Below are 72,089 nucleotides of genomic sequence, written 5' to 3'. Positions count from 1 at the left end.
GAAAAGGTAGTGTGTTGGATTGATGAGATTGTAACAAACCTATTGGAGGAAAAGCCAAAGAAAGAAAAGCTTTGACGAACGTCGGTGTTGGCTGACGCCAAGTAGAAGATCAGGTGTCAAGGATGGGAGAAGGGGAAGTGGAAGGGGAAGGGGAAGGGGAAGGGGAAGGAGAAGGGAAGATCGGTGTTGGCTTCTAATTTTCATAAAAATGTCTTACTGAATTACAAAGAGTAAGACATTTTCCAAAATTAAGGGGCTTCTTTTCCCGTTTTTGTAATTGATTTTCCTTTAGGAAAATATTTTCAGCCAAACAAACACTGGAAAAGGCTGAAAATATTTTTCCGAAAAATGTTTTACATCCAAACAAACAGAGCCTTAATTTCAAAAAGAATTCCACCCCAACACACTTAATCCAAAACTTGCAAACATAAATCCCTTGCTGCACACGTCACAACTTGAACCCAAGACCTCAAACACACACCAATATCACTTAACAACTAAAGCATATACTTATTGATAACATAATTCACAGAAACAAAGTTAAATGGTTCAGGGCGTTATAGTATTATCTGAGCAATAACAGGGCCAAAGCTAAATTGGAATTAGTTAAGCATGAGATTAATCATGCTAGTTGGCGTATGAAAACGATTTTAAATGAAAATGGTGGAAAGTGGAAAGGGAATTAGGAAGCAATTTTGTCAAAATAGTAAAATGGGGAAAAAATGGCAGAATGCTGGTAACTTAGCACTGACGCGTGAAAGAAAAGAAAGGAATGAAATTTATTCAATTTCCAAGTGTGTTCTAGTGTGTTTTTCAAAGGCCATCACACACCCTATTTATATACATATCATATACTAAAATTAGCCTAACTCACCTAGCAACCAATTACATGAAATCACACTCATATCAGATTTCTTTTCTAAATATGGCTTTTACAAAGTTAAAAATCCGATCAGCCCTTAAATGTCTCCAAATTTTTTATTTGACCCCATCTTTTATTCATTGTGCTCTAATTTAGTCCTTTTCTACTTGTTTTTGAATTAAAGTATCTGGATTTCGTTCTTGATAGAGTTTAAACATAAAACCACCAATTTAGTAGGAAGTAATTCAAGAATTAATTGATTTGAACATGTAAAATATGCAAAATAAACATGCTATCAAATCCTCCATAGTTAGCCTATGCTTGTCCTCAAGCATATTGTATGTTCCTATATTAGAACCTATCCAATAATTTATCAAAAATCAAGCCTCTCTTCTACAACCATGTCCAATGCAAATAATTTAGGTGAAAATGAATAGGTGTTGAAATACTCAATTTAATCAACAATTGTCTATAAAATTCAAACATGTAAATTCAATTATTTCACTAAATTAAAATTGAACCAAAATTTGCAAGGTAATTATTCTCAATTAATTATGCAGTAAAATTGGGACATAGTCAAACCTTTTTATGCGAAGTGAGATGACAACCCAAGCACCTTATCTCGATTAGTCAATTTGACACATCTCCAAATAGACTATTTTTCCTTACTCACGGTAGCTCGGTTAGCAGAGTGTTTACAAGTTCTCGATCCGTCACTCGAACTTTTTAACATGAAATGAGATGACAACCCAAACACCTCATCTCGGTTACTAAATTTGGTCACATTATCGAAATCTTCACTCATAACTTAAACCATCAGTGGAGTAGAATTAATTTTTCTTTTTCTTTTCTGTTTCTTTTTTTAAAATATATTTAAAATCAAATAACTAAAAATGATATACTTACCAAGCAAATTTATAAAGAATCAATTTTCATGAAACAATCTAATTACAATTTTTCAACTTTATAACACACACATCGATTAAACTAGATAATGAACACTTTAATTCAAGAACCACCCAATTATCTAAATTAACTAAGCATTGGAATTAGAGGCTCAATGTCAAACAAATTAACGAATAAACCTAGCATAAGAATTAACAAATGTGAAAGAGAAACAATCATGCATACTTACTAATTCAACACGCCCTATTTAACCTACATTGTCCTCAATACGTAATAATAAAAGAATAAATAAGAAAGAGAACAGTCAAGTATACTCTCCTTGTCCTAGCATAAGAATTAACAAATGCGAAAGAGAGACAATCATGCATATTTACTAATCCAACACCCCCTACTTAACCCACATTACGTTCAATGTGTAATAATAAAAGAATAAATAAGAAAGAGAAGGGTTAAAGAGAAGGGTTAAGTATACTCCCTGTATATGTTTAATTGATAGAGGATGGTTTGGGTAGATCGGTTTGGTTCTGGTCGGTTTGGTCCTGGATGTATGTTTCAACAAATGACAACACTGAAATTTCACAAGACGTGCCAATGCCACAAAAGAAATTCTTGGAAAACAACACATAGATCAAATACTAATATTATTATTTTTTATTTTTAATATAAATTAAACTGAAATTCAAAATTAAATAAATTAAAATACATATGGGTTGCCTCTCAAAAAGTGCTTTTGTTTAACATCGTTAGCTCGACGACCTGAAAGTTTATTTAATCGGCCCCTCGAAAAATAATTCCTCCACCACATGTACTTGAAAATTTTTGTAAAAGGGTTTAACCTTTTCCCATTGACTTTAAAACATTTTCCAGACTCCTCACTTTTAATTTCAACTAGACCATGAGGAAACAATTGATCTATAACAAAAGGACCAAGCCATTTGGTTCAAAGTTTACGTGAAAAATTCTTAGTGTAGGATCGTAAAGTAACACTTTCTAATCAATTGAAAATTGTTTGTGGGATATTTCCTAGTCATGGAACACCTTGGATTTGTCTTTATAGAGTTAGGCATTTTCATATACATCACGTTAGATTTCATCGAGCTCTTGAATGTTTAATTTCCAATAATCCCCTGCAGTGTCCAACTCCATGTTGAATTGCCTTACAGCCTAAAATGCATTGTGTTCCAACTTTACTGGAAGTTGAAACGATGTACTGAATATGAGTCGGTAAGAGGACATGCTTATGGGTCCCTTGTAAGTAGCGCAATAGGCCCATGGTGCATCGTTTAATCATAGGTTCCTGTCCTTCTGATCTGGTTTCATGGTCTTCTCCAGAATTGACTTTATTTCACGGTTTGAGACTTCTGCTTGTCCATTTGTTTGTAGGTGATAAGTCGTGGCCAGTGTTGTGTTACCCCATACTTTTTTAATAGTACACCGATTACCTTCTTGTAGAAATTTATTCCTCGATCGATGATCAATGCTCGCGGTGTGCCAAACCTGGAACTTTAGAAAATCAAATACAGTTTTAGCATCAGCACGACGGGTAGCTTTAGCTTCTACCCACTTAGACACATAATCTACAGCAAGAATAATATAAATATTAACAAAAGTAGAAACAAACGGACCCATGAAGTTAATGCCCCATACATAAAAAATTTTGCATACATGTATAAGAGTTAGGGGCATTTCATTCATTCGACTTAAATTACCCACTTTTTGGCATCTCTCGCAAATCTTACAAAATAAGTAAGCATCACAAAAAATATGTGGCCAAAATAATCCACATTCAAGTACTTTGTAAGTAGTATGTTTAGGGCCAAAATGCCCTCCACAAGCGTAAGAATTACAAAAATTTAGGATAGATTGTACCTCAGTTTCAGCGACACATTGTTTAATTACCTGATCGGTACAGTGTTTCCATAGGTATGGATCATCCCAAATATTAAATCGCAAGTCTTGTTTGATTTTTTCCTTTTTAGAACGTGATAACTCGGAAGAAATAATACTTATAGCGGGGTAATTCACCATATCTACGTACCATGGGTAAATTGCTTGGGCTAATAGTAAATTTTCATCTGGGAAATCATCCTTAAGAGGAGTGGTGTATTTTGGTAAGGGTATTCGGCTCAAATGGTCAGGTACCAAGTTCTCACATCCTTTATTATCTTTAATCTCGAGATTAATTCTTGTAAGGGTAGAATCCATCAGATTAACCTTGGTTTTGCCTCTTTATTCCTGATCAAATATTTTAATGCTGCATGATCAGAAAAAACAATAATTTTAGTACCTATCAAATATGATCTAAATTTTTCCAAAGAAAAGAAAATAGCTAATAGTTCTTTTTCAATGGTTGAGTAGTTTCTTTGGGCGTCATCTAATGTTTTAAAGGCGTAAGATATGAGGTGGGATTCCTTCCTAATTCTTTGCCCATGGATGGCTCCCACACTATGGTCACTAGCATTGCACATGAGCTCTAAGGGATAATCCCAATTCGGTGATTGTACTATAGGAGCTGAAACAAGCTTATGCTTGAGTGTGTCAAATACGTCCTTACATATTTGATCGAATTCATACTCTTTGTCTTTTTGCAGGAGGTTGTAGAGGTTGCAAAATCTTCGAAAAATCTTTTATAAAGTGATTGTAAAACCCTGCATGACCAAGAAAAGAACAAAGTTCCCTCACAGTTGTGGGGCATAGAAGTGAGTTGATAACATTAGTTTTGACATTATCAACAACGATCCCTTCAGCAGAGATAATATGTCTTAAAATTAATCCCTTATCTACCATAAAATGATATTTTTCGTAATTTAAAATGAGATTAAATTCTAGGCATCTTTCTAAAATTTTAGTGAGATTTGATAGAAATTTATTGAAAGAATTACCATATACCGTGAAATCGTCCATAAATGCCTCAATTATTTTCTTGACATAGTCAAACAATATACTTACCGTACACTTCTGAAATGTGGCTGGCGTATTGCAAAGTCCAAGTAGAATTCATCTATAGGTGAATGTGCCAAAGGGTCACATAAATGTCGTCTTTTCTTAGTCCTTCGGTGCCACTAGAATTCAGAGAAAACTTGAATATCCATCAAGACAGCAATAGTGAGATTTTCCAGCTAAACATTCTAACGTTTGGTCAATAAAAGGAAGTGGAAAGTGGTCTTTTCGGGTTAAAGAATTCAACTTCCTATAATCTATGCAGACTCTCCACTTGTTTTGGACTCGAGTAGGAACTAATTCACCTGCTAAATTTTCTATTACGGTTGCACCGATTTTCTTGGGTACCACATGGACTGGGCTCACCAATTACTTTCAAAAATGGGATAGATCATCCCGGAATCTAGTAACTTGTGAATTTCTTTTTTCACGATATCCATAATTAGTAGATTGAGGCGTCTTTGAGCTTTTCTTTTTGGGCTCACATTCTCTTCTATTGAAATTTTGTGCATACAAGTTGAAGGCCTTAAACCTTTAATATCGACAATTGTCCACCCAATTGCCCCTTTGTAGGCCCTCAAGACTTGAACTAAATTCTCCTCTTCTAGTCTCAAAGTTTTCTGGATACTATCACTAGTAAAGTGTTCTCATCACCCAAGAAGGCATACTTTAAGTTTTTCAGTAACAGTTTGAGTTTCAATTCTGAAGCCTGCAATATAAAAGGCACGGGTTTAGTTTCAAAAAGAGACAGTTCAAAATATTTACCTTTGTAACAGCCCAATTTAGACCCTAGTCAGAACAGTGGTTTTGAGACCACGAATCCGAGTCGAAAAAATATTTAAAAATTATTTTCTGTGTTTATTTTGTGTGAATTTATATTTTTGAAATTTTCATAATTTAATTTTATCATTTGAGTGTCCGATTAAATAAAAGGACTTAATCGCGTAGAATGAAAATTTGATGGTTAATTATAAAAGGGCCAAAATGAATGTGTCTTTATAAAAGGAAGTGTTTATGTTGCAATTATGCCATTTATTTTATGGGTAGATGGCAATGGACATAAAATAAGTGATAATATAATGTTTAAACAAAGGTTAAATTTGTAATTAAGTAAAATGATATTTTAAGTTATAATATAACATAAAATAAACTCATGTTCATTAATTTTCTCTTGGACAAAAAAAAGAGAGAAAGAAATAGAGAAAGCTTAGGGTTCGGCACTTTTGGAGCTTGATTCAAGGTTCGTTTTTACTCAGTTTTTGATAATTTTTACGTTTTTGAGATCGTTGCTTCGAGTACTAGTAAACCTATGCTTGAATTTTTTATTTTGGTGAATATTTTGAGTTATGCCATTGTTGAAAGCCTGTGATTTTTGTTGTTTGATGATGAAATATGAAAGATATGTTTTGGGTTAACATATTTTATATTGGAGTTTTTGATGATTTTGAATAATTATGACTAAATTGCAAAAATAATAATTTGAGGGACTAAAATGTGAAATAAATGAAATATATGGACTCATATGGACATGGGTAAGATTTGGCCTAACATGGGTGTGTTGAAATTTTGTATATTTTGTGTTTTGTGCAATAGGGACTAAATTGTAAAAAGTGTAAATGTCAGGGGTAAAATGGTGATTTTCCTATTTATGTGTTTTTGGACTAAATTGAATGGAAATATGTTTGAATGAGTTTAATTTAAATATGTTTAGATCAAGAACCAAATAAATCATATTTGGATCGAGGGAAAACGAAAGTTGTCGACTAGTCGTCCTGTTCCGTTTTTCATTGTCCGAGGTAAGTTTATAAGCAAATAGACGTACTTAATTTTAATTAAATGTGAATTATATATGCTGAATAGAAATATTTAAATTTATATATGCAATAGCCGAATGTGAATAAGCTTGGCTACTATATTTCTGAATTCGTTTCGATTGAGTTAAGACGTCTGAAAGCCCGTATAAACCTTAGGAATAGCTAGGATACATATGTCATGACGTAGGATTTTGATATGTGATGTGCGAGTAAGACCATGGCATCGATATGTGACTTCGATATATGTGTGCGAGTAAAACCCTGTCTGGGACAGTGGCATCGATATGTGATTACATGTAATACCACGTCTGGGACGTTGGCATTGTACGATATATGTGTGATTATCCGAGTGTCCTATTTAATTCCGAATGGTTCATCGGGCATCGATAACTTGTGATCTAATGTGAAAAAATCAGCTAAAATGATCAGGTATGAATTGGTTTATTACCTATTTGAAATAAAGTGAATAAGTTACTTTATATTTGTTGCAAAACATGCTTGAAGTAAAATAAGAATATATGTGAATGTGAAAAATGTATTCGGCCTTGTGAATAAATAATAGGAATATGATTGAAATGATTTTTGAATATATGCAATTGGTGGTATATTTGGCCATTGATATAAATATATATATGATTGTTATACTTTGATTTACGAGTATATGCATATAAGTGTATGTGTATTTGGCATGATAAAGATGTTTTGGCTTAGCCATTGAATGATAGTTTGTTAAAGTATCTTTATATATGTAAGTGTTCATTCGGTCATTGCTATGCTTATGCATAAGAAGCTATATTTTAATTCATGAGTATATGTATATGTGTATACATGTACGTGGTCACTTAATGATTGAGCTTTGAAAAAAAAAGATGCTTTGATAATATATATATGTATACGGCCATAAATAAGTTATGTGTGAAAGTATAAGATAAATGTTAAATCATAAGATTGAAGTTTAATTTGATTATGATAGTATAATTTGGTATAGTTTAACTGTATAGATTATCTCCTTAAATAGTTTATTTGCTTATGACTTACTAAGCTATAAAAGCTTACTCTGTGTGTGTATGTTTGTTTTTGTTCTATAGATTTTGGATTTAAGTTATGAGCTCGAGAATCGTCAGAGAAGCTTATCATACTATCGACTGTCTTCAGTATTTTATAATCTGAATTTTCGAACCTATGGCATGTATAGGCTGTATTTTACTTTTGAAATGTTTCATTTTGGTTAATGTAACCATGAGCCATGCGAAAATGGCTTAATAATTTATTATTCTCGGATTTAATGCTTCGTTTTGATGATGGTTGTGTTCGGTTGTGATTTTGGTGGTTCGGCCTTATATATTTTCATGTGAACCAAGGTTGGATATAATGGTCATAAAATGAATTAAGGTATTTCATATATTAGTTAGGTAAAAATCAAGATATGTACATGAGGTATATACGATATTCTTTCATGGTCAATATTAGTAATATATATAATTCATGATTGGTTGTTATGGTTTAAGTTTATTTGGATATAATGTTATGTGTCAAGGATGGAAGGTATTTGTGATATGTGTTTCATAAATTGAATGTGGTGGACAACTTTGGATATGATTAGATTGAATTGGTCATGGTTTATCTACAAGTATGTTTTAAGCTTGATATGATATTTGCGGTTGAATGGTTCGGATATAGTGCATGCATAGATAGACATGTATGTGATTTGGTACCTAAGAGTAATTGGCTATATTTTAATGTAAATAAAATTTATTTTGGTTCAGGTAATATATGATATGTTTATATTTGAGAATGGTTTACTAAATTTGGCTTTGTATTGAAGTGAAATGATTATGATATGTATAAAGGTTTGAATGGGTACTAGTTATTTAATTTTAGTGGCCATAGTAATGAATAATCATATATACATATGTGCATAAGTCATAGTTATTATTATAATGAATTGGCCAAGTAGAGACAAGCTGGATATGCTATTTAGACTTAGTTATATACTACTTTATGGTTCGGCAAATGTGATTAAAATAGGTCATAATATGCCACTTGTATGCTTGTGTTATAATTATGGTTAAGTAATATGTATTATAAGGATTGGTAATTTTTGATAAATTAAGTGGACAATATGGTATATGTTATATATATGAAGCAAAATGATGTATGATTTTATTAATTAAAGTTGGTACGTATAAATTTTAAGTTGATAGATTAATTCGTATGTAAACCATTCATATACTTTTAATGTTAAGTTTGCATATATGATTTGAGTAAGAAATGAATTATATTGGGATATAAGCTAAGCATTTAATTTCTAAGATTATTTATTTATATTGTATTGGCAATAATTTGAATAATTAGATAAACGGTATGATCGAAACATGTAATTTTTTTAAAAAAAACTTATTAGATGGTTTACTTTGTAATGAAAGTCTGTTCTAAATTGTCCTATGAACGGTAATGCTTGGTAACCCTATTTCGGCAATGGATTCGGGTTAGGGGTGTTACGACCTTGACGTCTAGAAACTTGTAGAGTCTCCATAAGAATTATTATTTGACGAATTGGCTTTTCGAACATCATTAATTCCTCCAGTTTATCCATAATATTGAGGTCTAAACTTCTGCAAAGCGTAGCTTGTATCTCATCCTCTTTATGATATTCAAAATATAATTTTGTTAGTGGTTCAATGATATCAACACTAGAGACATTCGACGTTCTACTGGGTTGCCCATTGACTGATAAACATTAAATTTCATCACTTCACCATCGAATTCCATAGTAAGTGTTCCACTTTGAACATCAATATTCGTACGTGTAGTGCTTAAAAATGGTCTCCCGACTAGAATATCGAAAGAATTTTTTGAGTTGCCATCCTTCATATCGATGATGTAAAAATTTGCAGGAAAATTTAGTTCATTTACCTTGACGAGGACATCTTCCAACACTCTTTCCAGATATACTATAGACCTATCTTCAAGCTGAATGGCTAGACCTATTTCTTTCAAAAGACCCGTGTTTAGTAGTTTATAATCGCACATGGATTTTTTAATTCCAATATTGCCTATTTTGCAAGATATAGAAAACATACATTGCTCCTTACACTTTGGCTGGATTTTCTTTTGTAAAATAGTGGAGAAATTTTCTTCGTCACTCACCTTTTCATTAACCAGGAGTTTTTTTTTACTTGTGCATAATTCTTTTAAGAATTTTTCATATCGTGGAATTTGATTAATCGCATCAAGAAAAGAAATGTTTATTTCTACCTTTCAAAAAAGTGTCAAGGATCTCTTTTTGTTCTTGCTCCTTTTTATATCGGATGACCCTTGCAAGAAATAGGGGCAGTATCGTAAACAAAATTTGAGGAGTTGAATTTGTAGCGGATGCTGGATTGGGCTTCTATTTTTCTCGTTCTAGGTTACAGGTACGATTCGTGTTAGGAGCTGACTCCAAAATTGTTCTGCTTCTTAATGTCATAACACTTACATTATGTCGAGAATTAGGTTTAGTTTGAAATGACGACTTACCTTGGGACTCTAAGTAACTTGCTGTGAGTGCAAGTTTGGTCACTTGCTTCTTTAATTCCTGCAAATGCATGTCAATTTTTTGTTGAAACTTTTTATTACTATTGGCTAGCATTTCCACTATGGCTTCCAAAGATGATTTTGGAGGTTGTAATTGTTGATTCAGAAGCAGCCTTTGTTGGTATGGCTAATTGAATCGAGGATTTGACCCATAACATAGATTTGGGTGACATTTCCACTCCACCCTGGAAAGTTTCTGACAACATTCGCTTGTTTTGTCGAACCCTCATGTAAAATAGGACATGAGTCCGTCGGATGATCTGGCATAGCATAAATTCCACACAACCGTGCTGTGCTTGTTTTATCTATAAGTAAATTTTGAACAACATTAATAAGCTTATTAATTTTATCTTCTAAAGATAGAGAACTTAACCGTGAGCCTGTCTCGTAGGTTCTGTAACCAATCAAAATTGTTGAGAATTAGCAGCCATTGTCAAAATCAACTCTCTTGCTTTCTGAGGTATCATATTTACAAGTGCCCATCCACTAGAAGCAACTATCATCTTCATTTCCATTGGGTGTAACCCCTCATAGAAATACTACAAAAGTGACTGTTCAGTCAGGTCATGTTTTGGGCAACTTGCACACAACTTTTTGTACTGCTCCCAATAATCGTACAGCGATTCAGTCTCTTTTTATCAAATCCCTACAACTTTTCGTCTTAATTCGGCTGCCCGAGCTGCTGAAAAAAATCTTTCAAAAAATAAACGAGACATATCAGACCATGTATTAACCGAATCAAGAGGTAAATAAAATAACTACAATCTAGTAGAGTCGGCTAATGAGAAAGGAAAAACACGAAGTTTAATTCGATCTTCACTCACTCCTTAAGGTTTCATGCTTTTGCAAACATGTGAAATTCTTCAAGATGGATATGCAAATTTCATTTCGCAATCAGTAGAAGGTGGGCAAGAGATGAATTAAGCTCGATTTAAACTCATATGGCGTCCCTTCTGCCAGATAAGTTATACACAGTGGCTGTAGTTCATTTGGTGCTACTGCAAGTTGGCATATAGTTTGATCTGCTATAACACTCCTTACTCGTATTCGACGCTGGAGCAGGGTACAAGACATTACCGGACTTAAACATAAGCAAACATAGAAAATCTAGACATAAATTTCCATCTAAATTGAAAAATTTTCATAAACATTCGTTTTGTCCCTAAAACGAACCTACGAGGCCTAAAACATGCATTGGTAGCGGTTTGGGACTAAACCGAGAACTTTAGAAAATTTCACAACACTTAGAATTTTTTTTCATGTTTTAAGAGTCACAAGCCTGTGTGGCTTGGGACACGCCCGTGTGGGCAGGCAGTGTGGTCACACATGCCTATGTCCCTAACCCATGTAACTCTCTGTTTGTCACCCATGAATAAATTGAACTTACACGGCCAAGACAAACGCCTATGTGCTTAGGCCGTATGGGCGATTTAATTTTCATAATTTTTCATAAAATAGGTGTAGACTTCACACGCATAGGGCACATCATCCACACGGCTGAGACACACGACTGTGTCTCTGCCTATGTGCTCAATACTGAGCATTCTGTTTTGCAATAATTAAGGTGCAGGGGGCACATGGCCAGAATACACGACCATGGGGCAACCTGTGTGTCTACCCGTGTGGACAAAAAATAAGGCTAGTTCCCAAGCCATATTGTCACCCTTCCATGTATAAACCTACACAACAAAACATAACACCATTCCAAGTATATACATTCAACCAAATCAGCCACAATCAAGACATTCATACATCTTTCACATGCTACCATTTATCAAATACAAACATCACCTACTTACCAACTTAAACCATGCGAACTACCACATCCATGAAAACCTCATCATATGCATAAATACTTAAACCAATATTAGCCAATTTTATATGGCCATTTACAAAATGAATAATCAACCAATATAGGCTAACACATTAGGCCAAATTAATTATGACACATAACAAAATGACCAAGTCTCTATACATGTCATAACTCAAAATGCTAAATTAATGGTACCCAAAATAATAAGTTGGTAGTGTGACTGGATCTCCGACACTCTCTGATCCTCAAGCTGGCTTGGTGACACTATAAGACAAGGGAAAAGAAAGGGAGTAAGCTTTAAATCTTAGTAAGTTCCCATGCAAATAATAATCTTAAAATTGTATTATTTAATCAGTCGAATGTCTTCAAACGTTTATTTAATGCGGAAGCTTTTACAATGGTTTGCGTGTTTGTGAGTATTTTGTTAAAATATTTGTTTCTTTAGAAAACCTGAGTTTCCTAATACTAGCAGTTATAAACCATAACAAATGAGAATCCCAAAACTAAAATAAAAATCCATAGAGGCCATATTTACAATAAAATACCCAAATAAAATTTTAAAATCATAAATAAGTACGAAACAGTGTCAAGGGGGTTGTATGGCCACCATCGAGTCCTCCGCTACACCAATCCGTAAATTCTGGGAATAACCTATGCATATTTAACTGAAGGGGTGAGTTTACGTTAACTCAGTGTATAATCCCTCATCTAACAAACAAACAGTATGCACAAGATCACAGTCTAGGCCTAAGCCCTTTTCAGTACAGAATCAGTCATGCAGCAGGGCTTTAGCCCATCACATTATTAGTACAGAAATGCACAAAATCCTACCCAACTAGCCTATACACACCATCTCCGTCCACTTCATGTGGGGATTAAATCAACCTACCCATCCCTACACTCCAGATAGTACCAAATGCGCCACAAATCAGTAATTTACAGCTGAGCTGCCAGTATATTAGGCTTATGAGCCTTTTAGTACACTACCTCTAATTATCATCATCCCAACCCGATGCAATGCAAACATACATTATGCCATGCTTTTATGCAACCACCAGCCAAATGTATACATATATAAACCAATAATCATGCATTATTGTTCATGCATCACATACATTTAGATCATACATTTAGGGGTCTACATAATGCTTACCGACCCTACTATAGGTTCACAGTCGACTTGCGTGACCTGTGCAACCTTAGAAGTCATTTCGGTAAAATGGAGTCACAAGCCCATGTGGCCTACACGTCTGGCCCACACGGCCCTAAATTTGCCTTGGCCGTGTAGATCACACAACCAGGCCCAAAATCCCACACGCCTGTGTGGCCTACACAGCCTAAATAAGTCCAACCAGTGTATCGCACACGACTTTCCTGGCCATCACACGGTCGTGTCTTGTGAGCACGACCTGGCCTCGTCGAAGACACGCCCGTGTTCAGTCACACCGCCTACCATATGGGCAACCACATGCCCGTGTGGCATCGATAGAACGCTTTTTTAACTTTTCGCCGAGTTTCATTTTTTGCGTTTCAGGTACTTACCTGTGTTGTTTTTGATGTAACAACTATCTCTAGCCTTGAAGAACCTAAATATTGCCCAATACAACACTACGTCAGCCATTAAAATGACATAAACCAAACTCTAACGAATTCAGCAAAATTTGAAACAACTAGAATCCTTACTTTCAACTTACACGAAGATTCTGAATAGCAAAAGTGCCGATTAGCAACCTCTAGCCCCTTGAGCAACACCTAAACAAGAAAACAACACATTTACTATCCCGATAACAATTCTCAAAACTGCATATCCTTAAGAAAACTTACCTCAAAGTACGAAATCCAAGTCAAAAGTATCCAAATTAGTGAGAACAAGGGAAAAGAAGAAAGGCAAAACCAAAGAAAATTTTGGTAGGGTGATGTGAGGAAAAAAAAGGTCAGATGGAAAGGAAATTTCAAAAAGAAAAGAAAAAAATCTCCCTAGGATAAAACCCCAATCCCTTGATTTACTTTTCCACTTAGCCACTACATCCACTACTCAGAATCCCACTTTCCGAAGACTCCAAGAGAGAACCGAGCAAAAAAATTGGCATGTCGCTTATGTAAAGTTTTGAACATAGGACCTCCAGCAGTCCCACACTCAACTTAACCACCAGACCAGCAGGCCCATTCTGTCAATTACTTACCATCTTTTATTTAAAAGCCTATCAACCAAAGATTGACTTTATTCTTAAAATACCAAAATTTTCCCAAGTCATGACTTGAACTTAGGACTTCACACACACACACACAGAACACTTAACCACTAAAGTATATAAACATTTGTGTCATTTTTTCACAGAACATAAATATGAGATTTTTGCGGTGTTACAACTCTACCCCTTAAAAGAAAATTTTGGCCTTGAAATTTACTTGGTCAGAACAAATGAGGGTACTGCTGACGCATCGCATCCTCAGACTCCCATGTAGCCTCCTTAGTGATATGATTACGCCATAGAATCTTAATCTGTGGAATGGATTTTCTTCTCAAAATTTTAACGTCGCGATCCAATATCTGAACCGGCTCCTCCTCGAAGGTCAGATCTAGCCTAACCTCGATCTCTTCTATAGGAACAATATGCGTGGGATCAGAGTGGTAACGCCTTAACATCGAGACGTGGAACACATCGTGAATACGGTCTAACTTTGGAGGTAGCTCCAACTGGTAAGCAACTAGTCCCACTCGTTTCAGTATGCGATAGGGTCCGATAAACTTGGGGCTCAACTTGCCCTTACGACCAAAGCTCAATACCTTCTTCCATGGCGAGACTTTAAAAAAAATAGTCTCCTGCAAAATAATCGATCTCACGTCGCTTCAAGTTCGCATAAGACTTTTGTCTATCAAATGCCGCTTTCAGTCAATCCCGTATCAATCTGACCTTACCCTCAGTATCAGAAACCAGTTCAAGACCCATAACTCGTCGCTCACCCAACACATTAGTAATTAAAGCATCTAAATTTATAATTCATAATTCATACATTAGTAGAGCATCTAAATTTATAATTTATGCAATGTATTATTTACATAAGAACTTACCTCGGTACAAAAATAGCGAAAATGGATCTAATCGTCAATAACCTTGTTTATCCCCCGATCAAGATCCAAACCTTGTCTTTCTTGATCTATAATAGAAAATTTAACATATTTAATTATCAAATTGTTCAATTCAGTCCGAAAATCAAACTATGGAAAATTATCATTTTTTCCTAACTTTTCACATTTTTACAAATTAGTCCTTAGGCTCGTAAATTGAAATGTATTCAATTTTTTTGTTACCCAAGCCTAGCCGAACCATATACATACTCATATTAACCGACATTTTTCATCAAATCACATCTTTACTGCACATTTTATAACTTTTTACAAATAGGTCCTTTTATGTATTTCCATAAAAAAAATCACTTAGTAAAAGTTGTTTATTACACATCAAACTTTCATTTTCTAACATAAAACATCAAAACACATGCATGTCATCCATGGATAAAATTTTAAGCATGAACCCTACTTCAAAACAATGGTAGAAATAGAAAGACTGGGTGAATATGACTTCCAAAACATAAAGAGCGTTAAAAATGGGGCTAGGATGTATTTACAATCAAGCTTGAAAGATTACAAAACCCTAGCTATGGTGTTCTTCCAAGTTTTGGCCAAGGTTGAAGAAAGATGAGCAAATATTGGCTTTATTTTCCCTTTTTATTCTTTTATTAACCAAATGACCAAAATGCTCTTTTCCTAAATCACTAAAATTTTCTTACCTCATGTCCATTTTTGTCCACTAACTTAAAAAATGGTCTAATTATCATATAAGGACCTCTAATTTAAAATGCCATAGAAATTGGACACCTTTAACATGTAGAACTCAACTTTTGCAATCTTTACAATTTAATCATTTTTGCTAAATTGCGTGCTCAAACGTCAAAATTTTTGAACAAAATTTTCACGAAATCGTTCCGTAAAATTGTAGACCATGAAAATATAATAAATTTTTTTTTCTAAGCTGGATTCGTGGTCTCGAAACCACTGTTCCGACTAGGCCTAAAATTAGGCTGTTACATATGCCATTTTGTCTAATTTGTCGAATGAGAAAATGCCCTCAGTATAAGATCCTGTTTTGAACTCAAGATGTGGTCATTAACCGCGTCAAAGATCTTCTCTTCACAATTTTCAGGCCAACTTCTCTATTTCTGGTTCAAAAGCTAGAGTCCCCGGTTTTGACCTGGTCATAAGGAAAACAACGAAAATTAGAACAAAATATTTCCAATCCTTGGCAATGATGCCAATATTTGATGGGCGTCGTAACCACCAAATATAAATTCCTACAATAAAATAATACTAAATAGTAGTATAGAATAATGGGTTCTGTAACACCCCCTACCTGTATCCATTGTCGGAATAGGGTACGAGGCATTACCGGAGTTTACTGAACATTTTCAGATAATTCTGAGTCATTTATTACTCATATTTTGAAAATTATCATAACGTCTCTCTATTGGGCCCTCGAAGCCCCAAAATACATTAGAAACCAACTGGAATTAAATCGGGAACATAGAATTTTTTTTTAAATCTTAAATTATATTTTCATCTAAGTACTTACCATTTCAATGCTCCTTATAATTAAACATGTTACCATTCAATCAATAGCTTGGCACTTGTCTAAGCGTCAAACAACATCATTGTTAGTATACTTGCACATATTTCATATAAATTCAACATTGATATACTTATTTTCTCGACATGTCATACTTGAGTTTAATAATTGTCTTTACTTACATAATTTCCTTGTATCAACATATCAAAGATAATCATATATGCACATGAAATATATCATTCTCTTACCGTTTCTTCATAAGTATATATCAATCATTTCAATGTTTCATGCTCTATTATTTCCATATATTTTGAATATTTATTCCGGTAATAGTTTATATCAAACTTAACATAAATTATGTTCCATGTACTTATACTTATTTCGTTTATCTATCTTCATAATTATTTCATACAACTATTTTGTACATATACTTCCATATGACCAGTTCTTGTAAATATTTCACACAACCATTTCATTTAACCATTCGTCGTCTGATACATATTACCTGAATATCAATTGTTTGATAGATGTCATAGCGTCTCCCATCCACGGTCTTATTTATCTTTAACATGATGCCATAGTGTCTTTCAACTATGGTCTTACTCATTTTCTGCCATGTTGCCATGGTATCTTTCAACCATGGTCTTATTCATTTCATATCACGTTGCCATGGTATCTTTCAACCATGGTCTTATTCATTTCATATTAGGTTGCCATGGTATCTTTCAATCATGGTCTTACACATTTCCTATCAGGTTGCCATGGTATCTTTCAACCATGGTCTTACACATTTCGTACCAGGTTGCCATGGTAACTTTCAACCATGGTCTTACACATTTCGTATCAGGTTGCCATGGTATCTTTCAACCATGGTCTTACACATTTCGTATCAGGTTGCCATGGTATCTTTCAACCATGGTCTTAAACATTTCGTATCAGGTTGCCATGGTATCTTTCAACCATGGTCTTACACATTTCATATCAGGTTGCCATGGTATCTTTCAACCATGGTCTTACACATTTCATATCAAAGAGCACACTCCCGCGAACCTCATCCTTACAGCGGGATTACCAGTCCAGGCTAAATCCCTTGTAATATAAACTCATAGAGTATTGTCGGGATTACCAGTCCAGGCTAAATCCCTTGCAACGACAATTACTCTAATGAGCTTGGATCTGAATTACTAGTCCAGGCTAAATTCAGACCCTAATTCAGATTACCCGTCCAGGCTAAATCCATTTTACACATATTCTTCAGGAGGGCTATATCAGGATAGGATCACCCGTCTGGGCTAGATCCTTTTTACCATCAATTCCTTTTCGTTCAATTGGGATTTCTTCCCCTTTTTATCAAATATATCAATGTTTCATCAATTTTCATACAAGGGATATTTAAAATCATATTCACATCAATAACATACATTTTAAGTATTTAAAAATATAATTCAAGTTATACGAACTTGGCGAAATTGCAGAAATATCAAGATTTAGGGGAATTTTGGTAATTTACCATTTTCCCAACTTTCACCCGATCTTAAATTGACAATTTCATTCATTTAGATAATAAAACAATTCATTCCCTTCAATTTGATTATTTTTGACATTTTTACTAAATTGCCCCCTGAAGTTTTACTTTTATTCAATTTAGTCCTTAAGCCTAAAACATGCAAATTAGCCATGCTAGCTGAATATTCATATATATTTTCCTCCTCCTCCTCTCCATTCCACATCCTTAATTTATATAACACACTTGTAAGTAACATTATCTATAATTTTTATTATTTACTTTTATGAATATTCAAGCTATCCATCTGTGTCATAGTCACTAAATTATTTATATATGGAGCTATAGAACTCCAAATTAAGATTCGCTAATTTTTCCTGAAACTATACTCATATATCTTATTACCATAAAATTTTCAGAATTTTTAATTTAGCCAATAAGTACAATTTATTCTTTAAAGTTACCCCTATTCTGCTGTCTAACAGTTCTAACCCTTCTTCACTAAAAATTAATTATCTCCTCGTACAGAATTCAAATGATGTTCTTGTTTGTTTCTCTTTAAAATAGACTCATTCAGGATTCTAAACATATAAATTTATTCCCATAATTATTTTTATCCAATTTTTATGAGTTTTCAAAGTCAGAACAGGGAACCCGAAATCTTTCTGACATTGTCTCACAAAATTTATTGTATCTCATGATTTACAATTCCATTGCTTGCATAATTTATTCTATAAGAATCTAGACTCAATAATATTTAATATCATATTTTATTCATCCTATAATTCGATTTCTACAATTTTTGGTAATTTTTCAAAGTTAGACTACTGTTGCTGTCCAAAACTGTTTTAGTGCAAGATATTATTTACCATGTTTATAACACCCTTATTTTCTTTCTCTACACTATTTCTCATCACTAACATATCAAGAACATAGGACCATATGTAAGGAAACTCTACATTAACATTAATCCCATGCTTTTTCAATAATAACAAACTTAAAAATATATTGAAATCATGATGTTCTTACCTTATTCTATTGATTTCAATCTTCATCTTGATTTTCTCTCTCCTTCAGCTTCCATTTCTTGAATCCAACTTGATATTCTAACTTCCCATAGTCTCCTTAACATTTTTCTCTCTTGGTAGCTATGGAAATTCTTTTGATTTTTGGGTGAAAATATTGATTTTTTGGTGGAAGGACTAAATTGTAAAGAAAACTAAACTTTCTTTTCTTTCTTCTCTTCTAACGTTTGCATGCATGGAAAGATGGATGAGAATTCCTCATCTTTCTTTCTTTATATACTAATAAAATAATAAAATAATAAAAATAAAATATCTTATTAAAATATTAATAAAATAATATTTATGTAATTAAATAATTATAAAATATCAAAATATCTCTAGCATCATTATTACTTTCTAGATTTCTCTCTCTTCCAATTGACCATTTTTTCCTTTATTATCTTTTAAAATTCCATCCTTGAGTCATCATTTAATTTGGTAAAATTGTAATTTAGTCTCTCATAGTTCTTCATCTATTCAATTTGGTCCTAATTCATCCATTTTCATTAGTTTCTAGATCATTCCACCATTAAAATATTTACACTATTGGTCCTTCAACTTTTTCATATTTACACTTTAACCCCTCAAATTTTGAGTATTTACTCTTATGCAACAAAACTTTTCTCACTTTTACAATTTAGTCCTTTCTTGAATTAATATATCATAATATACTTCCCAATATTGACATAACTCAAAATTCCCCTTTTTGTCACTTTATTTCCTTATTTTACTATATCACGGATAATAATTTACTGTAAAAATTTTCGGGGTATTACAGGTTCGATCCACAGGGATTGGGACTCCTAATTTTCCTATTTTTTTGGCCAGATTTCTAAGTTTATGTAACACCCCAAACCCGGCCTGGACGCTATGGCTGGATCGGGCAATGTCACATGGTAGTATGTTTAGAAAACCGTAACTTTGCTTAAAACAATTTCCATTTAGAAGCTTTTTATTATTACTTATTAATCTTAAAATTGTATTATTTAATCAGTCGAATGTCTTCAAACGTTTATTGAATGCGGAAGCTTTTACAATGGTTTGCGTGTTTGTGAGTATTTTGTTAAAATATTTGTTTCTTTAGAAAACCTGAGTTTCCTAATACTAGCAGTTATAAACCATAACAAATGAGAATCCCAAAACTAAAATAAAAATCCATAGAGGCCATATTTACAATAAAATACCCAAATAAAATTTTAAAATCATAAATAAGTACGAAACAGTGTCAAGGGGGTTGTATGGCCACCATTGAGTCCTCCGCTACACCAATCTGTAAATTCTGGGAATTACCTATGCATATTTAACTGAAGGGGTGAGTTTACGTTAACTCAGTGTATAATCCCTCATCTAACAAACAAACAGTATGCACAAGATCACAGTCTGGGCCTAATCATGCAGCAGGGCTTTAGCCCATCACATTATTAGTACAGAAATGCACAAAATCCTACCCAACTAGCCTCTACACACCATCTCCGTCCACTTCATGTGGGGATTAAATCAACCTACCCATCCCTACACTCCAGATAGTACCTAATGCGCCACAAATCAGTAATTTACAGCTGAGCTGCCAGTATATTAGGCTTATGAGCCTTTTAGTACACTACCTCTAATTATCATCATCCCAACCCGATGCACTGCAAACATACATTATGCCATGCTTTTATGCAACCACCAGTCAAACATATACATATATAAACCAATAATCATGCATTATTGTTCATGCATCACATACATTTAGATCATACATTTAGGGGTCTAGATAATGCTTACCGACCCTACTGTAGGTTAATAGTCGACTTGCGTGACCTGTGCAACCTTAGAAGTCATTTCGGTAAAATGGAGTCACAAGCCCATGTGACCTACCCGTCTGGCCCACACGGCCCTAAATTTGCCTTGGCCGTGTAGATCACACAACCAGGCCCAAAATCCCACACGCTTGTGTGGCCTACACGGCCTAAATAAGTCCAACCAGTGTATCGCACACGACTTTCCTGGCCATCACACGGTCGTGTCTTGTGAGCACGACCTGGCCTCGTCGAAGACACGCCCGTGTTCAGTCACACCGCCTACCACATGGGCAACCACATGCCCGTGTGGCATCGATAGAACGCTTTTTTAACTTTTCACCGAGTTTCATTTTTTGCGTTTCGGGTACTTACCTGTGTTGTTTTTGATGTAACAACTATCTCTAGCCTTCAAGAACCTAAATATTGCCCAATACAACACTACGTCATCCATTAAAACGACATAGACCAAACTCTAACGAATTCAGCAAAATTTGAAACTACTAGAATCCTTACTTTCAACTTACACGAAGATTCTGAATAGCAAAAGTGCCGATTAGCAACCTCTAGCCCCTTGAACAACACCTAAACAAGAAAACAACACATTTACTATCCCGATAACAATTCTCAAAACTCCATATCTTTAAGAAAACTTACCTCAAAGTATGAAATCCAAGTCAAAAGTATCCAAATTAGTGAGAACAAGGGAAAAGAAGAAAGGCAAAACCAAAGAAAATTTTGGTAGGGTGATGGGAGGAAAAAAAAGGTCAGATGGAAAAAAAATTTCAAAAAGAAAAGAAAAAAATCTCCCTAGGATAAAACCCCAATCCCTTGATTTACTTTTCCACTTAGCCACTACATCCACTACTCAGAATCCCACTTTCCGAAGACTCCAAGAGAGAACCGAGCAAAAAAATTGGCATGTCGCTTATGTAAAGTTTTGAACACAGGACCTCCAGCAGTCCCACACTCAACTTAACCACCAGACCAGCAGGCCCATTCTGTCAATTACTTACCATCTTTTATTTAAAAGCCTATCAACCAAAGATTGACTTTATTCCTAAAATACCAAAATTTTCCCAAGTCATGACTTGAACTTAGGACTTCACACACACACACAGAACACTTAACCACTAAAGTATATACACATTTGTGTCATTTTTTCACAGAACATAAATATGAGATTTTTGCGGTGTTACAACTCTACCCCTTAAAAGAAAATTTTGGCCTTGAAATTTACTTGGTCAGAACAAATGAGGGTACTCCTGATGCATCGCATCCTCAGACTCCCATGTAGCCTCCTTAGTGATATGATTATGCCATAGAATCTTAACCAGTGGAATGGATTTTCTTCTCAAAATTTTAACGTCGCGATCCAATATCTGAACCGGCTCCTCCTCGAAGGTCAGATCTAGCCTAACCTCGATCTCCTCCATAGGAACAATATGCGTGGGATCAAAGTGGTAACGCCTTAACATTGAGACGTGGAACACATCGTGAATACGGTCTAACTTTGGAGGTAGCTCCAACTGGTAAGCAACTAGTCCCACTCGTTTCGGTATGCGATAGGGTCTGATAAACTTGAGGCTCAACTTGCCCTTATGACCAAATCTCAATACCTTCTTCCATGGCGAAACTTTAAAAAAAATAGTCTCCTGCAGAATACTCGATCTCACGTCGCTTCAAGTTCGCATAAGACTTTTGTCTATCGAATGCCGCTTTCAGTCAATCCCGTATCAAGCTGACCTTACCCTCAGTATCAGAAACCAGTTCAAGACCCAGAACTCGTCGCTCACCCAACTCAGTCCAGCATAAAGGACTGCGACACTTAAAAGTATAAAGTACCTCATATGGTGCCATCTGTATACTAGACTGGTAACTATTATTGTAAGCGAATTCTGCCAATGAAAAATACTCCTCCCAACTACCTCGGAAGTCAATTACACAGCTCCTCAACATATCCTCCAGTATTTGAATCACATCTCGGATTGACCATCGGTCTGAGGATGGAACGCAATATTGAAGTCTAACCTTGAAGCCAGTGCCTCATGTAGCTTTCTTCAGAACTGAGACATGAAGCGAGGATTCTTATTAGAAATTATCGAAACCGGTACCCCATACAGTCTCACTATCTCAGACATATACAGTTTAGCCAGCTTTTGCAGCAAGTAGTCTATACGAACCGGTATGAAATGGGTGGACTTGGTCAATCGATCCACGGTGACCCATAAAGAATACTTCTTAGTGGGTGTGAGGGGTAACCCATCAAAGAAGTCCATAGTCACTCACTCCTACTTCCAAAGTGGAATATTAACTGGCTGCAACAACCCTGAAGGTAACTGATGCTCAGCCTTAACCTGCTGGCGAGTTAGACATTTACCCACAAAATCGGTAACCTCTCGTTTAAGTTCTGGCCGCCAATATAACTCATGCAGGTCTCGGTACATCTTATTTCCGCCAGGATGCATAGCATTTGGGCTACTATGCGTCTCTCTCAGTATCAACTGCCTCAATTTAATGTCTTTCGGTACATAGATTCTCCCACGGAAATAGAGTACGCCTTTGCTATTCAGTCCAAAGTCCTCAGTATGCCCACTCTCAACCTGTCAGAAATGAAGACCCAAAGATTCGTCCTCCAACTGCTTACCCTTAATCTGCTCAATCCATGTAGGCTTAAAGCTTAGCTAGCAGACTTATATCATCAAATAAACTGAGGTAAGCAAACATCACCCTCAAATCAGTCATAACCTTACGACTCAGTGCGTCGGCCACCACATTGGTCTTACTAGGGTGGTATTCAATCGTAGAGTCGTAGTTCTTAAGCAGCTCAATCCATCTACGTTGCCTAAGATTTAGCTCCTTTTGGGTAAGAAGATACTTGAGGCTCTTGTGATCTGTGTATATGATACATTTTTCATCATATAGGTAATGCCTCCAAATTTTCAATGCGAACACCACTGGGGCCAACTCTAGGTCATGCGTTGGGTAATTTGCCTAATGAGTCTTAAGCTGATGAGACACATATGTTACCACCTTACCCTCTTGCATCAACGCACATCCCAAACAGACATGTGATGCATCACTGTAGATAGTAAACTCTTTTCTAGACTCTGGCTGAATCAAAACAGGGGCCTAAATCAGTACAATTGTGAGCTTTTCAAAGCTCTCTTGCTACAAATCAGTCCAGTTAAACGGTACACCCTTACGTAGCAGCTTAGTCAAGAGTGCCGCAATCAGTGAAAACCCTTTCACAAAACATCGATAGTACCCTGCCAGTCCCAGAAAACTACATATCTCAGATACAGTCTTAGGCTGCTTCTAATCCAAGACAACCTCCACATTTCGAGGATCGATTCTAATCCCCTCAGTAGAAACCACATGTCCCAAAAATGCTACTTCACTTAACCAGAACTCGCATTTACTAAACTTATCATACAGTTGTTATTCTCACAAGATCTGCAGAACCACTCTGAAGTGTTCGTCGTGCTCATCATCAGTCCTCGAGTACACCAGAATGTCGTTAATAAATACCACCACGAACCGATCCAGATAGGGCTGGAACACTCGGTTCATCAGATCCATGAAAGCTGCTAGTGCATTCTTCAGTCCAAATGGCATCACTAGGAACTCGTAATGACCATATCGGACCCTAAATGCTGTCTTGTGTACATCAGTCTCCTTAACCCTCAACTGATGATATCCTGATTAGAGGTTAATCATAGAGAAAATCGAAGCCCCTCGAAACTGGTCAAATAGATCATCTATCCTCGGTAAGGGATACTTATTCTTGATTGTCAACTTGTTCAATTGTCGGTAGTCAATACACAAACGCATGGATCCATCCTTTTTTTTTTTCATGAACAGAACTGGTGCTCCCCATGGAGACACACTAGAGCGGATGAACCCACGATCCAATAACTCTTGAATCTAAGCCTTAAGCTCTACAAGCTCTTTCGGTGCCATTCTATAAGGAGCAATAGACACTGGTGCTGTTCCAGGAAGGAGCTCAATCCCGAACCTCTACTTCATGATTCGGAGGTAACTGATCGCGTGATTCGTAACAAGTAATAAACATTTATAATGAAGATCAAACCTAGACTAACTATTATCACAACGAAAATGCAAGCGCACCTATCGAACAATAGTATAGTAATGGCAAGACCAGGATATCATACCCAAGGGAACCAAAAGTACTAGTAATAACTATCTTTTTATTATCTAGCCTAAGAATAAAAGGGTTTGTTTTAATTAACTAATTATTTAAACTAATTAACTAATTTAATTAAAGCAAAGAGAAAACTTGGAAAAAGACTTGAAGAAAAGCAATTGATAAAGATGACACCCAAGGAGGAATCCACTTAGATTTCACTTGTTATCTGACTCTGAACTGGATGATTTATTCACTTGACTTGATCTGTGAGACTCCCTAACCTATGTTATTATCCCTTTCGAGACTAATAACGTCTAACCCTTAGTTGAATTAACCAAAATTTCTTTCTTAATTAAAACATCTAGGGAAGTAGTAAATCACTCTATGGACTCCCATATTAGGTTTCACCCTAATCCGAAAAAATCTCGTAACCTTATTTCTAGGCGTTCGATCAACTCCGCTTAATTATGCCAAATCTACTCTTAGGCAGGGTCTATTCTTCCTCTGCATAAGCACATCAAATCATGAATTAACACCTGGAATATTAACTTAAGCATTAAGAACACATAATTAAGAACAAATCAAATATTTATCATACAGTTCAGATAATAATAACAAGATCCATCGTAGGTTTTATCCCCCTTAGGTATCTAAGGAGTTTAGTTCATAATAAAATAAGAGTACATCTCAAAAGTATGAAAATAACAAAACATAAAGAAAACTCTAAAACCCCTGAAGGAATTCTGAGAGAGATCTTCAGTCTTGGAATAGCTCCGGCTTTTGAGATGGATCGTCTGGCTTCCTTCAAGTAATTCCTGGCGTGTGGTTCTGTATTCCAGAAAAGTTCTAGAGAGGCAGCCTCTTTCTAGGTCACAGTTAGGGTGTTTATATAGGCTTTGGATTGACTTTCTTCCTCCCTAAGTACCCTTTTCCGTGTAAAATACAACTCTTTGAAAAAGGGACACGCCCGTGTGCCACGGCCGTGTGACATGATTACCAGGCCGTGTTCGATCCGTTGAATTGCATACAGCCATGTGGACTCAATGGCCAGGCCGTGTGAATCGTGAAAACCTTGGTCAACACCCCTGAAGGCCACGGGCATGTGAGATGCGTGTGTGGCAAGGCTTAGGCTGTGTCATCTTCTCGATTTGGTCCGTTTTGTCCTTTTTAGCTCGTTTTTGGCTCCTTTTGACTCTTGGTGCTCTCCTGAGTACAAAACATGAAATAACCAGATTAAGAGCACCAAAATCCACAAAAGTAGTACTAAACATCCATAAATATGCTAAGTATTTGGGGTATAGATATGTATAATTTGGCGTTTATCGGTAACCCAGGTAGCTCTTCAAGAAAAATGTCTGGAAAGTCTTTCATGGTTGTAACGAGGTTTAGGTTACAGGTATAGATACAAGCTGAAGAGAAAAGGGTTATAATCGAGATAATTTTAATATATTACTCCACTATCAAAAACATAATTTCTGAACCACAAACAAATATCTAGAACTATTTTACATGAGTTCATGACAACTTTAGCTTGCTGAGAATTACAATAATAACACTGGGTTTTTTTTTTAAGAACAAATCAAATCAATACAGTATAGAAATCATACTTCATGATTCAGTAAAAAAAATGGTGAGCATAGTGAGGTAACAATATTAAATTCAATCTCAATAAAAATGGTCAAATAAGTAGGAGGATTTCAACAATAATGGGTTAATGGGTTAATGATGAGGGTTAATCAATGAAAAAGGGTTAGTAGGCTCACGGGGTTTCACTAAGGGTTTAATTATGTGGGAAGGCTTTTTATGGAGTAAATGGGTTAAATCCTAAGTGCCTTTATCATCTCAGTATATCAAATCATACGTGTGATCTCGATATGTATAATCGAAGCAAGTTCTAGAATAACAGTTCAATGTTGACACACTCAAACCACAAAAGAAATGAGCAAGAAAGAAAGCTATATGCTCAAAAGGCTAAAAAATCTCACCAGAAGTTTGGGTTTTTGATGTCATTCCTGTATACTTAAGATTTCAAGATAATACTTCAATTTAGGAAAATAATCTAAAAAAAATTTTAGTTCTCAAAATATCAACTTATCATGCTCGATTCTCTAATGTCCTATATTCAAATAATCATGCATAATTCCCATGGTCTAATTCATGACATATCAGCAATAATTATAGATCAATCAGAATTCATTCGATCAAGATTATGAGAAAATCACTTAAGCACAAGACCAAATTCAGGGATTTGAGAATAATGCAAAAAGTTAGGTTTCATGTTCAGCCCCCACGCTTAATATGTACATTGCCCTCAATGTACAAAGATAGATTATTCAGAATAAATAAAATCATAAGAGGAAAAGAGGTGAAACTCCCTGTTATATGGATGTGGAGCTTGATTCTGAGGATGGAGTGTTCGGGGAAAGTGGTGGCTGCCATTGTTCTTGGCTAGATGAAGAAATTGGGTAGTTGAACATGGCACTCGTGAGATATTATTTCCCGTTTGTTTCCTCATTCCGTAAAATATTCCTAGCAGCTTTTCTTGGAAGTCTGTAGAATCATGAAGAGCTTATTAAGAGTTGGTGTGGAAGAGAGCGTAGTGGAATTACATGTTAGAAATACCAGAAAATGGAAAAAGTAAAATTTACTAACATAGATATGTCTTTCAAAATAAAATAATAAAATTGAAATGAAAATAAAAATCAAAAGAAAAATAAAAATAAAATAAAATAAAAATAAGAATAAATAATAAAAAATAGGAGGATTCAATGATCCTCATCGGTGGGGCCCTCAGGTGGTGGTGCTGGAGTGGCGATGTGGAAGTGTTGGCACAGCTGCTATGTCGTGGCCTGCATATCATCCATCTGTCGGTCCCGTCATTGATCTCACTCGTGGATCATCTCGAACTGTGTAGTGCAATATTGCTCGAAATGGGCGAGTCGATCAGAAAGGTGTGCCAATGAAGCAGCCGCATGAGCTGGTCGTTCCCTAGGTGGCGCGGTAGAAGGCTCCTCATGCTGTGGGGGAACATCATCAGGGATGTCCTCAAGATTCTCCTCGTCAATGGCATGTGAGAGACGGTACTGAGGAGGATCGGTCCTACGTCGACGCTCAATCATCTTCATGTGTAACATAGTCATGATGCCCTGTGGGGACATCTGACTTATCAGGGTAAGCGCTGATGACTGGGCCGCGGTGTTGAGAAGGTCGAAGTGTCTGGCAAGGCGTGTCACGTAGGGATCGATGGAGATCACTCCCTTCCTATGCCACTCGGTCTGATGGGGAATGGCGAAAGCAATGAAGTAGGCCAAGTCAGTCACGTGCGCATTCACCATGCACCATAAATAGTAGGCGTCATGGGTGTTGACGACGCCGGTGCTTTCTCTCCTCCCGGTCAAGGTGTGTGCCAATATGGCATGGAGATATCGTAGGGAAGGGGGGAGAGCTGAGGCCTTCGAGCGGCTGGGGTCCTAGGTGGAAGAGAGTGGTGCCAAAGCCTTCCAGCACAAGGAGGGGGAGATATGGATATTGCGTGGTAGTGCATTCATGTCCCCCTCCTCCATAAACTCATCAGTGTAAAGTCCCAGAGCAACACCAAACTCTGGGACACTCATCGCATGAACTAGACCGCCTAATCGGAAGTGAATGGGCCTGGGTCGTCATTGTTCGTCATCACCACCTGTAAATGAAAAGTAGAGCATAATTCTAAGGTTAGCTCTAAATAAGTGGCCTCGGTAATAGCGAAGAACCATTCCCATGGGTCTGTGGACAGGAGGGCGCGGATGGCGTCAACGAGCTGGACTTACTCTACGGCAGCCCAATCGATGCAGCGACCTATGTGCGTGTAGTATCTGAAATAGCTCCTCTTGTGAAGCTTGTGGAAATTCAAGGAATCGGTGCTAATCTTCGGCTGTAGGATGCACCGAGGAAGAACCTGGTCCCCTACGTCTCTTTGAGGATGGGACCGCGGCCTTGTTTCCTCTCGATGACGACATAATATACCAAAGGCTATTGTAAGGCGGTGCACGGGCGTGTTGATGTCGAGCACGGGCGTGTGACGCAGAGAGAAAGCTGTGTGGTGGGAAAAATGGAGGGTATAGAGAGGGGAAAGTGGGGATTAATGCAAGGGGAGTGGATTTTAAGGTGGTTTGAGGGTTGGGGAAGTGAGAATCTTGGGAATGGTGGCCGGAATAAGGATTAGGGAGTGGGGAGGAGGAGTTTTCGGCTAGGGTTTTAAATGGGGGAAGAAGATGAACAGTGGTTTGTTTATATAAGAGAGGGTCACACAGCCTAGGGCCATGCCCGTGTACTTTAAGGGTGAGCTCGTGTTTTTCGAATTTTGCGAGTTAGGTCGTGCCCGGCTACTATCACACGCCCATATGTCTTGAGCGTGTGTCAAACACGACCATGTCGCACAGTCGTGCTTAGCTTTGTTCGCTTCTCCCACGCCCGTTTTTTATGGTAGCACGCCCATGTATTGTTGTACACGGCTGAATGGCATAGGCGTATCACACGCCCGTGTCGAAGAAACAGAATCGAGCCTTGTCCCTGGCACGCCCGTGGTTTTCCATTCCCACGCCTATGGTCTCCTATCAAGTTCATCCACAACCATGTCGCACGGCTGTGGGGATTTATCTCGCCCCGTGTTTTGGGGAAATCATGTCCTACTTCAACACTACCGTATCGCACGGCTGTGGCTTCTTCCCCTGTTTGGCCACGGCTTTAGGCACGCCTGTGTGCCTGGCCGTGTGGGCTGAAAAACTTTGCAATTCAAAGATTAAGTTAAGGATCCAAAGTGTTAGAAAATAAAAATAAAGAAACCAAAATATGTTAGTGCTCGGGTTGCCTCCCAAGAAGCGCTTATTTATAGTCTAAGCTCAACTTACATCTCCGTTGATTTATCATGGTGGTTTGAGGAGTTCATACTCCTCATTCCTGTTGTCAATGTTGAAATAAGGTTTTAAACGGGTGTTGTTTACCTTAAAAGTGCCGAACTTGGGATGACTCACCTCCACTATATCGAATGGAAAAATACTAAGTACCGTAAGAGGGATTTCCTCATTCTGTGTGGTAGTGACAATGTGAGGATCAACAACATCTAGTAAGACTTTATTGCCAACCTTAAGTTGATTAGGAGAGGTATTGGGCTTGTTTTGGCGTAGTTTCGGTTTATCATGTATTCTCGGTTTGTGTTCTCGCCATTCGTCTAGCTCCTCTATCTGTAATCTTCGTTCTTCATGGACGTCTTTGTTCTCTTCATGATAGTAGCGTACTGTCTCTGTTGTCTTGGTTCGAGGAAGTTCTTGCAAGGACAATTGAATATTAGTTTTATCATCAATAGGTTTTATAGCATTAGCTTAAGTCTTAGAGGTTTTGACTGAGTCGAGTGCTTGGAGTGTTACTGCGTCGTCACCTGCACGAAGTGTTAGCTCTCCTGTGCCTACATTAATAATGGTTCTGGTAGTTGCTAAAAATGGTCGTCCTAAAATTAAAGGTACCTCGTTATCCTCATCCATATCTAAGACAACGAAATCTACTGGGTAAATAAATTTATCAATTTTAACGAGAATGTTTTCAATAATACCCTTAGGAAATCTAACTATTTTGTCAGCCAATTTTATGCTCATCCTAGTCTGTTTGGGTTTACCGAGACCTAGTCGTTTAAACATTTTATACGGCATAACATTTATACTTGCCCCTAGATCAGCTAAACCATTATTCACAGATAGACTACCAATTAAACAAGGAATTGTAAAACTCCCTGGATCTTTCAATTTGTTAGGTAGCTCATTCTTTAGAATAGCTGAGCAGACTGCATTGAGTTCCACATGCGATGTAACATCTAATTTCCTTTTATTGCTCAGAAGTTCCTTTAAGAATTTTACTGAGTTAGGCATCTGCGAAAGAATTTCAATAAAGGGTAAGTTAATATGTAATTTCTTTAAGAGTTTGACAAACTTACCGAATTGTTCTTCTGTTCTGTCTTTCGTCATCGCTTTAGGATATGGCACACGAGATTCATGATTCGTACTTACCTGTTTGGGATCATTATTGTTTACCTCTTCTCATCCTTTGTTCATCGTGTTGTCTTGCTATAATTCTAGTTCAGGTGCAATGAATCCTTCCTTATCTTGAGTGCTAATTGCATTGAGGTGTTCCCTCGGATTAGGTTTAGTATTACTTGGTAGACTACCTTGTGGTTGTTCAGAGATTAGTTTGGACAGCTGGCCTATCTGAGTTTCTAGTCCTTGGATCGATGCTTTTTGATTCTTAAGTACTGTCTCGGTATTTTGGAAATGGGTTTCTGACACCGAGATGAATTTAGAAAGCATCTCTTCAAGGTTCAGTTTCTTCTCTTGTTGATAAGGTGGCTGTTGAAAACCTTGAGGATTTTATGGCTTTTGATTCTCTTGACCAGCCTAGGAGAAATTTGGGTGGTTCCTCCAACCTGCATTATAAGTATTACTATATGGGTTATTTTGAGATCTAAAGTTATTATTACCCATATAGTTGACTTGTTCTTTTTCAGTTGTAGGATTGAAGGATTGGTATTCTGTATGCACACCTACTCCGCTTGAGTCACACCACATTACTGGATGTACCTATGTAGAGCCAAGTAAACCATTAATCTTTTTATTGAGAAGTTCTACCTGATTAGAGAGTATGGTGACTGAATCGATGTTATAAACGCCGACTGTTTTCATTGGCTTTGTCCTCATAACTTTTCACTGATAGTTATTCAGTGACATCTCCTCTATAAATTCATGGGCATCTTCTGGTGTTTTATTGTTGATGGTTCCACCAGCAGTTGCGTCAACCATTTGCCGAGTTGAGGGATTCACACCATTGTAGAACGTTTGAACTTGCAGCCAAAGCAGTAACCCATGGTGAGGGCATCTTCTCAGTAAGTCTTTGTATCTCTCCCATGCATCGTAAAGTGTGTCTAAATCTATCTGCACAAAAGAAGAGATATCATTACGTAATTTAGTCGTTTTAGCTGGCAGAAAATATTTTAGTAAAAATTTCTCAGTCATTTGTTCCCAAGTAGTGATAGACCCTCGTGGTAACGAGTTCAACAACTGTTTAGCTTTGTTTCTCAGTGAAAAGGGAAATAACTGAAGACGAATGGCATCATCAGAAATGCCATTGATTTTGAATGTATCGCAAAATTCAAGAAAATTTGCCAAGTACGTGTTGGGATCCTCATCCCGCAAACCATCAAACTGAACAAACTGCTGTATCAACTGAATTGTGTTAGGTTTTAGTTCGAAATTATTCACAGTAATAGTAGGTCTAACTATACTAGACTCAGGTCCTGTTAAAGAAGGTTTAGCATAATCATACATAGTACGAGGAGCAGGATTTGGATTAGTAGCAATTGTAAGAGGCAGCTGCTCGCCTAGGTTTTCAACCATCTCGTCAGTTGGGGTTTGAGTATCGTCTTCTTGCTCGTTCTTCGTGTATCGTAAACTACGCCTTATTTCTCTTTGATTTTTTCAAATTGTACGATCGATTTCTTCGTGTATCTAGTCATAAACTATAAAAACCTGCCAAGACAGAGAAAAAGTAAATTAATAAATAATAAAATAAAATAAAATTGCAAGAAAAATAAATGGCTAAAGTAATAAAAATTTAGTGTTCCTAATATTTCAGTTCCCCGGCGCGGCGCCAAAAACTTGATCGCGTGATTCGTAACAAGTAATAAATATTTATAATGAAGATCAAACCTAGACTAACTATTATCACGACGAAATGCAAGTACACCTATCGAACAATAGTATACTAATGGCAAGACCGGGATATCGTACCCAAGGGAGCCAAAAGTACTAGTAATAACTATCTTTTTATTATCTAGCCTAAGAATAAAAGGTTTTGTTTTAATTAACTAATTATTTAAACTAATTAACTAATTTAATTAAAGCAAAGAGAAAACTTAGAAAAAGACTTGAAGAAAAGCAATTGATAAAGACGACACCCAAGGAAGAATCCACCTAGATTTCACTTGTTATCTGACTCTGAGCCGGACGATTTATTCACTTGACTTGATCTGTGAGACTCCCTAACCTATGTTATTATCCCTTTCGAGACTAATAACATCTAACCCTCAGTTGAATTAACCGAAATTTCTTTCTTAATTAAAACCCCTAGGGAAGCAGTAAATCACTCTATGGACTCCCATATTAGGTTTCACCCTAATCCGGTAAAATCTCGTAACCCTATCTCTAGGCGTTTGATCAACTCCGCTTAATTATGTCAAATCTACTCTTAGGCAGGGTCTATTCCTCGTCTGCATAAGCACATCAAATCATGAATTAATACCCGGAATATTAACTCAAGTATTAAGAACACATAATTAAGAACAAATCAAGTATTTATAATACAGTTCAGATAATAATAACAAGATCCATCGTAGGTTTTATCCCCCTTAGGTATCTAAGGAGTTTAGTTCATAATAAAATAAGAGTACATCTCAAAAGTATGAAAATAACAAAACATAAAGAAAACTCTAAAACCCTTGAAGGAATTCTGATAGAGATCTTTAGTCTTGGAGTAGCTCCGACTTTTGAGATGGATCGTCTGGCTTCCTTCAAGTAATTCCTAGCATGTGGTTTTGTATTCCAGAAAAGTTCTGGAGAGGCGGCCTCCTTCTAGGTCACACTTAGGGTGTTTATATAGGCTTTGGATTGGCTTTCTTCCTCCCTAAGTACCCTTTTCCGTGTAAAATACAACTCTTTGAAAAAGGGACACGCCCGTGTGCCACGACTGTGTGACGTGATTACTAGGCCGTGCTCGATCCGTTGAATTGTACACAGCAGTGTGGGCTCAATGGCCAGGCTGTGTGAATCGTGAAAACCTTGGTCGACACTCCCGAAGGCTAGGGGCGTGTGAGATGCCCGTGTGGCAAGGCTTAGGCCATGTCATCTTCTTGATTTGGTTCGTTTTATCCTTTTTTAGCTCGTTTTTGGCTCCTTTCGACTCTTGGTGCTCTTCTGAGTACAAAACATGAAATAACCGGATTAAGAGCACCAAAATTCACAAATCTAGTAATAAACATCCATAAATATGCTAAGTATTTGGGGTATAGATATGTATAATTTGGCGTTTATCAGTAACTCAGGTAGCTCTTCAAGAAAAACGTCCGGAAAGTCCTTAATCGTCCTGATATCCTTAACCGAAAAATCTCCAGAACCTGAAACACTGATGTAGGCCAGATACGCCTCACATCTCCTATGAACCAACTTTTCCGCCCTAAATTCAGAAATCACATTCGATAAGTAGTTCCGACATTCCCCAACCTCGCTATCATCCTTTGTGTAACACCTCTAACCCATATCCATCACCAAACTAGGGTTAAGAGGCATTATCGGACATATTAGAATATTTAGAAATCAAAAGTCATACATCATCATTTCATAATCAAAATCAACATAAAGATTACACATCTGTGTGAACAAGCCGTGTGCTTCGCACGACATTAGACACGCCTGTGTGTCTAGACCGTGGAAAAATAGGGCATACATACTAACTTATCCACGTAGCCACAAGACACGGCCATATGTTTAGCCTGTGGTCAAAACTGACTTAGCCACACGGCCTAGCACACGTCCTTGTGTGTGCGATCGTGTGGTCTGCCCAGGCTCATTTCGAAATGGCCCTCGAGCAACACAGCAGAGACACATGCCCGTATCCCTACCCGTGTGGGCATAAAATAGACCATTTACAAGGCCAAAATGCCACTCAATATGAGTCCTTTTTGCAAGTATCATTCAATCATTAATATAGCACATTTTAAGCCAATTAATAGGCGGCCATTCATACACTTCCAAAAGTAATATTAAAACATTATTTACAATGAATCATGACTATCTAATACTTAACTTATAACTGAGCAAATATCATACATATATTTCATAAGTTGATTACGAATTTATTACTTCAATTCATGCACATATCAAACAAAATAATCCATATTACATTACTTTTGGTCCTTTACCATATTTGGCAAAACTAACTTCACAAAATAGTTAAGTACAGATTTTAAACAACATAGTCATATGTGCATTTAATATTAAGTCAAAATCAAAACATAACATATGGCTTAACAAGCATCCATACATGAACCATAAGCCAACCTTACCAAATGGACAAATATGCTTTTAATACCATCTATATATAAGTGCATAGTTACCATGTTATCAATAGCGATTTTCCAGCCTAATTGTCGAGCCAATATACAGAATTTATGTGCTAAATAACATGTCAATATTACCTATACATATCCAATTCAATTCGGTTAGCTAAGTTAATGTCACTACAAATTATAAAATAATCTTACGACTGCAAAGCATGCTTATTATTTACCACTTCCAAACCAATTCACAAGACAAATTATATAACCAAAACAAATCAATAATAAACCACAACCTAAGCACATCCATTAGCGATATTTACTTCACTTGAACCACATTATATTAATCCACAAATGCAAGACATACTATAAATCAAGTTTACCATAATAAGCTAATTATAAACCTTACATATCATTACTCAAAATCAATTTCATGTAACCAACATCACCACATATTTACCATGAATCATACCTCTCAAATTAAGCTTATAATATGTTGGAATATAAATACGAACATTCGTATCATGATCAAAACATTTTCGTATAGCTATATACATATACAAATTTCAAAATCAACTATATCAAAACTAGCCTATACATGCCACATAACTAAAATTCAGAACTTTAATTTACCGAAACGATAACCAGATAGTGTGATGAGATCTCCTTCGACTTCCAACCTGAGCAAGTCTCCGAAACTCTATAAACATAGGAAAAATGCAGACAGAGTAAGCTTTAAAGCTTAGTAAGCTCGTATCTTAATAAACTTAACATAACAAATAATTTCATTACAAAGTCATATGCATGATATGCTATCTTATACAACTTTTCCAAGTTATAAAACATGTTCTCATATCGAATTATCATCGTTTAATATTATACTTGCTTACTTCAATAACTTTAGCTTTCACAAGCTTATTCAACTCAATTCTCCTATATCATTCAATTCACACTTTCATATAGCCAAATGAGCACATTATGGAAATAACACATCTAATCATATATATATGCATAAATCTCATATCATCATTTATACTTAATTTCACCTTTCATACATATAACATCTGACAATCTCACGTATGCCACTTTATAAACCATATCTTATTCATTTATTCATGTTTCATTTACACGTATTCTCATTTCATTTCTGTAGACATCACATAACATTCTTTGCACATATATACTTACCTTTCATTTTCAAATATTGTATACATTTTAATGTACCTGAATCGAAATGTCTTTCACTTAATCATTTATTTCTCGGAATACCCGTTGAACCATTCAGAATCAATAAGGATACTCGGATAACTCATAAGCTCATACAATGCCAACGTCCCAGATGTGGTCTTACATGTAATCAAATATCGATGCCACTGTCCCAGATAGGGTCTTACACAAAATCATATACGATGCCAATGTCCCAGACATGGTCTTACACGTAAATCACAAATTGGTGCCAACGTCCCAGACGTGGTCTTACACGATAACACATATCGAAATCCTATGTCATGACATATATATCCTAACTATTCCTACGGTTCGTATGGGGCTTTTCGGACATCATCACATTATCGAAACTTTCTCATATTCATATATTCTACTTCTCGAACAATCATAATAACATATATATAACTCAATATATATATTTGTATCATCATTCGGCATTAAATTCAATCACACAATTAGTATGCATTTATAATATGATTCCGTAACGTTTATTAAAATACAAACATACCTCGTTTGCAGTAACGACAAATTAAGTCGACTAATCCGATACTTTGATTTTCCCTCGATCTAGATCCGAATTCTGCTTTTGCCAATCTAATTAATATCAAAATTAACTTACTTATTCAACATTTAATTAAATTTTATCCAAGAACACATAATTTTGGCATTTTGCATTTTAGCCCCTAATATTTCACATTTTCACAATTTAATCTCTATTTCAAAATAACACAAAATACAAAAAATCTCATCAAACTCATATTACGCCAAATTTATCTTGGGTCTCTAGCAACCCATTTCTTTCATTTATTTCACATTTTGACCCCTCAATTTACAAATTTCTCAATTTAGTCCTTAATACACATTTTTATCGAAAAACATTTAATTAAACATGAAAATCTATTAACACATATTTATTTTTCATCATCAAACACAAAAATCATCAAGCTTTAAACAATGGCAAGACACAAAATCATCATCAAATTCAAAAATTCAAGCATGGGCTTACTAGTACTAAAAAAAATCTCAAAAACGTAAAAATTATCAAAAACCGAGCAAAAACGAACCTTGAATCAAGCTTGGACCATGGCTGAATGTTTGAAAACTTTAAACCTTTTTTTTTCTTAAGTTTCGATCAAAATATGAGCATTTTCATGTGTTTTTATTTTCTTTTTATGATATGATTTACTATAATAACATTTTTAACTAATTACAAAACTAACCTTAATGATTTTAATGATAAAACTTATAATATAAGCCCATTACCGTCCATGCATATTTTCAATGGTCAAATTACAACATATGGCCCACATAATAAAAGCCATAGCAATATAGCACTTTAATAACAGAAGGCCACTTTTACATTTTACGCGGTTAAGCCCTTTTTCACAAATCGATACTAATGATAAAATTTTCATACAAAAATTTCACACATATCAATTCACATACTTTAAGCACAGAAAATAATATTAAAAATTTTTTCTAACTCAAATTTGTGGTCCCGAAACCATTGTTCTGATTAGGGTCTAAACCGAGCTGTTACACTCAGTTCTCAGTACAACCCTTTTTGTGGTACAATCTAAGCTCACTTGATGTTTAACCAACCAGTCAATTCCCAATATCAGATCAAACTCCCCAAAAGGAAATTCCATCAGATCAGCCAGAAAAATAGCCCCTTGAACCTCTAAAGGAACATCTCTAAACAACTTATTTACCCTTACTAATTATCCCAGCGGACTCAGTACAGTCACCTTACTTGCAGTGCTCTCAACCAAGATATCCAAGTTCTCAGACATAATACAAGCTATATAGGAATGAGTGGATCCTATACCTATCGGTATAGTATAAGGTACATTATAAATAAAAAACGTACCCGTGATAACGTCTGGAGCATTTCCATCCTCTCAGCGACGTGCAGCATAAACTAGAGCCAACTGCCTCGCCTCAGTATGACTAGCAACTCTGCCTGGTGCTTTTTAACCACGATTCAACCCATTACCACCTCTGACCTGCCTATGGCCTCTCAGTGGCTGATGTACTACTCTAGATGATGGTGTAGTACCAATATCCAGAGCTTGCATCTGATTGGACCTCTGCGGACACTCTCTAATACGGTGCTCTAATGAACCACACCTCAAACCAGCCCCAGTTCTTTTCTGACACTCGCCCTGATGGCGTCTACCATAATTAGTACACGACGGCTGTCCAGTAGCAGTAATAAGAGCCTCAAATCTGATCAGTCCATCAACTCTGCCCTTTTTCCTAGGCCTCTAACCGAAACTCAAGGGCTCAAAATCCCTCTTGCTCCTATCTCTCTCTCGGTTCTGGCGCTCAATGCTTCACTCCTCGATGATCTTCACCTTATCAACTAGTGCAACAAAGTCTCACTCCCTCCGTGGAGCTATCAGAACCCTCAAATTATCCCTAAGGCCATCCTCGAAGCGAACACATTGCTCATACTTAGTTGCCACCATACCTCACGCATAGCGGCCCAGTCTAAAAAAATTGGCCCCATACTCAGCCACCGATCTATCTCCTTGAGTCAGATTTAGGAACTGTCTCCTATGGTAATCCACATAACTGGCCCCCACATACTTCTCCTGGAAAGTAGTCTTAAAGAACTCCCAGGTTAGTCGATCGGGCTGATTGCCTTCCTTAACAGTAAGCCACCACTGATATGCCTCATCACGTAGCAGCGATACAACACCCTTTAATTTCTACTCGGGGGTACAGTCCAGGTCGTCCATAATCCTCTTTGTGGCCTCTATCCAATACTCAGCCACATTAGGGGTAAATCTAGCGATACCCCTGAAAAGCTCAGCTCCGTTAGACCAGAGTCATTCCGTAACCGACCCGTGGCCTTCAACTCCAATATTGGGCCCAGCGACCCTCTCTAAAATCCTTAGCATGGCCTGGGACAGTGCGTTGTCCCTAGCCGCTTGATCATGAGATCTAGTCTCAGCCACAGGTGAAGTTGGTGTCTCACTAGTATCCAAATTAAGCAGATTGGCAGATGATGAAGACCTAGCTCGAGCACCTCTACGGCCTCTACCATGGCCTCTTGTACCCTGTTCGCGAGTACCTCTGATGCTCATTGTGTAATTGCGTTTTATCTATATTAACAGTTTTATGCATTAGTTTACCGTTCCAGTGTTTATTAATAAATATTTTATGAAAACAGTATCAGAAGTGTAAAGTTTGTTTCGTACATCGTAGTGTCAATCAATGTCTATCAATTTTACTACAGTGTCGATATACCTTATTTTGGGTGTTTTCAGCACAGTTTATCTATAGTAGTCTCAATATATACTACCTATAGCAGTTTCAGGATATACTATCAAAAACAATTTCAGAACAATTCACAATTTCAGAAAACTTACTGGATGAACGCTGGAGATTCGGTGTACCACAGTTTCAGTAAAAACATTTAGAAATCAGTTCTCAAAAAATCACATATTAAAAACCCACATCCACAGTCGAGTTTTGCAACCTGGCCCTGATACCACTAAATGTAACACCCCAAACCCAGCCTGGACGCTATTGTCGGATCGGGCGATGTCATATGGTAGTGTGTTTAGAAAACAGTAACTTTGCTTAAAATAATTTCCATTTAGAAACTTTTTATTATTACTTATTAATTTTAAAATCGTATTATTTAATCAGTCGAATGTCTTCAAACATTTATTTAATGCAGAAGCTTTTACAATGGTTTACGTGTTTGTGAGTATTTTCTTAAAATATTTGTTTCTTTTGAAAATCCGAGTTTCCTAATACTAGCAGTTATAAATCATAACCAATAATAATCCCAAACTAAAATAAAAATCCATAGAGGCCATATTTACAATAAAATACCCAAATACAATTTTAAAATCATAAATAAGTACGAAACAGTGTCAAAGGGGTCGTGTGGTCACCATCGAGTCCTCCGCTGCATCGATCCGTCAAGTCTAGAAATTACGTATACAGATTTAACCGAATGGGTGAGTTTACGTAAACTCAGTGTGTAATCCCTATATAATAAATAGACAGTATGCACAAGATCACAGTCTGGACCTAAGCCCTTTTCAGTACAGAATCAGTCATGCAGTTGGGCTTTAGCCCATCACAGTATTAGTACAGATATGCACAAAATCCTACTCACCTAGCCTCTACACACCATCTCCGTCAAACCCTACACTCCATGTGGGGATTAAATCAACCCACCCATCCCTACACTCCAGATAGTACCGAATGCGGAACAAATCAGTAATTTGCAACTGAGTTGCCAGTATATTAGGCTTATGAGTCTTTCAGTACACTTCCTCCAATTATCATCATCGCAACCCGATGCAATGCAAACATAAATTATGCCATACTTTTATGCAACCATTGGTCAAACCTATACATATATATACCAGTAATCATGCATTATTGTTCATGCATCACATACATTCAAATCATACATTTAGGGGTCTAGATAATGCTTACCGACCCTACAGTAGGTTCACAATCGATTTCGGTGACCCGTGCAACCTTAGAAGTCATTTCGGTAAAATGGGCTCATATGCCCATGTGGCCTACCCATGTGGCCGACACGGCCCCAAATTTTCCTTGGTTGTGTAGATCACACAGCCTGGCAAAAAATCCCACATGCCCGTGTGGCCTACACGGCCCAAATCTGTCCGGCCTATGTATTACACACGGTCTGCCTGGCCATCACACGGTAGTGTCTTGTGCGCACGGCTACCTGGCCAAAAATCCCACATGCCCGTGTGGCCCACACGGCCAAAATCTATCCGGCCCATGTATCACACACGGTCTGCCTGGCCATTACATGGCCGTGTCTTGTGCGTACGGCCTGGCCTCATCAAACGAACGCTCGTGTTCTGTCACACTGCCTACCACACGGGCAACCACACATCCGTGTGGCATCGACAGAATGCTTTTTTGGCTTTCTACCGAATCCTATTTTTTGCATTTCGGGTACACACCTGGATCGTTTTTTATGTAACAACTATCCCGAGCCTTCCAGAACCTAAATATTGCCTAATACAACACTACGTTAGCCACTAAAAGTACATAAACCGAACTCCAACAAATTCTGCAAAATTCAAAACTACCAGAATCTTTACTTTCAAGTTACACGAAGATTCCGAACAATAAAAGTGCTGATTAGCAGCCTTCAGCCCTTCGAACAGCACCTAAACAAGAAAAGAACACATTTAGTAACCCTACAACGATTCTCAAAACTCCAGATCCTCAAGAAAACATACCTTAAATTATGAAATCCAAGTCGATAGTATCCAAATTAGTGAGAACAAAGGAAAAGAAGAAAGGGAAAACCAAAGAAAATTTCGGCAGGGTGATGGGAGGAAAAAAAGTCAGATGGAAAGGAATTTTTGAAAAAAAAAGAAAAGAAAATATCTCCCTAGGATAAAACCCCAATCCTTTGATTTACTCCTCCACTTAACTACTACATCCACTACTCAGAATCCCACTATCTCAAGACTTTAAGAGAGAACCGAGCAAAAAGATTGGCATGTCGCTTATGCAGAATTTCGAACACAAGACCTCCAGCAATCCCACACTCAACTTAAACTACCAGTTCAGCAGGCCCATTCTGTCAATTACTTACCATCTTTTATTTAAAAGCCTATCAAAAAAAGATTGGCTTTCTTCCTAAAATACCAAAATTGGCCCAAGTCGTGACTTGAGCTTAAGACTTCTCAGACAGACCCAGAACAGTTAACTATTGAAGCAGATACACATTTCTATCATTTTTTAATAGAACATAAATATGACATTTTTAGGGCATTATAGTTTAGGCAGCTATCGTGCCCTCAACTTGAATGTACGGATTTATAAAACAGATAAACAAGGGGAAATTTAATTTATAAAGAAAACAAAATAAACAAATATATTATATAATAAAATAAAAGTATAATTATGTTTGGAAAATAAAGTGAATTAAATTAAATTAATAAATTAAATATATTTAAGCTTAGCCTTATCCTCAGTACACACTGAACTTGAATCGATCCTTAAAAAATGGATTTTCCCTTCCAAGCGATAAGTTGCTTATAGCAATCAAGAACATCCCAACCGCCAATTCTTCCTTTTGTGGTTGATTTTGGTACTACCTACAAACCAAACCTTATTGATTATCTAACTACAAAACACGCGTTCGCAATTCAAGACCCTTGCAGCCTTGCATTCTAAAGAACCTAACTCAAACCAACAGCCTCAACCACGTGGGTCATTTAAATCCGATCACTATCTCCCTTGACAAAATTCAATTGGATTTTTCCACATGAACACGCCAATTTGTTCGTGGGAATTTGAATACATCACGGCCAACTCGACTTCCCAACTATACACAAAAAAACTCCAACCCAACGCGCGTTTTTTAAATTGAAGTTGAATTGACTTTAAAGGACGAATTTGTACTATCCTATATACCGGAGAGATAGCGAATACTGTGTTGAAAAGTTTTTAGTGCGAGTTCATATCTCACGATTGTATTATCGGAGTGATAACTGGGTCAAAGCTAAAATGGAATTAGTTAAGCATGAGATTAATCATGCTAGTTGGCATATGAAAATGATTTTAAATGACAATGTTGGAAAGTGGAAAGGAATTAGGAAGCAGTTTTGCCAAAATAGTAAAATGGGGAAAGAATGGTGGAATGCCGGCAACTTAGCACTGACGCGTGAAAGAAAGAAAGGAAAATTCAATTTCCAAGTGTGTTCAAGTGTGTTTTTCAAAGGCCATCACATACCCTATTTATATATATCATATACTAAAATTAGCCTAACTCACCTAACAACCAAACATGAAATCACATTCATATTATTATTTTTTTTTCTAAATATAGCTTTTACAAAGCCAAAAATCTGATCACCCCTTAAATGTCTCCAAATTTTTATTTGACCTTCTCTTGTATTCCCTGTGCTCCAATTTAGTCTTTTTCTTCTTGTTTTTTAATTAAAGTATCCAAATTTTTTTTCTGAGAGAATTTAAACATAAAATCACCAATTTAGCAAGAATTAATTCAAGAATTAATTGATTTGAACACGTAAAAAACATGCTATCAATTACAACCACTAAGTGTTTTGACCAGTTAAGAATTTTTGTGGGCCAAAAAAATCTTTTATTAAAATGAGTCGTTTTACTATCATGCCTTACAAGCAATAATTTAGAATGATGGACCACTGTACCACCCATTTTCTCATTGACTTTGGTCCATACATGAGCCTTAGGCAAGCCTGCAATAGATTTCCCTTTTGAGTGGCTAGAACTATCGACCTTAAACTCAAGCCCAAAATTTGATATATCCTTGAAAGCTTGAGAGACATTTGTTGAACTATCGTAATTTGCTATGAAAAATTAGCCTTTCCTGGTATACTTAAGGAGCTTATTCTCATGCAAAGTGACATTTTTTCGTAATTTTTTTTATTTTAAGTTAATAAGTGTAAATGTCTCATTTTTACTCATTTCGAGACCCAATTTGGACAATAGTGTCATTTGGAGCTCTAACGTGTGGTTAAGTGGTGTAGGGATGTGTTAGAGATTAAAAAACAAGCAAAAACGACACCAAAGGAAAGGGTATCATAGTATCCAAACCTTGGAATCATGATACCTCTAACAGACTTGAAGATTGGAGACCACCCTTCAATGGTATCGTGATATCCACCCTCCAAAAAGACCCTCACGTTCGAAACTAACAGGGATCTCACAATATCCTCTTATTGGATATTGCGATACTGATATCGTAGGGGGGACAAAATCAGACAAAAAGGATAGTCTATTTCCATAGATGCACTAATCACATAAGGATCATGTAGGGGTAATTTTAGTAACAAAATTTCATCAGCCATCAGCCTAAAATAACCAATTTTGGCTGAAGAGAGAGGAGACACATATTAGTTTAGTTTTTAGCTTTAGTTTTTTTAGGTTTTCTCTTAATTTTTTGTAACTTTTTTAGGGTTTATATTTTCTCTTATCCTTTTTTAGTTTTAGAGTTTGTTTTAGAACATTTTCTTCTTGTTCTTAGTGCTCTTGTAGTTATTAAGTTAGTTATCACTGTAGTTTAGGGTTATTTGCATCTTTAGTCCCTGTACCTTGGTTGTAAGACATTTTCAAATTTAGTTTAATGTATTTCAGTTTCTTTTACTTTGTAGCTGTTAAAGTTTACTCCTTTTATGCTTATTGTTTTAGATTTTCTTGTTGAATGCTTTTCTTTAGATATATTTTAGATTTTCTTGCATAAAAACCTCAACTTTTATATTTTTCTTAAGCTTTACTTTAATGGCTCCTTTACTTTTCATTTCCATGGTTGTTAGTTGTATTTTTAGCATGAGCAGCTAAACCGTTAAGGGGGTTGGTTGATGGAAATGTGGTGAGTTGATTTTTGGATGAAGGACTAAATCTTAATAAATTGGATTAATTTGAATGAACCTAAAATCTTAGGGTTGATGTCCCTAAGGGAATCCATGGTTTTTAGTTGTATTTTCAGCATGAGCAGCTAAACCTTTAAGGGGGTTGATTGATGAAAATGTGGTGAGTCAATTTTTGGATGAAGGACTAAATCTTAATAAATTGGATTAATTTGAATGAACCTAAAAACCTAGGATTGATGTCCCTAAGGGAACATCTAGACAAGTGAGACCGAAAGGTAATTTTATTGTGCACCAATTTTTTAGTCTTGGATTAACTGGTGAGATCGAGAGATAAACCGAACTAATTTGTGTAAATTGGTAAATTTAAGATTGAGAGATAAAATTTAGTCACTTTAATCATTTAAACAATTTAAGTCTCTCCTTCGAAAATTTGCAAACCACATCGAAGTCATCGACCATCGTTAGTCATTTATTGATTAATTTTGTAGTTTTGTACTTTTTACAATTTGGTCTGTATAGTAGCCTATTTAATTTCCTTGCAACATTTTCTTGTTATGATTTTGCGTACTATAAAATCGTACTAGTAGCCGCTTAGACTCTAAACTACACGTTATTTATTTCTCAATTGCCATCTCCTTTGGGTTCAACACATTGGAATATTTCGTGTTCCATCGAAACTATAAATATTACAACTGACACTGTCTCATTGCAGTTAAAGCCCGCGTTTCAAAATAGTTTTCTAAAATCATTCGTTTTAATCCGCACGAGCGTGGGTGGTCAAAGTTGTTGGCACCGTTGCCGGGAAGATGATGCAAGATTAAACAATTTTTTTGTTGTGTGCTTTTATGTAGAGATAAGTAGCAAAAGTAGGATTTATAGATACGACTTTGTTTTTATTTAATTTTTAGTTAATTTATTTCACTCTCTTGTGCTTGTAGGAGGCGTTGTATGACTTGGAATGGTAATGATGTCTTACCGTTTGAGCCGGACTATAGCGTACCATCACACATGCGAAGAGGGTGCAACATTCGAGAGATGCCTAACCTCCACAAAGAGATTAGCTTATTGAAGATCTACGAGTAAAGATTCAACCACCACGACACCCAACCATGGAGCAATGTACTTTGTGAGACTACACAATGCCCAATCTTGATGTTTTTTGAGGTAGTGATCAATGCTAATAACTTCGAAATCAAATGACAATGATCCAAATGACACAAGCAAACCTTCAACTTCAACAGTCAATGAATGAGGATCTGAACCAATATCTTAAGAGATTTCTAACCATTTGTGGTACCTTCAAATATAATGGTGTATCTGATGATGCTATCTGTCTTCAGTTATTCCCTTTCTGTCTTACTAATGATGTATTTATATGGTCAGATTCACAACCAATAGATTCCATCAAGACTTAGGACGAGCTAGAGAGCAAATTCTTGGTGAAATACTTTCCTTCGAGTAAGATAATGAAGTTTTGTATGTATAGTACGAATTTTTAGAAATTGGATAGGGAATCACTATACGAGGCATGACAGCACTTTCAACTCATGTTATGTAAGTGTCCATATCATGGCTTGCAAGATTGGCTGCAACTTCAAGTTTTTTATTGTAATACCCTACACCCGTAACCTACTTCGGGGAGGAGCACAAGGCATTACCTAACTTGATCTCATGTATACAACCAATCTCAAGTCACCGAGACTCTATCCAAACTTAAAACTTTATCGATTTCTACTTTAAACTTCTTATTATGGGCCTACGAGCCTCAAATCAACCGTTGAAAACCATTCAGGACTATACCGGGTCCTTAAACGAACTATGAAAATTTTGTCCTTAAAACAGGGCATGCACCCGTGTGGAAGGGCAACACGCCCGTGTGACCAACTTGACATGGTCGTGCTGATGGCCCATGTAGCTCACACGACCTAAGCACCCTGGGAGTTGCTCATGTCCTACACCCTTGTAGAATTAATTTCAAATTCACGCCTAAAGGGGTTTTCACACGGCCAGACACATGCCCGTTTCACTGGCCCTATGTGCCTCACACGACCACGACACGCCCATGTCCTAGCCCGTGTGCAAAACCTTGGGTATTTTGTTTCTGACGTCAGCATGCTCATAATGTCACACGGCCAAGGCACACGACCGTGTGCTGGGATGTGTCCTCTACATGGCTGAGGCACACGGCCATGTCTCTGCCCGTGTGTTTATTACTATGCATACTGACTTGAAATTTTTATGTGTAGGGGACACACGGCCGAACCACACGCCCATGGGGCAGACCGTGTGTCACACATGGCCTAGACATACGCCCATGTGCCTACTCGTGTGGACAGTATAACGATATTTACCAAGCCTCATTGCCACCCTTACATATATAGTTTCATATAAATACCAACCAATATCGAAACAAGTATAACTCCTATAACTAAATCAGCCATAATGGACATTCATTCAACCATGAGAATGCATCTTTCATAAATTCAAAATGAATATTACCGTCATTCAAAGCTTAATACATATTAAAGGGTTTCCAACCCAAGCCAACACATTCGACCAATTCTCAAAGACACAGAATAATAAAGTCTAAGTCCTATACATGCCATATTAAAAAATATAAATCCAACTATATCGAATGCTTCTGTTGATAGTGTGATCGATATCTCTGACTTATGGAATCCTTGAGCTAGTTAGGTGGCACTGTAAGGAAATGGAAAGGAAAGGGAGTAAGCATAAAAGCTTAGTAAGTTGCATATAAGTAAGTACACAACAACAACATTTTATCAATGATCCACATGATCATAATACCAAGGTAGGCATAGGCATAACTTACTCATTACCATCCATACTAGTCACATATTGTTCAATGGGCTCATATCTCATACGTACCAATTGGGTACCTATACCACTCACAACACAGTTATAATTTCCTCATTAGCTTAAGAACATAACGTTCACCATTGAACCATTTGGAACACTACCGGATATTCATTAAGCCTCAAATGTGGGTAAGGTGTCGATGCCATGTCCTAGACATGGTCTTACACTGGCTCATATCTCAAGTCGATACCATGTCCCAAACATGGTCTTACATTGACTATCATCTTGTAGCTGATGCATGTCCCAGACATGTCTTACACTGGCTTACGTCTCAAGGCTGATGCATGTCCCAGACATGTCTTACACTAGCTATCGTCTCAATACCAATGCCATGTCCCAGACATGGTCTTACACTGGCTCTCATAATGTGGCCGATGCATGTCCCAAACATGTCTTACACTAGCTCACAAAACAAATGACCTAAACGTCATGGCTTGAATATCCGATTTACTTCCTAAGGTTACAACAGAATTTCCACTACCTCAATTATCCTTATACATTCTCAATTTCACAACCAAACAATTCATGCTATATTAACTCAATACGATTCAATACATACAATAACAATGTAGTTGAATTATTTACATACAACTTACCTCAGATTACAAAATGTGGCAACTAGTCAATTTAGTCAATTTGCTTGGCTTTTGCTCGATCTAGGTTCGAATTTGGAAATTCTTGATCTAAAATAACAAAATTCACTCATTTAATCACTAAATAAAATTAAGCAATTAAAATTCACATCTTAGGTCAAATGACCGTTTTTCCCCTAAAGTTTGGCAAAATGACCATTTTACTCCTATGCTCAAAAATTGATTTTTATCGAATTTCATCGCATCTTAAGCTAAACCAAACTCTTTTTACTCTTATAGCAACCCCAAATTATCTCTATTTCACACATTTATCATTCATTTTATAACTTGTGCAAAATGGTCCCTTTAGGTGTTTTCAAGGTAACACTTTTCACAAAAGTTGTCTATTACACAACTAAGACTCATATTCTTCTATAAAATTTCAGAAAACACCCTAAATGCTCTCATGGCAAAACCCTAGACCTTCAACCATTTTGTAGGATATATACCCCTCATTTGAAAGCTCATGCTTCAAGGGTCTCAAAAATGCAAAAATCATCAACAAACGGTATAGAAATCACTTACTTGTGAGTCAACTAAGTAGCTGAAAATTTTGAGCTTTCAAACCCCCTTCAATGGCTGATTTTCAGTGGTGTATGGGAGAAGAAAAGAAAAGATGACAACTTTTCTTTATTTTACTCAATTTACTAATGTCATCAAAACCTAACAATTTGACTAATTGATTTCCTTGTCACATGGCCAGCTATGCTTTTATTTAAGGGTCTAATTGCCCTTTAAAGATCCCCAATTTTGGTTCTCTAGCTATTTAACACCCTTAGCTATCAATTCAAGACTTTTGCACTTGATGCGATTTAGTCCTTTTTCACAATTATGCTTACAAACGTTAAAATTAACCACCAAAATTTTCATGCACTCCTATAATCATACTGTAAATCTAAAATAATAATAAAATAATTTACTAGACTCCAAATTTTTGGTCTCGAGACCATTATTCTGACTAGCCCCAAAATCAGGCTGTTACATTTCTCCCCCCTTAGGGATTTTCGTCCTCGAAAATCTTACCAGTGAATAAGTTCGGGTACTGATCTCTCATAGTCTCTACAGGTTCCCATGTGGCTTTCTCGACTCCATGTCTATGCCACAAAACTTTCACAAGTGCTATACTCTTATTTGTCAACTGTTCGACTTCCCGAGCTAAAATCTTAACCGACTCTTCACCATAAGTCATGTCCGGACGAATCTCAACCTCTAACAGCGAAATCACATGAGAAGGGTCTGATCTTTATCGATGTAGCATGGACACATGAAACACGTCATGAATCTTTTCTAACTCGGGTGGTAAAGCGAATCGATAGGCAACCGGTCCTACTCTCTCGATAACCTCATAATGCCCTATAAAATGAGGACTCAATTTACCTCTTCTATAAAATCTGAGAACTTTCCTCCACGGGGACACTTTCAAAAATACCGTATCACCGACTTGAAATTCAATTTCCTTTCATTTCAAATCCACATAGGATTTTTGTCTATCTGAGGCGGCCTTCAAGCAGTCATGAATCACTCTAACTTTCTCTTCAGTTTCCTTGACTAAATCGACCTCGTGAATCTGACCCTCTCTAAGCTCGGTCCAATATAAGGGCATTCGACACTTTCGTCCATACAAAGCCTCATAAGGCGCCAGTTTTAGACTTGTCTGATGACTGTTATTACAGGTGAACTCAACCAACGGTAGATGCTTTTATCAACTACTTTGGAACTCAAGGACGCAACACCGTAACATGTTCTCAAATATCTAAATTACTCTCTCTGACTGACTGTCGGTTTGCGGATGGAAAGCTGTGCTAAAACTCAACTTTGTTCCCAATGCCTCTTGTAACTTTTTCCAAAACCTCGAGTAAATCTCGGGTCTCTGTCTGAAATAATCAATATAGGCACCCCATGCAGTCTCACGATCTCGAAAACGTACAAGTCGGCTAATCTCTCAAGGGAGTAATTGGTACGCACAGGTATGAAGTGTGTCGACTTTGTTAGCCTATCCACAACAACCCAAACAACATCCTTTTTCTTTGAGGTTACTGGCGAACTCTTCACAAAATCCATAGTGATCTAATCCCACTTCCATTCAGGGACCATGATAGCTGAAGTAGACCCGGAGGTACTTGGTGTTCAGCCTTCACTTGCTGACATACTAGGCACTTAGACACAAACCCTGAAATGTCTCTTTTCATACCTGACCACCAATACATTTTCTTGAGGTTGTTGTACATTTTCATACTGCCGGGTGGACGGACAAACAACCACTATGTGCCTCTCTCAGAATCTTATGAATAAGCTCATTGTCCATGGGTACACAAACTATGCCTTTGAACATTATACATCCATAGGTACCAATACGAAATTCTGATTCAATTCCCGACTCACACTAAGTTTTCTTGGCTTGCAATTTCTCATCACTTTTTTGAGCTTCTTGGATTTCTTGAAGAAACGTCGATCTAGTTCCCAACTCTGCTAGAACCGAACCATCATCAGACAAAGCCATACTGAGATTCATTGCTCTCAGCACAAATAATGATTTTCTACTCAATGCATTGGGAACGACATTTGCTTTTCCCGGGTGGTAGTCGATAATCAATTCGTAATCCTTTATTAGCTCTAACCATCATCGTTGCCTTAGCTTCAACTCTTTTTGAGTCATTAAGTACTTAAGGCTCTTGTGATCCGTGAACACTCAACACTTCTCGCCGTATAAATGGTGTCTCCAAATTTTCAACACGAATACGATGGCAGCCAACTCTAAGTCATGCGTCGGGTAATTCTTCTCAAGTGGCTTCAGTTGCCTTGAAGGGTACGCTATGACCTTACCTTCTTGAATAAGCACACACCCCAAACCATTCAAGGGGGCTTGCTATATACCACAAACTCCTTGCCCGACTCTGGTTGCACTAACACTGGGGCTTCGATCAACAAAGCCTTTAATTTCTCAAAACTCTGTTGGCACTTTTTTGTCAATTCAAACTTGACATCCTTTTGTAGCAGCCTTGTCATCAACGTAGCTATCATAGAGAATCCGTTTACAGATAGTTTATAATATCTGGCTAAACCCAAAAAGCTTCGAACCTCAGTTACATTCCTAGGTGATTTCCACTTGACAATAGCTGTGATCTTGCTTGGGTCAACTTTAATCCCGTCACCCGGCACAACGTGTAACACCCCTCACCTGTATCCAACTCTGGGACAGGGTTCGAGGCATTATCGGACTTAAACATTCACAAACATATAAAACTAGATTACTAAATTTTGCCCAAAATTTAAACTTTTCAATCACATGCATATTGTCCCTTATACAGGCCTTATAAGCCTATAACAAACATTGGGGTGGTTCAGGACTAAACCGAGAACTTTCGAAAGTCTTTGGGCAACTTAACAATTTTCTAGCTTTGGAAAGTCACACGCCCGTGTAGGTTGGGCCGTGTGGTCGCACACGTCCATGTGGCTTGGGACACGCCAGTGTCCTCAGCCTGTGTAACTCTCTGTTTATGATGTTAGCAACCGTTTAAGGGCACACGACCAAGGCACACACTCGTGGCCAGAGGCCGTGTCCTCCATACGGTTGAAACACACAGCAATGTCTCTACCTCTGTGGTCAAGACTTAGGCTAATTTCCAAGCCTTTTTGTCATCTTTACATACACACACATACACGATTTCAATGGCATTCATCATGTACATATGCCACATACTTCTCACACACAGTGACAAGCACAATCACATAACTACATCACAAGACATTAACACATATCATGGATAAATAGGCTTACAAGCCAAAATCATTATAAGCCATATCTCATGGCTATAAACAACAAATCAATATAAACCAATACCTTTGGCTAATCACAAAAATAGTCATCATAGAAAAACTAAGTCCCTATACATGCCACTAATTTGAAAACATTTAACATACACATATCAATACTCCATGGATAATGGCTCGATAGTATGATGCTGCCTCCGACGATCTCCAACCCGAGCTGACCTGACAAAACTAAAAGAAATGGAAAGGAGGGAGTCAGCTTTACGCTTAGTAAGCTCGCATGAAAATAATAAGCAATGTGATAACATGCTATTTTCATTTTTTTTCTATTTATTGAAATTCCAGCTAAGCTATTTTACCGAGTCACAGTCATTAAATTATTTATATCTAGAGCTACAGAACTCCAAATTAAGATCCGTTAATTTTACCAAAAACTAGACTCATATATCTTCTTATCGTAAAATTTTCAGAATTTGGTCTAGCCAATAAGTATAGTTTATTACTCAAAGCCTCCCCTATTTTGCTATTTGACAGATTTGACCTTTCTTCACTAAAATTTATTTATCTCATAGTAAGAGACTCGGATAATGTTCCTGTCTCTTTCCCCTGAAAGTAGACTCATAAATATTTCAGTAATATAAATTTTAACTCATAATTATTTTTGTACAATTTCTAGTGATTTTCCAAATTTCAAGAAAGGGGAGTGTGGAATCACTCCAACTCTATCTCACAAGAATTCAAATATCTCATGATACAGAACTCTTTTGCTTCCATCGTTTCCTTTATGTGAAACTAGACTCATTAAGATTTAATTTCATATTTTATTAAGCTTCTAACTCAATTTACACTATTTTTAGTGGATTTTTAAAGTTGGACCAATGTTGTTTTCCAAATCTATTTTGGTACAATATAATGATCACTATCATAAGATCATTTCCAACTATCATGAACTTACCATTTCATGCATCCCTTACTCATTTTTTCACAATGGAGCTCAATATAAAAGTTATTCTTTCTCACGAGCACACTTAGTCATACATTCCAAGTATACGATAATTCCCTATCACATGCACTCAATCATCAAATTAGTCTCATGACAATGCACCATGTAAATTTGTCTTAGAAGAGCTCATCATTTATCATTTCATTGATATACATCATATTAATCCCGTTGAGTTTCTAGGAAATTCTGATGGATTATCCACTTACCGTTAATTCATAAGAATGATCATTTCATGTATGCACTCCCGCGAACCTCACATCTTATGGCGGGATTACCAGTCCAGGCTAAATCTCTCGTATCGTAAACTCATAAGGTGATGTCGGGATTACCAGTCCAGGCTAAATCCCTTATTGCGACAAACACCCTTACTGAGTTCGGATCTGAATTGCCAGTCCAGGCTAAATTTAGACCCTAATTGGATTACCCGTCCGGGCTAAATCAAATGCACATATATTCTTTGGGAGGCTCAATCATCCAAAGGAACACCCGTCCGGGCTAGATCCTTTTCATAAATGAGATCAACGGGTTACCCGTCCGGGCTAAATCCTTTCTGCAACTCATGCAAGATCTTAATTCACTTGTAAATCATGGTTTATCCATCGAATTCCCTTTTTAACCTCAACCGAGACATTTTTCGACAAATTATTTTTAAAGATGCATTTTATGTAATTTCATACCATCAATAAATGCACTTATCATGCACTCATAAATCATAAAATTAGGCATGTTAGGAGTTTACTTTAAGTTATCCGAACTTACTTGTCGAAATCTCGTCAAGTACAACCGTGTAGCAATTCATACAACCCAGGTAATAGTAATTTAACACTCCACTCATGTAAAAATAATTTGTGTAACACCCCGAACCCGAGACCGTCACCGGAGTCGAACACGAGGTGTTAACAGACTTTAAACCACTTATAAAAAAATTTCCCAGACACTGCCAATCTGCCTACTAGTCACTTTAAAAATCATATCTTGAGTTCAGAAACTCGGAATCCAGTTCCGTAAATTTTCCCTGAAACTAGACTCATATGCCCATCTACATATTTTTTTCTATAATTTTTGGTTGGCCAATTAGTACAGTTTATTAGTCAAAGTCTCCCATGTTACAGGGATTGACTACACTGACCTTTGCGCATTACGACTTTGATATCTCCCTGTACAGGGCTTCAATACTGATGTCGTTTGTTTCTATAGAAACTAGACTCAAAGAGGAATCTATACATATATGGCATGACTCCTAATTATCTCTGGTTAATTTATAATGAATTTCCAAATTCGAAACAGGGAATCCAGAAACCATTCTGGCCCTGTCTTACGAGAACCTGAATATCTCTTAACATACTGTCCATATGATCGTTTCGTTACTTTCCTATGAAAATATATTCATCAAGGTTCGTTTACATAATTTATTCACTATTTAATTCCCTTCCTAATATTTTTAGTGATTTTCCAAATCTACATCACTGCTGCTGTCAGCATCTGCCTTTAAGGTAGACTTTACCTATTTCATAGTTTCCATGATTCAACTAACCCTTTTAGCATAAATAGCACAAATTATGATAGTGATTAACCATTCCCATGGCCAATCCTTGTTAAGCATATCCACACCTCTCAATAACCATATCCATACCAAATGATTATAACATTATACTCAAACATATATAAGCCATTTTCGCATGGTTATCCAAATTATACAAGTCCAAAGGGTCCATGACCCCAACAAAAGGGTAGTCCTATACATGCCATTTCGAAGTTCAACCAAAATTGTACCAAACGGGGGGGGGCTTTCATAGTGTGGGCGACTTCGACTTCAAAATCCTGAGTCCGATAGCTGGAGAACCAAAATCTATAAAACAGAGAATCAAGGAGACGGAGTAAGCAATTTATGCTTAGTAAGTTTTGAGCAAGGGATTCCAGCACAACAAAAGTATAGCATTCATGTAGCTAAACGGATAATTTCATATGCACAATTTTTCAATATCATACTTACTTCACATTACCAACCCTTTTATTCATACACAAAGATCAACTTAGCCAAAGGCCGGTAGCTCATTTATCAACTGAGCGAATACTTATTTGTAAGGGCTCAACTAATTCAAAGCACATACGAAACATACCTTAATGTTGGGATGTTTCAAGCGTATTAACTGAAATTTTTACAGCAAGATCATTCATTCGCAAATCACGTACCTTCAGAATTTAACCGGATATAGCTACTCGTTCAAATGCCTTCGGGACATAGCCCGGTTATAGTAACTCGCACAAATGCCTTCGGGACTTAACCCGGATTTAGTAACTCGCACAAATGCCTTCGGGCTTAGCCCGGAATTAGTATCTCGCACAAATGCTTTCGGATCTTAGTCCGGATATGGTCACTTAGCACAAAGCCTTTGGGACTTAGCCCGGACATCATTCAAATAACCATGCACATTTAACAATAAATCATGGCACATTCGTATTTCATTTTCGTTAGCAAAACTCAAACACAAGACACTTATCATTCTTGCAATTTCGGCTCAATAGCCACACACAAAGAGCATGATTTTGATTTGCTTAAAACATGATCTAATCAAATTATAATTTAAGCTCTTTTACTCAAGAACTTACCTCGGATGTTGTCGAACGATTCCGATGGCTACTCGACCACTTTTTCCTTTCCCTTATCCAACTGGGGTCCTCTAAGCTCTTGAGCTTGATCTAGATACAAGTATGGCCAAACCTCCTCCTAATCCTCTTCCAAACCAAACATGAAGCAAGAACTCCTTCCTCCTTCCTTAGAATTTTCGGCCAAAGAAGATGAAAAAGGATGAACAAAATTTTTCTTTTCTTTTCTTTAACTCACGGCAATGGGGGGGAAACAACCACACACTTTTTTTTTTGTTTCCATTTCTTTATTACCCATACTCCTTATTTTATTTTTCCTAACATACCTCACTAACATAACATGTTTGTGACATGTTTCCACTCATAGCATGGCCGGTCACTATGCCTTAATTTGGGTAAATTGACATGCAAACCCATCATTTTCACAATATGCATTAATAGGCCACTTTGCATTTGCCTAGCACATTTCGAAATTTTCTCACATAAGTCCTATTTGATAAAATTCACTTACAATTAACAAAATTCAAACACGAAATTTTCACACATGCACATGTACATATAATGAGCATCAGTTATGACGGTTAATTATTTTTATGACTCGGTTTAGTGGTCCCGAAACCACTTCCTGACTAGGGTCAATTTTGTGCTGTCACAACTCTCCCCCACTTAAGAAATTTTCGTCCCCGAAAATCTTACCGGTAAATAGGTTTGGGTATCGTTCTTTCATCGAGTTCTCGGTTTCCCAAGTAGCTTCCTCGATCCCGTGTTTGAGCCATAACACCTTAACTAACGGAACCCTTTTGTTTCGCTACTCTTTCACTTCACGAGCTAGGATACGAATCGGTTTTTCTTCATAACTTAAGTCAGATTGAATTTCAACTTCTGAGGGATTAATCACATGTGACGGATCGGATCTATAACGTCGAAGCATCGAAACATGAAAGACATCGTGAATCTTTTCAAGTTCAGGGGGCAAAATCAATCTATACGCAACCGGACCAACTCGTTCGGAGATTTCGTACGGCCCAATGAATCTCGGGCTCAACTTGCCCTTACGGCCAAATCTGAGTACCTTTTTCCAAGGCGAAACTTTAAGAAACACTTTATCTCCCACCTGATATTCAATGTCTTTTCGTTTCAAATCCGCATACGATTTTTGACGATCTGTGGCTGCCTTCAGACTTTCACGGATTACCTTTACTTTCTGTTCGGCATCTTTAATCAAATCAACTCCGAAAATTTTACTTTCACCGAGCTCGGTCCAAAACAATGGTGTACGGCATTTACGACCGTACAAAGCCTCGTAAGGTGCCATCTTAATACTTGATTGAAAACTATTGTTGTAAGCGAATTCAATCAAAGGTAAATACCGTTCCCATGAACTACTGAACTCGAGGATGCAACATCTCAACATATCCTCAAGTATCTGAATTATCCGCTCAGATTGACCATCGGTTTGGGGGTGAAAAGCAGTGCTAAAATGCAGCTTGGTACCCAAAGCTTCTTGCAATTTCCTCCAAAATTGTGAGGTGAATCTCGGATCTCTATCCGACACGATAGAAATAGGTACCCCGTGTAATCTCACAATCTGAGAAACGTACAATTCAGCTAGTTTATCCAATGAAAAATCCGTACGCACGGGGATAAAGTGAGCCGGCTTAGTCAGTCTATCGACAACAACCCAAATCGCATCTTTCTTACTTGCTGTCAATGGCAGTCCGGACACAAAGCCCATTGTGACTCGATCCCATTTCCACTCGGGTATCATGATCGGCTGAAGTAATCCTGAAGGCACTTGATGTTCTGCTTTCACTTGTTGACATATTAAACATCTCGAAACAAAGTCGGAGATGTCTCGTTTCATACCATGCCACCAAAACCGACGTTTCAAATTGTTGTACATTTTCGTACTCCCCGGGTGAATTGGCATTCGGCTACAATGGGCTTCGTTCAGAATCATCGAAATGAGTTCCGAATTCCTTGGAACACACAAACGACTTCTGAACCTCAAACAATCATCATCATCAATTTGAAACTCTGATTCCTTGTTCAGAACACACTCAGCCCGTTTTGCAACCAATTCATCATCACAAATTTGATGAATCAATAATGGTTTGGCTTTTAATTCAGCTACTAACACATTGTCGGGTCGAACAGACAAGTGCACATTCATCGCTCGTAAAGCAAACAATGATTTCCGGCTTAAGGCGTCCGCAACCACATTAGCCTTTCCCGGGTGCTAATCAATGACAAGCTCGTAATCTTTCAACAACTCAAGCCAACATCTTTGTCGCAGATTTAAGTCTCTTTGAGTCATCAAATATTTGAGACTTTTGTGATCCGAAAATACATGGCACTTTTCACCAAATAAGTAATGTCGCCATATTTTTAAAGCAAATACGATGGCAGCTAGTTCAAGATCATGGGTCGGATAATTTTTCTCATGTGGCTTTAATTGTCTCGACGCATAGGCCACCACTCGACCTTCTTGCATCAATACGCAACCCAACCCAAGTAGGGATGCGTCACTATAAATGACAAACTCTTTGCCTGATTCGGGTTGCACTAAAATTGGAGCTTCAGTCAAATAAGTTTTCAGTTGATCGAAACTTTTCTGATATTTCTCCATCCATTCGAACTTAACATCCTTTTGAAGTAGCTTCGTCATTGGTGTGGCTATCATCGAGAAACCTTTAACAAATCGTCGGTAATAACCGGCGAGTCCCAAAAAGCTCCGAACCTCAGTAATATTTCTCAGAGGTTTCCAGTTAAGTATGGTTGAAATTTTGTTCGGGTCAACTCGAATACCCGATGCGGATACCACATGACCCAAGAAGCTAACCTCTCTTAACCAGAACTCACACTTACTGAACTTAGCATATAACTGCTTATCCCGCAAAATTTGCAACACTAGTCTCAGGTGCTCAGCATGTTCGGTCTCATCTCTTGAATAGACCAAGATGTCATCAATGAACACAACTACGAACCGATCCAAATATGGTCTGAAGATTCGATTCATCAAATCCATAAATACCGCAGGGGCATTAGTGAGCCCAAACGGCATCACTAAGAATTCGTAGTGACCATATCTCGTTCTGAAGGCAGTTTTGGGTATGTCCGAATCTCGAATTCGCAACTGATAATAGCCCGATCTCAAATCTATTTTTGAGAACACTGAGGCTCCTTTTAGTTGATCAAACAAATCATCAATACGCGGTAACGGATATTTATTCTTTATCGTCACTTTATTCAGTTGACGATAGTCAATGCACAACCTCATGGTTCCGTCCTTCTTTTTCACGAACAATACTGGTGCACCCCAAGGTGAGAAACTTGGTCGAGCAAAACCTCTATCCGTCAATTCTTGCAACTGAGCTTTCAACTCTTTTAACTCGGTTGGTGCCATACGATACGGAGCTATCGAAATCGGCGTAGTCCCAGGTACAAGCTCAATACCAAACTCTATCTCCCGAACAGGTGGTAAACCCGATAATTCTTCAGGAAAAACATCCGGGTATTCACAAACCACCGGCACAGATTCGGGTTTCTTTTCTAATTCTTTGTCATCAAGTACATACGCAAGGTATGCTTCGCACCCTTTTCTTACATATTTCTGGGCCAACATTGAGGATATTACAGCTGACAACCCCTTTAAGTCCGTAGACTCAACTCGGATCATCTCGTTATTTGCGCACCTCAAATCAATAGTCTTGCTTTTGCAATTCACAACCGCATCATGCGCGGTCAACCAATCCAAACCAAGAATAACATCAAATTCATCAAACGGCAAAAGCATCAAGTCTGCCGGAAAACAGGAACCTCGAATTACTAGGGGACATTTCTTACACACTTTGTCGACAAGCACGTAACGACCCAAGGGATTTGACACCCAAATTACGAACTCAGTAGACTCAATAGGTAAAGTCTTACTGGATGCTAAGGTTTCACATATGTAAGAATGAGTAGAACCGGGGTCAATCAAAGCAATTACATTAGTATCAAAGAGAGTAAAAGTACCGGTGATAACATCAGGCGAAGAAGCATCCTCGCGGGCACGTATAGCATAAGCTCTAGCAGGCGCACGAGCCTCGGATCTGGTCGTAGCATCTCTAGATCCTCTCTGACCACCACTAGCATTGCCCGTATTTCCAGATGGTCTACCTCGAGCAGTGGTAGCACCCGGTTTCCCACTCTGATTTACATTTTGTTCAGACAACCTCGGGCAATCTTTAATGAAGTGGTCAACTGATCCGCACTTGTAACAGGAGCGGTCAAAGAATCTACAACTCCCCGAATGCCATTTACCGCAATATCGACATTTCGTTCTGTCTCGACGTTCATTCCTAACACTGGCGACCGAAGTGCCTCGTGTACCCACAGGGGGTCGATCACAATCTCGTCTAAAAAGGCCCGAAGTGCCTCTAGACCGGCCCACATCATCTCGAAATTTCTTCGATGCCTGTTGAAGAGACTTTCCCGAGGATCTTTTACGAAACTCTCCAGTTCCCACATCAACTTTTTATTTTTCTTTTCTAAGCTCTTCGGCTTTACAAGCTCGCTCGACAAGTACTACGAACTCTCGTATTTCAAGAATGCCCACGAACATTTTTATATCTTCATTCAGCCCATCCTCGAAGCGTTTACACATGATAGCCTCGGACGAAACACATTCCTGAGCGTACCTAGTAAGTCTAACAAATTTTCGCTCGTAATCAGTAACTGACATAGAACCTTGCTTAAGCTCAAGAAATTCCTTCCGTTTTTGATCAACAAATCTCTGACTAATATACTTTTTTCGAAACTCAGTTTGGAAAAACTCCCAAGTTACTTGCTCTCGGGGCACAACAGAAGTCAGAGTACTCCACCAATAGTAGGCAGAATCGCGTAGCAAGGAGATAGTACACTTTAGGCATTCATCGGGTGTACAAGATAGCTCATCGAGTACCCGGATAGTGTTGTCCAACCAAAATTCAGCTTGCTCGGCATCGTCGCTATCCGTAGCTTTAAATTCAGTAGCCCCATGTTTTCGGATTCTGTCAACTGGGGGCTTATTTGACCTTATTTGGTCAGTTTCCGGAGGTATTGTAGGTGCGGGGGTGGTATTAGTCGGGAATAGAGGTTGTGGAACAGCCGTATTAGTTCGAATGTATTGGTTGAACCAATCATTCATCACGCTATAGAAAGCTTGTCTAGCTTCATCATTCGGGTTACTAGCATTAGGTTGAGAGTCCGCCGGCGCTGTCCCTTATGCGGGAGCAGGTGCTACACTCTCAAGATCATCAGCTACCGCTCGGTCGGGATCGGGATCCATTACTATAAATAAACACATTTACAATTGTCAGAAATCACCACACTATCAAATAATCACATAAAATGGCATGTATAGCTAGACCCAACGCATTACGGTAGTCCTAGAATCGACTAAACCTGGCTCTGATACCAATCAAATGTAACACCCCGAACCCGAGACCGTTACCAGAGTCGAACACGAGGTGTTAATAGACTTCGAACCACTTATAAAAAAATTTCCCACACACTGCCAATCTGCATACTAGTTGCTTTAAAAATCATATCTTGAGTTCAGAAACTCGGAATCCAGTTCCGTAAATTTTCCCTGAAACTAGACTCATATGCCCATCTACATATTTTTTTCTAGAATTTTTGGTTGGGCAATTAGTACAGTTTATTAGTCAAAGTCTCCCATGTTACAGGGATCGACTACACTGACCTTTGCGCATTACGACTTGGATATATCCCTGTACAGGGCTTCAATACTGATGTCGTTTGTTTCTATAGAAACTAGACTCAAAGAGGAATCTATACATATATGGCATGACTCCTAATTATCTCTGGTTAATTTATAATGAATTTCCAAAGTCGAAACAGGGAATCCAGAAACCGTTCTGGCCCTGTCTTACGAGAACCTGAATATCTCTTAACATACTGTCCATATGATCGTTTCATTACTTTCCTATGAAAATAGATTCATCAAGGTTCATTTACATAATTTATTCACTATTTAATTCCCTTCCTACTATTTTTAGTGATTTTCCAAATCTACATCACTGCTGCTGTCAGCATCTGCCTTTAAGGTAGACTTTACCTATTTCATAGTTTCCATGATTCAACTAACCCTTTTAGCATAAATAGCACAAATTATGATAGTGATTAACCATTCCCATGGCCAATCCTTGTTAAGCATATCCACACCTCTCAATAACCATATCCATACCAAACGATTATAACATTATACTCAAACATATATAAGCCATTTTCGCATGGCTATCCAAAATTATACAAGTCCAAAGGGTCCATGACCCCCAACAATAAGGGTAGTCCTATACATGCCATTTCGAAGTTCAACCAAAATTGTACCAAAAGGGGGGGGCTTTGATAGTGTGGGCGACTTCGACTTCAAAATCCCGAGTCCGATAGCTGGAGAACCAAAATCTATAAAACAGAGAATCAAGGAGACGGAGTAAGCAATTTATGCTTAGTAAGTTTTGAGCAAGGGATTCCAGCACAACAAAAGTATAGCATTCATGTAGCTAAATGGATAATTTCATATGCACAATTTTTCAATATCATACTTACTTCACATTACCAACCCTTTTATTCATACACAAAGATCAACTTAGCCAAAGGCCGGTAGCTAATTTATCAACTGAGCGAATACTTATTTGTAAGGGCTCAACTAATTCAAAGCACATACGAAACATACCTTAATGTTGGGATGTTTCAAGCGTATTAACTGAAATTTTTACAGCAAGATCATTCATTCCCAAATCACGTACCTTCAGAATTTAACCGGATATAGCTACTCGTTCAAATGCCTTCGGGACATAGCCCGGTTATAGTAACTCGCACAAATGCCTTCGGGACTTAACCCGGATTTAGTAACTCGCACAAATGCCTTTGGGCTTAGCCCGGAATTAGTATCTCGCACAAATGCCTTCGGATCTTAGTCCGGATATGGTCACTTAGCACAAAGCCTTCGGGACTTAGCCCGAACATCATTCAAATAACCATGCACATTTAACAATAAATCATGGCACATTCGTATTTCGTTTTCGTTAGCAAAACTCAAACACAAGACACTTATCATTCTTGCAATTTCGGCTCAATAGCCACACACAAAGAGCACGATTTTGATTTGCTTAAAACATGATCTAATCAAATCATAATTTAAGCTCTTTTACTCAAGAACTTACCTCGGATGTTGTCGAACGATTCCGATGGCTACTCGACCACTTTTTCCTTTACCTTATCCAACTGGGGTCCTCTAAGCTCTTGAGCTTGATCTAGATACAAGTATGGCCAAACCTCCTCCTAATCCTCTTCCAAACCAAACATGAAGCAAGAACTCCTTCCTCCTTCCTTAGAATTTTCGGCCAAAAGAAGATGAAAAAGGATGAACAAAATTTTTCTTTTCTTTTCTTTAACTCACGGCAATGGGGGGGGGGAAACAACCACACACTTTTTTTTGTTTCCATTTCTTTATTACCCATACTCCTTATTTTATTTTTCCTAACATACCTCACTAACATAACATGTTTGTGACATGTTTCCACTCATAGCATGGCCGACCACTATGCCTTAATTTGGGTAAATTGACATGCAAACCCATCATTTTCACAATATGCATTAATAGGCCACTTTGCATTTGCCTAGCACATTTCAAAATTTTCTCACATAAGTCCTATTTGATAAAATTCACTTACAATTAACAAAATTCAAACACGAAATTTTCACACATGCACATGTACATATAATGAGCATCAATTATGACGGTTAATTATTTTTATGACTCGGTTTAGTGGTCCCGAAACCACTTCCCGACTAGGGTCAATTTTGGGCTGTCACAATTTGCCATTCAATTTCACATAATACAACAAGCATTACATTTTTCCATATCATACACACCATCCATCAACTTCTCTTAAACATATGAAATCATACAATTTATGCCATATCAATAGAGAATTACAATTCATGCATGGTATTGCATTATTATTAACACACAAACTTACCTCGATCAAGAAACGATAATTTACCATTTTAGTCCATAACCTTGTATTTTCTCGATTTAAGCCCGAATCTCGATTTCCTTAATCTATAATATCACATTTAGCCTATTAATTAGTCACATTATTCATACGGGTCCAAAAATCATATTTTTACAAATTTGCATTTTGACCTCTAAACTTTTGCATATTTGCACTTTTTCTCCAAGGCTCGAAAATTAAACTTCATCGTATTTTCTTATGTTTTATGACATTCTGATCATTTTTCTCTTCTATGGAAACATCAAATTCTCACTCTAACATGTACTTATGAATATTAGGTATTTTTACCGATGTCATTTTACTTGTTTTCACGTAAAATCGCTTAGTAAAAGTTGTTTAAAACAATTTCAAGCTTCATATTTTACCACTAAACATCAAAATACATGCATGTCATTCATGGGTAAATTTTTAAACGCAAACCCTATCTCAAATAAATGGTAGAAATAGCTAGAACATGTTACCGAGACTTCAAAAATGTAAAGAACATTAAAAACGGGGCTCAGGATCACTTACAAATGAGCTTGGAAAGCTTGAAAACCCTAGCCATGGTGTTTTTCATGAGACATTTGGCCATGAGGAAGAAGATGAGCAAATTTGGCTTATTTTTCCATTTTTAATTCATTTAATTACCAATTTACTAAAATGCCCTTAATGAAAAACTTTTAAAAACCTATCATACCATGTCCATTTTTGTCCACAAACTTCAAAATAGTCTAATTACCATTTAAGGACCTTTAATATAAAAACTCATAACAATTAGACACTTCTAATATGTAGAACTCAACTTTTGCACTTTTTACAATTTAGTCCTTTTGACCAAATTGAGTGCCCAAACGTCGAAATCTTCGAACGAAATTTTCACGAAATCATTCCGTGAAATCATAGACCATAAAAATATAATAAAAATGGAATTTTTATCACCAGATTTGTGGTCCCGAAACCACTATTCTGATTAGGTCCAAAATCAGGATGTTTCATTTCTCCCCCTTTTAGGGATTTTCGTCCTCGAAAATCTTACCAGGAAAGTGGTTTTGTTTTTCACTTGGATTCCTCAATCCTATAATCGATATCAAAGAAATTTCACTCATGCTGAGCTTTTACTGCCTATCTCTTTAAATTCCACATACAAAAATCATAAGTGGTTTTCATTTTACAATACTTTTACCGAAACTTAATCTGTACCAGAAAGCTCACGTACTCAAAAGTATGATCCATACCATCATGTTACATATACATTCGCACCCGAATCTTTTCGGATTCAAATAACGAAACTAGACAGTTCATCTCGGCCTCGTACTCTTTATAATTCCACACAATCCAATTCAACTCTTAGTTACCTTTCATTTCAAAGCCTCCTCTGGCTTTCCCAAGAAATCATGCTATGAATCCTAGATTTCAATCTGATTAGTGGATATTAAAATTCCATGATATCCAACATTCATAAAGACACGAAATCCTATGAATCTGGTGAGTAGACATTTGGGTATACTAGCATAATTTACACATCTCATAACATTTAACAACATTACATATTACTTTGCTTTTTCAAGGACAGGAACGATCCAGACAAGAAAATCCATATTAACCTTTTCTCTTTCCATTCTAATTCCCAAACGGGAAAATAATTCTGATGATTCTTGCTATACGTCTTTAAACTTTCAACATTTCAAGAATTTGTACTCAAAGATAAACAATGATCGTTTCAGCATTTTTAAATACCCAGATTATCTTCACATTATCAATATCAGACCTTCTTATCGCATACGATTCTTCTAGGAAACATACACTTCTTAATTAGACGATTCATCTTTTTACCCGTGAAGAAATAAAATCTTATTCTCAAGCATAAACATTTCATTAGATTTTAAACATATATTCCATACAAATTGAACAATCAAGTCAACCTTATTCATCCGTAATTGATATTTCAAGAAATTCTCTCTTCTAGTCAACAGAACGATTCCACATGCATCATTCTAAATTCACTCATCATGCCAATTGAAGACCATAACATATGCATTAGCATAAGTAATACTGATACCTCAACTGAGTACATTAACTCTGATTAACTTACTTGAGAAAGGAAATCCACCATACACATTGGGACTTGAAATTTCACCACATTATCAGGATCAATTCAGAGGTATAGTCATATTTGTTCTTTATATCATCAATCACAAGCTGGAGGTCATGCTCTAAGTGCAAGCCATGATGAACAAGTTGCAAGATAAAATATCTAGAAAACCCAAGATAGAGAAATCTGGAACAGAGAAGCCCAGAATAAAGAAATCCAAGATAAAGAAATCCATGATAAGGAAATCCAATTTACAGCACTGCATCAGAAGATCAAGAACCAGACTCATAAAAATATGAAAGACCCCAATGGTTTTTCAAAGAAAAGAAATCCAAAATAACATCATTCCAAACCACTACCAACAAATACGACTGGAAATATATGCTTCTCATATATATATAAAATCAATTAGAGCAATGATCGGTAGAAATAGAATCCTGGCACCATACACAATTTCTCATCGATTCCTAACAGGCAAAATATAACAAAACACCAGAGAAAAATAGAACCATGCAAATTATAATCCAATCAGACTAACAACACATTCATCTAACGTTAAGATCAGGGAACATTTTCATATTTCGAACATTATTCCTTTAACTATTTTTCCCGTCCCAAATTCCATAATATTCCCTTCACTAAGAAAACCAGTTCATAGGGGAATTTCAATCAATAAGTTTCTCGACATCATACCAGGATAGATTGTTTTACCAAAATTAACCTTTTTTGCTAACTACGATGTTGCGAATGTTAAACAATCTTTCAGTCAATCCGATATCTTTCTAGCTCACGGCTGTACTTATCATCCCATTCTCAATATCTAATTATGTTTATAACCATTCCATCATTGAACTCTTTGGTTTCTCACCTGGAAACTCATTCAACATAAATCTCAGGAATTTCCATTATAAAATACCACTTTGGTAAGGGGGAGGGGTTATAGGGCCTCTGACTCAACTCTCATATACATATACATGTAACACAGTTTTCATCATAGCAATCATATCTCAATCATGTCATTCATTTCGAGTAACTAACATTCATATTGATTTAATGCCCACTTTCCAGTTATCTCATTTAGTCAAGTATAATTATGCATGCATTCTATGTTTTCTGGATAACTTTACTTATCTATTCATTTAATCATATAAGTCATGCACATGATATCATACATGGGCTAACAAACATAGATAAGTTTATCACAATCCATACTTTTACCTCGTACACTATCATTTAGACATATTGTTACAATCATATGAATCAGTCCAAGCAATTTAACACATTTGCTTAAGCTATATGAGCTTATCAACCATGATTTTTTTCATATAAGCGTACGTGAATGTTCATTCCATCTATATCTTTGGTAAGTTATCTAAACACATGCATTCACTCAAGCAAATCGGCCATTTACATCATAGAATTATCTGTTAATCATAGATAAGCTCATTTCACCATGTACACATTTCATGAATCCTCATTCGTACCTTTCCAAGTTTCAGTTCCTCATGACTATACTTTACTCAAATATTTTAGCATCACATTCAACATGGTTGGTGTAGCTCGGTTGGAGAGTACCTTTGTCTAAATAAAGTGGCTCTTGTAAACGTCGAGAGACATCAGACTATCACGGATCGTGGCATGTATAGCTGGACTCTGATACATATACTAGGTTAGTCCAAGAACTGACTAAACCATAGCTCTGATACGACTAAATGTAACACCCCTCACCCGTATCCAACTCCGTGACAGGGTTCGAGGCGTTACCGGACTTAAACATTCACAAACATACAAAACTGGGTTACCAAATTTTGCCCAAAATTTAAAATTTTCAAACACATGCATATTGTCCTTTATACAGGCCTTCGAAGCCTATAACATATATCGGGGTGGTTTGCGACTAAACCGAGAACTTTCGACAGACTTTGGTCAACTTAACAATTTTCTAGCTTTGGAGAGTCACACGCCAGTGTGGGTTGGGCCTTGTGGTCGCACACGTCCGTGTGGTTTGGGACACGCCCGTGTCCTCAGCCTCTGTAACTCTCTATTTATGAAGTCAAAAATCGTTTAAGGGCACACGACCAAGGCACACACCCGTGGCCAGAGGCCGTGTCCTCCACACGGCTGAGACACACGGCCATGTCTCTACCTGTGTGGTCAAGACTTAGGCTAATTTCCAAGTCTTTTTGTCATCTTTACATACACACATACACGATTTCAATGGCATTCATCATGTACATATGCCATATACTTCTCATACATAGTGAACAAGCACAATCACATAACCACATCACAAGACATTAACACATATCATGGATAAATAGGCTTACAAGCCAAAATCATTATAAGCCATATCTCATGGCTATAAACAACAAATCAATATAAACCAATACCTTTGGCTAATCACAACAATAGTCATCATAGAAAAACTAAGTGCCTATACATGCCACTCATTTGAAAACATTTAACATACACATATCAATACTCCACGGATAATGGCTCTATAGTGTGATGCTACCTCCGACGATCTCCAACCCCAAGCTGACCTAAAAAAACTAAAAGAAATGGAAAGGAGGGATTAAGCTTTACTCTTAGTAAGCTCGTATGAAAATAATAAGCAATGCGATAACATGTTATTTTCATTTTTTTTCTATTTATTCAAATTCCAGCTAAGCTGTTTTACCGAGTCACAGTCATTAAATTATTTATATTTGGAGCTATGGAACTCAAAATTAAGATCCATTAATTTTACCAGAAACTAGACTCATATATCTTCTTATCATAAAATTTTAAGAAATCACTCTGACTCTGTCTCACAAGAATTCAAATATCTCATGATATAGAATTCTTTTGCTTTCACTGTTTCCTTTATGTGAAACTAGACTCATTAAGATTTAATTTCATATTTTATTAAGCTTCTAACTCAATTTCCACTATTTTTAGTGGATTTTCAAAGTCAGACCAATGCTGCTGCCCAAATCTGTTTTGTTACAATATAATGATCACTATCATAAGATCATTTTCAACTATCATGAACTTATCATTTCATGGATCCCTTACTCATTTTTTCACAACAGAGCTCAATATAAAAGTTATTGTTTCTCATGGGCACACTTAGTCATACATTCCAAGTATAGGATAATTCCCTATCACATGCACTCAATCATCAAATTAGTCTCATGACAATGCACCATGTAAATTTGTCTTAGAAGAGCTCATCATTTATCATTTCATTGATATACATCATATTAATCCCATTGAGTTTCTAGGAAATTTCGATGGATTATCCATTTACCGTCAATTCATAAGAATGATCATTTCATGTATGCACTCCCGCAAACCTCACATCTTACAGCGAGATTACCAGTCCAGGCTAAATCCCCCGTATCGTAAACTCATAAGGTGATGTCGGGACTACCAGTCCAAGCTAAATCCCTTATTGCGACAAACACCCTTGCTGAGTTCGGATCTGAATTGCCAGTCCATGCTAAATTCAAACCCTAATCGGATTACCTGTCTGGGATAAATCAAATGCACATATATTCTTCGGGAGGCTCGATCATCCAAAGGAACACCCGTCTGGGCTAGATCCTTTTCATAATTGAGATCAACAGATTACCCGTCCGGGCTAAATCCTTAAGCAAGATCTCAATTCCCTTGTAAATCATGGTTTATCCATCGAATTCCCTTTTTAACCTCAACCGAGACATTTTTCGACAAATCATTTTCAAAGATGCATTTCATGTAATTTCATGCGATCAATAAATACACCTATTGTGCACTCACAAATCATACAATTAGGCATGTTAGGAGTTTACTTTAAGTTATCCGAACTTACTTGTCAAAATATCATCAAGTACAACCGTGTAGCAATTCATACAACCTAGGTAATAGTAATTTAACACTCAATTCATGTAACAATAAGTTGTCATTCAATTTCACATGACACAACAAGCATTGCATTTTTCCATATCATACACACCATCCATCAACTTCTCTTAAACATATTAAATCATACATTTTATGCCATATTAATAGAGAATTACAATTCATGCATGGTATTGCATTATTATTAACACACAAACTTACCTCGATCTAGAAACGATAATTTACCATTTTAGTCCATAACCTTGTATTTTCCCGATTTAAGCCTGAATCTCGATTTCCTTTATCTATAATATCACATTTAGCCTATTAATTAGTCACATTATTCATACGGGTCCAAAAATCATATTTTTACAAATTTTCATTTTGACCCCTAAACTTTTGCATATTTGCCCTTTTTCCCCAAGGCTCGGAAATTAAACTTCATCCCATTTTCTTATGTTTTATGACATTCTGATCATTTTTCCCTTCTATGGCAACATCAAATTCTCACTCTAACGTGTACTTATGAACATTAGGTATTTTTACCAATTATGTCATTTTACTAATTTTCACGTAAAATCGCTTAGCAAAAGTTGTTTAACAAAATTTCAAGCTTCATATTCTACCATTAAACATCAAAATACATGCATGTAATTCATGGGTAAATTTTTAAGCACAAACCCTAGCTCAAATGAATGGTAGAAATAGCTAGAACATGTTATCGAGACTTCAAAAATGTAAAAAACATAAAAAACGGGGCTCGGGATCACTTTCAAATGAGCTTGGAAAGCTTGAAAAGCCTAGACATGGTGTTTTTCATGAGACATTCGGCCATGAGGAAGAAGATGAGAAAATTTGGCCTATTTTGGCATTTTTAATTCATTTAATTACCAACTTACTAAAATGCCCTTAATGAAAAACTTTTAAAAACCTATCATACTATGTCCATTTTTGTCCACAATCTTCAAATTGGTCTAATTACCATTTAAGGACCTTTAATTTAAAAACTCATAACAATTAGACACTTCCAATATGTAGAACTCAACTTTTGCACTTTTTACAATTTAGTCCTTTTGACCAAATTGAGTGCCAAACGTCAAAATTTTCGAACGAAATTTTCATGAAATCATTCTGTGAAACCGTAGACCATAAAAATATAATAAAAATAAATTTTTTCTCATCGAATTTGTGGTCCTGAAACCACTGTTTCGACTAGGCCCAAAATCAGGATGTTACACAATGTGTCCTAGAAACCCGACCTCATTAAGATAAATTTCACTCATACTGAACTTAGCATACAATTTCTTGTCACTCATACTGAACTTAGCGTACAATTTCTTGTCTCTCAAGGTTTGCAACACAACTCTAAGATGCTCCATGTGCTCACTCTCATCACGCGAATAAACCAATATGTCATCGATAAAGACGACGACAGACTTATCTAGATACGGTCAAAAAATACAATTAATCAAATCCATAAACACCGTCGGGCATTAGTCAAACTAAAGGGCATGATGAGGAACTCATAATGCCGGTATCTTGTCCAAAAAGCAGTCTTCAATACATATTGCTCTTTGACTCTAAACTGATAATAACCAGACCTCAAGTCTATCTTGGGGAACACCATGGCTCCCTTTAACTGATCGAATAAATCATCTATCATTTGCAAAAGGATACTTGTTCTTCACAGTTACCTTATTGAGTTGTCTATAGTCGATACATAACCTTATCGACCTGTCTTTCTTTTTCACAAACAACACTGGTGCGCCCCACGATGAAAACTAGGTCTCGTAAAACCTTTATCTGTTAACTCTTGCAGCTGTACTTTCAACTCTTTCAACTCTGTCGGGGCCATTCTATACGGAGCAACAGAAATGGGTGTCGTATTGGGGACTAACTCAATTCCGAATTCTATCTCCCTCACCGAAGGAAACTAGGGTAATTCTTCCGAAAACATGTTTGTAAACTCACAAACCACTGGTACCGATTCAATCTTCAACTCAGTTACTTGAGTATTCAACATAAAAGCTAGATAAACCTCACATCCTTTCCTCAAATATTTCTCGGTAGTCAAAGACGATATTAATATAGGTAGATTATCTGACTCATTTGGTCCAATTCTAAGAACATTCCCGTCTTCACATTTCAACTCAATTATCTTTTTCTCGCAGTCTACTACAACACTATGAGCAATCAACCAATCCATTCCAAGGGTTACATCAAACTTATTAAACGGTAGTAACATCAAGTTAGCTGGAAAACAATGACCTCTAATTATCAAAGGGCAATTTCTACATACTTGGTCCACTAGTACATGTCTGCCTAAAGGATTGGTTACTTTTATTACAAACTCAGTGGACTCTACTAGCATAATCATACGAGGTATCAAGTCCATACAAATATAAGAGTGAGTAGATCCCGTG

General features: G+C 36.9%; 1 non-coding gene across 1 annotated transcript; it reads left to right on the top strand.

Annotated features, from left to right (window-relative positions):
- Positions 1-31,917: 31,917 nt before the first annotated feature.
- On the top strand, positions 31,918-32,024 carry LOC121211942 (small nucleolar RNA R71). The gene has a single exon (XR_005907158.1). It is a non-coding gene; the product is annotated as a small nucleolar RNA R71 (small nucleolar RNA).
- Positions 32,025-72,089: the final 40,065 nt, after the last annotated feature.

Source organism: Gossypium hirsutum, chromosome A12, assembly GCF_007990345.1.
Source record: "Gossypium hirsutum isolate 1008001.06 chromosome A12, Gossypium_hirsutum_v2.1, whole genome shotgun sequence".
NCBI lineage: Eukaryota > Viridiplantae > Streptophyta > Magnoliopsida > Malvales > Malvaceae > Gossypium > Gossypium hirsutum.
Note: the sequence above shows the minus strand (reverse complement) of the source record. Positions and strands in the feature narration are given on the sequence as shown.